Source organism: Physeter macrocephalus, chromosome 19, assembly GCF_002837175.3.
Source record: "Physeter macrocephalus isolate SW-GA chromosome 19, ASM283717v5, whole genome shotgun sequence".
NCBI lineage: Eukaryota > Metazoa > Chordata > Mammalia > Artiodactyla > Physeteridae > Physeter > Physeter macrocephalus.
In genome coordinates this window covers 76,705,277-76,777,365 of record NC_041232.1, presented here as the reverse complement: position 1 = coordinate 76,777,365, position 72,089 = coordinate 76,705,277, and positions in this window count along the sequence as shown.

Genomic DNA, 72,089 nt, shown 5'->3' with positions numbered 1-72,089 from the left:
TGTTTTCCTCTAAGAGTTTTATAGTGCCTGGCCTTACATTTAGGTCTTTAATCCATTTTGAGTTTATTTTTGTGTATGGTATCAGGGAGTGTTCTAATTTCATTATTTTACATGTAGTGGTCCATTTCTCCCAGAACCACTTATTGAAGAGGCTGTCTTTTTCTTTTCCTCATTGTATATTCTTGACTCCTTTATCAAAGATAAGGTGACCATATGTGTGTATTTATGGCCAAGTAATATTGCATTGTATGTAGGTACCACAACTTCTTTATCCATTCATCTGTCGATGGACACTTAGGTAGTTTCCATGTCCTGGCTATTGTAAATAGAGCTGCAATGAATACTGTGGTACATGACACTATTTGCATTACGATTTTCTCAGCATATATGTCTATGGTGGGATTGCTGGGTCGTATGGTAGTTCTATTTTTAGTTTTTTGAGGAACCTCCATACTGTTCTCCATAGTGGCTCTATCAATTTACATACCCACCAACAGTGCAAGAGGTTTCCCTTTGCTCCACACACTCTCCAGCATTTATTGCTTGTAGACTTTTCATTCATCAATGTCTTATAGTTTTCTGCATACAGGTCTTTTGTCTCCTTAGGTAGGTTTATTCCTAGGTATTTTATTCTTTTTGTAGCAGTGGTAAATGGGAATGTTTCCTTAATTTCACTTTCAGATTTTTCATCATTAGTGTATAGGCCTGCAAGAGATTTCTGTGCATTAATTTTGCATCCTGCTACTTTACCAAATTCATTGATTAGCTCTGGTAGTTTTCTGGTAGCATCTTTAGGATTCTCTATGTATAGTATTATGTCATCTGCACAGAGTGACAGTTTTACTTCTTCTTTCCAATTTGGATTCCTTTTGTTTCTTTTTCTTCTCTGACTTCTGTGGTTAAAATTGAAACCATTTTTTGCATCTGTTGAGATGATCATATGGTTATTATCCTTCAATTTGTTAATATGCTGTATTGCATTGATTAATTTGCGTATATTGAAGGATTCTTGCATTCCTGGGATAAACCCCACTTGGTCATATCTCTTGGTTATTAAGTAGTGTATTGTTTAGCCTCCATGTGTTTGTATATTTAGGAGATTTTTTTCTTAACTGATATCTAGTCACATAGTGTTGTGGTCGGAAAAGATACTTGATATGATTTCAATTTTCTTAAATTTACCAAGGCTTGATTTGTGACCCAAGATATGATCTATCCTGGAGAATGTTCCATGAGCACTTGAGAAGAAAGTGTATTCTGTTGTTTTTGGATGGAATGTCCTATAAATATCAACTAAGTCCATCTTGTCAAATGTGTCACTTAAAGCTTGTGTTTCCTTATTTATTTTCATTTTGGATGATCTGTCCATTGGTGAAAGTGGGGTGTTAAAGTCCCCTACTATGATTGTGTTACTGTCGATTTCCCCTTTTATGGCTGTTAGTATTTGCCTTATGTATTTAGGTGCTCCTATGTTGGGTGCATAAATATTTGCAATTGTTATAGCTTCTTCTTGGATTGATCCCTTGATCATTATGTAGTGTCCTACTTTGTCTCTGGTAATAGTCTTTATTTTTAACTCTATTTTGTCTTATATGAGAATTGCTACTCCAGCTTTCTTTTGATTTCCATTTGCATGGAATATCTTTTTCCATCCCCTCACTTTCAGTCTGTATGTGTCCCTAGGTCTGAAGTGGGTCTCTTGTAGACAGCATATATATGGGTCTTGTTTTTGTATCCATTCAGCCAGTCTGTGTCTTTTGGTGGGAGCATTTAACTTCTGCTTGTCTGTAAAGGTTTTAATTTTTCCATCAAATCTGAATGAGATCATTGCTGGGTAGACATCTTTGTTGTAGGTTTTTCCCTTTCATCACTTTAAATATGTCCTGCTACTCCCTTCTGGTGTGCAGAGTTTCTGCTGTAAGATCAGTTGTTAACCTTATGGGGTTTCCCCTGATAATTGTTTCTTTTCCCTTGCTGCTTTTAATATTTTTTCTTTGTATTTAATTTTTGATAGTTTGATTAATATTTATCTTGGCTTGTTTCTCCTTGGATTTATCCTGCCTGGGACTCTCTGCACTTCATGGACTTGATTGACTTTTTGTTTCCCATATTAGGGAAGTTTTCAACTATAATCTCTTCAAATATTTTCTCAGTCCCTTTTTTTTCCCTCTTCTTCTCTGGGACCCCTATAATTCAAATTTTGGTGCATTTTATGTTGTCCCAGAGGTCTCTGAGATGGTCCTCAATTATTTTAATTCTTTTTTCTTTATTCTCCTCTGTGGTAGTGATTTCCACTATTTTGTCTTACAGGTCACTTATCCGTTCTTCTGCCTCAGTTATTCTGCTATTGATTCCTTCTAGAGAATTTTTAATTTCATGTATTGTGCTATTCATCATTGTTTGTTTACTCTTTAGTTCCTCTAGATCCTTGATAAACGTTTCTTGTATTTTCTCCATTCTATTTCCAAGATTTTGGATCATGTTTACTATCATTACTCTGAATTCTTTTTCAGGCAGACTGCCTATTTCCTCTTCATTTGTTTGGTCTGGTGGGTTTTTACCTTGCTCCTTCATCTGCTGTGTATTTCTCTGTCTCCTCATTTTGCTTAACTTACTGTGTTTGGGATCTCCATTTCACAGGCTGCAGGTTCCTATTTCCCATTGTTTTTGGTGTCTGCCCCCATTGGCTAAGTTTGGTTCAGTGGTTTGTGTAGGCTTTCTGGTGGAGGGGACTGTTGCCCATGTTCTCGTGGATGAGGCTGGATCTTGGCTTTCTGGTGGGCAGGACCACGTCCAGTGGTGTGTTTTGGGGGTGTTTGTGACCTTATAATGACTTTAGGCAGCCTCTCTGCTAATGGGTGGGTTTGTGTTCCTGGCTTGCTAGTTGTTTGGCATAGGGTGTCCATCACTGTAGCTTTTTGGTCCTTTAGTGGAGCTGAGCCTTAGCATTGAGATGGAGATCTCTGGGAGAGCTTTTGCAGTTTTCTATTACATTGGGCCGGGAGGTCTCTGGTGGACCAATGTCCTGAACTTGGCTCTCCCACCTCAGAGGCTCAGGCCTGATACCCGGCCAGAGCACCAAGACCCTGTCAGCCACATGGCTCAGAAGAAAAGGGAGAAAAAAAAAGAAAGAAAGAAAGGAAGGAAGGAAGGAAAGAAGGAAGGAAGGAAGGAAGGAAGGCAGGAAGATAAAAAAATAAAATAAAGTTCTTAAAATAGAAAAAAAATATTAAAAATAAAAGAATAAAAAAGAAAAAGAAAGAACGAAAGAAGAGAGCAACCAAACCAAAAAACAAAACCACCAATGATAACAAGCGCTAAAAAGTATACTGAAAAGAAAAAGGACAGACAGAACCCTACGAAAAATGGTAAAAGCAAAGCTTTACAGACAAAATCTCACACAGAAGCATACACATACACACTCACAAAGAGAGGAAAAGGAAAAAAAAAAAGATATCTATATTAAAAAAAAAGGAAGAGAGCAACGAAATCAAGAGAGCAACCAAACCAAAAAACAAAACCACCAATGATAACAAGCGCTAAAAACTATACTAAAAAATAAAAAACAAAAAACAGACAGAACCCTAGGACAAATGGCAAAAGCAAAGCTATACCGACAAAATCACACAAAGAAGCCTACACATACACACTCACAAAAAGAGAAAAAAGAAAAAAATATATATATATTTAAAATTTTTTAAAAAGAAGAGAGCAACCAAATCAATAAACAAATCTACCAATGATAATAAGCTCTAAATAATAAACTAAGATAAACATAAAACCAGAAACAAATTAGATGCAGAAAGGAAACTCCAAGTCTACAGTTGCTCCCAAAGTCCACCACCTCAATTTTGGGATGATTCATTGTCTATTCAGGTATTCCACTGATGTAGGGTACATCAAGTTGATTGCGGAGATTTAATCCGCTGCTCCTGAGGCTGCACAGAGAGATTTCCCTTTCTTTCCTTTGTTCGCACAGCTCCCGGGGTTCAGCTTTGGATTTGGCCCTGCTTCTGCGTGTAGGTTGCCTGAGGGCATCTTTTGGGAAGTCTGAGGTCTTCTGCCAGCGTTCAGTAGGTTTTCTGTAGGAGTTGTTCCACATGTAGATGTAGTTTTGATGTATTTGTGGGGAGGAAGGTTATCTCCATGTCTTACTCCTCCACTATCTTGATGGCGCCCCCTCAATAATTTAATTAAATTTTAAATGTTTTTCTACTAATTGATTGATGCTTATTTTTTGTGGTTCATTTCTAATGTCAGTTTGTAGACAATCTGTTCATTCATTGGAGTCACTCAGAAATTGAGTCAAATGGAAGCTTACTCGACATGCCTTTTCTCTCAACTTTGAAAATGTAAAGTCAACTGGAAGAAGACAAGGTGGCTGCAAGCTGTAGGAGTGGAGATGGGCAGGAGGAGAAATCTTGCTGCCCTTAAGGTTAATTTTAGTACCTACCCTGTAAAGTTGTTATGAGGGCTAAGTAAGGCAGCATAAATAAGGCATAAGGCATTCAGTCACTGTGTCTGGCAAATAGTAAGCACACCGTAAAGACAGGTAACATTATAATGACCTCCAGGAAAGCCTGCCTCCTCGTTCTTTGTGACCAAAAACATTTTGGGTGAAATGTCCTCTAATTAAGTCTCCCATGTCCACTTGAATAAGGTTTATTTCCTTCACATACCTTTCATACCTTTCAAATCTAAATTAGTCTCCTAATTATTGACTTAGGAAACTACCTCATTCATTATAATTTTAAATTCAGTCAGGGCAGTAATTCATCTGGGTGGTAAAAAAAATATATGCCAAAGGCATTATGTAAAAAGTGACTGAATAGGGGCCTTCCCTGGTGGCGCAGTGGTTGGGGGCCCGCCTGCCGATGCGGGGGACGCGGGTTCGTGCCCCGGTCCGGGAAGATCCCACGTGCTGTGGAGCCTGCGCATCCGGAGCCTGTGCTCCGGCAGCGGGGGAGGCCACAACAGTGAGAGGCCCGCGTAACGCAAAAAAAAAAAAAAAAAAAAAAAAAAAAGTGACTGAATAAAAAATAGAATAATGAAAATATTAGTGATTGTTTCAGAAAGTGCTAGTTGCCTTGGATATGCATTCTTACTGTTGTCTTTCCTAAAGATCACAGCCTTGTTTAGAGCAGCAATGTGCTTCCCTCCAAGCATATGTTTCCTGGCTTCGGGTTTGTCATAGTGACACAGTTCTGGCCAGTGGGTTTATTTTTCACAGAAGCCAATCACCTTCATTTTTCTCATGTTTTCCTTCCTGCCTTCGGTGCAGACCAAAGATTGCACCCATGTCGTGACTAGGAGAAATCTGTGGAGATGTGAGTCTCATGTTAAAGATAGTTGACCAGAAAGAAAGACCCTGAAATACTCATGATACTGTAGTATCACATGGCCAGTTCTGGACTGCCAACATGCGGATTTCCTGGAAGGTAAGGAGGAAACATTTTTTCATTAAGCCACTATATATAGGATCCTGAGTGCAACCAAGCAGAAGCCAACAAACTGTGGTTAATTAATGACCTCTCCAAAGTATATTTAAAGTACTTAAGCTTTTTTTTTTTTTTTTTTCGGTACGCGGGCCTCTCACTGTTGTGGCCTCTCCCGTTGCGGAGCACAGGCTTTGGACGCGCAGGCTCAGTGGCCATGGCTCACGGGCCCAGCCGCTCTGCGGCATGTGGGATCTTCCTGGACTGGGGCACGAACCCGTGTCCCCTGCATCGGCAGGCGGACCCTCAACCACTGTGCCACCAGGGAAGCCCACTTAAGCTATTTTACAGCAAAAGAGATTATTAAGGAAAAATTTTCATTATCATATATATACATGTATAATTAAATATATTATATACACATATATACTATCTGAAGTACTTTAAAGTTTATGAAAAAGTGTTTATTTTCTGAATTTCTCTGTATTTATACATTTTGGAATAAAAACTTGAATATACTGCTAGTTATGTGCTTAGTTAGATACAAGGAAAAAGTTCTGTTCCCTAAGAATGTTTTATTTACTAGAAGAAGCCAAAAAGGTAGTTCTTCAGTCACTTTCACGTTTAGATCTTTTTTTTTAACGAAAGTGCATCTTTCCTTTTATTTACTTTATACTTTTAGGGAGGGAAGGCTACTTAACATATCAATTATTAAATAGAATTAATCCATAATACCCTAAAATTATATGCAAGATTTGGTGTACTTGTTTGTTTTTTTGTGGAGAGTTTCTACAGCTTTTGTTGGCTTTTCAATGCCATGTAAGAATAGCTCCACTTAAGGAAGAGGTATTACTTTATATATAGTATTACTTCCATTTCTCAGTGTTATTACTTCCATTTCTCAGTGTTATTACTTCCATTTCTCAGTGTTACTTTCACTTCTCAGATATAAAATGACTAAATAAACTACATCGGGGAGCAAAACATAATTTATGTAGTTTTAGAATTTATTCGTTAATCTCCATCTTCTAAAATATTTGTAATAAAATAAGAAGACAGAAAATGGGCAAATGTAGATTCCGATGCAAACTCTTAATTTATACATATATAACATCAAAAAGTTACTTCGCTGATTTTGCTCTCATTCATCTAAATTTAGACAGCAGTAATGAAAGCTGCAATTTTCCTTTGAAAATTACAAATCTGTAGCAATAATTGTATCTGCACCTACTCTCTGCCTATTTTTGCAGGGTTCAAAAATATTCATATGGCTAGACAGCAGGTGTTTGCTATGGCATGTGCTCCATGACTGCCTTCCTGTGCAAAACAGAACTCAGCAGCATACTAAACCTACACCCAGGTGCACAGGGAGAAGGGCTTCTCCAAAGCTCAGCTCTGTGAAGCAAGCAACATTCATATGCGTCCTCAGGTCTTCCGGAAGAGGCTCTAACTCCATGATTTTGATAGACTGGAAAGGCCATGATATATCTTGTTTCTTTCAAGATGATAACAATGACAATAAATGTACATTGCTTATTTTACTGTAAGATTTTCTTTTTCATTTCAGTTGTGAAATAGGCTGTTTCTGTGGTCTCCTGGGGAAGACTCAGGAGTATGTCAGTCAATAATGCCATAAAGTCATGCAGAAGTTACAGCAACATCTTTCACTAGACTGCAAGATCCTGGAAGACAAAGCCCGTAACTCACTGAGATCGGCTATCCATTTCGTGTGTTGTACTAAACTCAGCAGTATAATATACTGAGAAACTGTTTGTGACATTCAATATTAAATCAGTGGGAGCATGAGAAGACTAGAGATGGTGAAACTAGGATTCCACATACCAGGACAACATAACATGGCAGAAAAGCAGTCAGATAATTTGCTCTTGGAGCAAGTAACAGAGAATCATATTTAAAACAGCTTTAAAAATATGAAAATTAAATAATTTACATGAGAGAATATACAGCTGTAAATGGGAGATCAGCTTTCATTGATCCACTGGCTTAATGAAGTCGTCGGGGATCCAAACTCCTTGGGTCATTTTGCTCCGCAGCCACAAGGTTGGCTTCATCTTAACCTAATTCCCAGGCTTGTTGTGGGATGACCAACAGAAGCAGCCAGGAATGGACACCCTCTCGTTTGTGGACACAAGGAGAGATAAAGAGGCCCTCTCATAGGAATCAAGAAAACCTTTCCCAAAATAGGACATTTCGAGATAGTTCTTTGACCAAACTGGGTCACGGTTTTTTCCCCCTAATAAAACCTAAAAAGGGAAATTAGCTTTGAGTTTTTGTTAGTTTGTGTGTTGCTTCTCCAGTGACATCCACCCCTCCCATCTCTGAAGTAGATTATGGAGGTACTTGAGCTGCTGCCAAGGTGGAATTGGAAGGACGGGGTGTAGATACGTGAATAGAAACATGATTTGGGGAAAAATAGTTTTCAAAATAGGAGACAAAATAAAGGATATGCAGAGTGGAAAGAACTTTTTTCTTAATGAAGTGTTGGATTAAAGAGAGCAAAATGATGTGGGTAGGAAAGAAAATTCACAAGTAGCAGACGACCTTGCCAAAGCAAAACTGTAAATTTTATAGTTAACCTGACCCAAACAGTTTGTCTAAAAATGGCAAAAAATCAACAGAGACATCTGTCTTCATGTGAAGCCCTAGAAAGAAAAGAGCTGTTGCGAATGGATTATGCACCAGCAGTTATTCTCCCCATGTGGAGGAGTAAGTCAATGTTAATTCATCCAGGACAGTCCTACCTGCCTATTTAGTGTCATGCACTTTCAAAACCTGGTCTTGTGTTCTACCAGGGCAAAGACAGAAAATCAACACAATGTTCATTCCACCCCAAATCCAAATGGTAAGGAAGGGAACCTAGTGGATCAGGATCCAACTGAAAAATCTGGGATTTGAGACTTCTCATTGGCCAAGCAGAGCTCACCCTGCCTAATCTGGCATGTGGTGCGCCTTGCTTGTAGATGCTTCTATGCTCAGTCCATTTCTGTTTATGTCACCCCAGCAGCATATTTGGTGAATTCATTTTTTTATCTTTTGTTTTTGTGTCTTCATTTAATCACAGCTCTGCACTCCACCATATATCCAAAATATAGCAAGCGGTATTTTATAATTTTGACTCATTATGTTTTGATGATGAAACCTAATTTTTAGAGATGCATCTTAAGGAAACAGGCTTTTTAAATATCAGCTTCATTTGTACCACAGAACATGCCCCAAACTTTTCCCCCAAAGCATTCACTTGTTTATAACCCAGTTATATTTAAGCAACACTTTTTGCACTCTTACCCACTATCAAATGGATAGGTGTTATAAATTTTATAGTAGTGCTCCTAAACCTGACATTGCAATATGCGAGGCACCCTCATAATTCTCTACTTTATATATTATTTTTATGGTGAGAATTAAAGCTTTTATGAGGCTGTAATTTTTGACATTACCATTGCTTCCTGGGAACTCAGTGCTATCCTATTCTACAAAGAGCTAAACGGGAGAAAGAACACATTTCCAAGATCAAGTGAATCTTTCAAATCTGGAAGTGATACACTCTAAGCAAAAAATATCTACGCGTTTAGCCGAAAATGTATTTAGTACATTAAAAAGAGAAACACATGCCTAATTTTTGATAACACGATTTACTTTTACTTACAGAAAGTTCTGGAAATTAAAATGCTGATGTTTGAAATACCATAACATGTTTGATAATTGTAAATAAAACCAAAATATTTTAAAATAATATCAGTTATATAAACCTTATAAAAGCAAATGACTTAAGGGTATCATTAAACCCTTAAAATAAAACAATAAATATCAAGAAAAAGTAGCATTATTTATATAAGAAATATGTAGTGTTCCTTGAATATGAACTTCGAGTAATTTAAAAAGGGATGTACAGGATGCCTGCCCTGAAGGAATTTGAAACTCAGTAATAGAAAACATGATGGAATTCAACTTGAAGGAACTCTGGCAATTTCAAATAAATATGGATTATGAAATATACTGATGAACAATATGGTAAGGAAATATTTAAAGGTACCTTTATTATGTATTATTGACTCTGACCCAATTCACTAGGAAGTTACTTAAGAGTCATCTCATGAAACATTGTGGTATAAAAGGGATAAAATAGATTGTAATCAGTTCTTCTATTTCCTAGTATAGTGTTCAAGAACAAATCTTTTATCTTTCTCATTTTAAAACAGTTACATTTAAATGCTTACCTCACAGCATTATATTGAATATTGGATTAGATAATATTTTACCAATATTTTTTGAAATAAAATTCACATGACTTAAAATTTAGCAGTTTAAACATTTTAAAGTATACAATCCAGTGGTTTTTAGTGTATTTACAATGTTGTGCAATCATCACCATTCTCTAATTCCAGAACATATCCATAGCCTCCCCCGTAAAAAACCCTGCACTTCCAAATTCCTCCCACCCCCATCCCCAGGCAACTGCTAATCTTGTCTCTATGGATTTTTGTATTCTGGAGATTTCAAATAATGGAATTATACAATATGTAGCCTTTGGGGTCTGGTTTCTTTCATTTAGCATAATGTGTTCAAACGTCAGCTCTGTTTTAGCATCCATCAGTACTTCCTTTACATGGCTGAATAATATTTCATTCAGTATCCTACATTTGGTTTATCCATTCAGCAGTAGATGGACATACAGGTTGTTTCACCTTTTTAGTTATTATGAGTAAGGCCACTATGAACATTCATGGACCAGTTTTTGTGAGAATACATGTGGAGTAGATAGTATTTAAAGCCTAATACTATCTAGTTGTACCTAATCAAAATTAGTTTCTCTTTTTTAGCCCTAGGAAACCTCCACAGTGAGCTACATAACGCTCAGTTCCTGTGTAACAAATGTCAGAAGCTGCCATCTCCCTCCCATTCACCACCTTCTCTGCCTAGAGGACAAAGCAAGTCAACCTGTATGTTTCCATATGTCAGAACCTCTGAGCTCTGAAAGCACTCATATGTAAAAGCAGTTGTAATTGCTTTTCTGAATTTTACTTTCCTTTAAATTTCTGATTATTTCCTTAAGAATGATGGTTTTAAATGTGTGTATAGTGTAGAATTTAGTAAAGAACTCTTCTAAGTTTTGTGCAGGAAGACAAAGGAGAGGTCAGCTCGCAACAGCAGCAGTTTCCTTACAAGTAAACTGTACTTAGCGGAATGACACCTCCTGAGAAGCACAGGCGCCAGAGGAGGCGGTGTTCTGAAGAAGATGAAGAGGCTCGCACTGAGATTCACCTACAATGTCTTCCAGCTTTCCTTCTTTCTCCTGCACACAGTTCTGTCCATACTCTAGGAAACAAGGGTAAATATATCTCCTACAGCACAAAAAGGTATCAAAAATATTTCTTGAGGGGATGCTTTCGGTCCTGTCCTCACACACTGTCTACTCCATGCTAATTTTTTTCCCTCAGGCCAATATCTAGGGCATTTTCAGAACTATTCTTGCTCCTAAACACTGAAATACACTGGATGATTTATTTTAGTTTTCTTACCTCTGCTTGTGTCCTCTTTCTATTTATATGTTCCTTTCTATTCATATGTATCTGTACACAACCAAGGACCCTTTTTTGACTGTTTATTACACTTGAATTTGGGCTTTAGTAGCAAGTAACATTTTCTTTTTGAGAAAAATGTATGTAAGACTTTTATCCAATGGTCTAAATATATTTACAAGGAAACTGAAAGCAGAATCATGTTTCCTCTGCCACTGACTCTAAAATAATAAATTAACCTCCCTTCATCTGTTCACACATTTGACATCTTGCATTAAACCAGTGTCACCTGTGTAAACTTCGATGTAGCTGTAAAGATGATTCTTGTGAGCTGAGTATTTGTGAACTTCACCTAGGAATAATACCCTGTTTTGTCAATTTCAATTACATGCATTGTTGATTGTCCTTAGGCTCTAGACACCTCCTTTTTCTTTAGACATGAGGTTATCACGCCCTCTGCATTACTTGCTACCCAGATGCCACCCTACATTTGGCTCAGGATCCTGGAGCTCCAGTTCTAGGTATTTTCACCATAAGCTTCTTTTTCGTAGACATCTTTGCTGAAAGAAAGGACTTTTGTCGCATATATTTTTGCCGTATAACTAATTGGCCATAAGGCAATTTTGTCATAAAAGATAAAATAATGAAAAATAAAAGAGGGGCATTAAAAAGAACATAATGAAATATGAGAAGTGTGTAATAATTAAAGGCTTTATGGTGAAATACAAAATATTTAAATACATTTAAAATGTGTGTAGATTCATGGCAATACTGGGCAAATAACTGATTTTATTTTGTGGGTTGTACCTAAGTCCTTGTCTTCCAAGTCTCTCCTTCGTAGTATTATACACTTATTTTTGTTTGCTTGTTGGTGTGTCTCCTCATTGGCCATCTCACTTTTTTTTTGCTAAAATTTCTTCCTCCATTAGGAAAGGCATCAGTTTCCAAACACCGGAATGCCTGTTTGTAACTGAGCTTCGTACTGAGTTGGGAAAGCCTCTGCACTTCTGTTTGTTGTTCGCATATTGTCACATGCTCCTTGACAGATGTTCCAAAGTTCTATGGAAACTGTGGGTTCAACTCTGCTCAAGGCCCTCAGCCGCTTTCTCCTCCGATACAGTGTGTTTCAAAGTAAGAAACCAGCTCCTGGGACAAATCATAATCACCTGTCAGCTCCATGAAGTCAATAATGTTGCTAGCTGGAAAAAATGTTAACGCATTTCAACCAGTTGAAACCAAACTTTCAAACCCAAACCTGTCAACCAGTTATTTTCTTATTCACGACAAAATTGTCTTATGGCCAATTATGCAGTTACGTGGCGAAAATTCTTGTAACAAAGATACTTGCAGTGAAAATTTTGGACACTCACGGTTGCTCCACCCCCTAACATGTCTGGCTTAATTGCCTCTAGTTTTCTATTACCAATGCTGCTCTCTTCTTGCACAGGTATCAACAAATTTGGTGTGTTTTTATTATGTGATTTAAGAAATAGGAAATATGCAATAGTTATGTGAAAAATATTTCCAATGAAATCTCTTATTTTTATAGCCCTCCCCCATTTTAATTTGAGAAACAGGTGGCCTATATTTTACTTGGTTTGTTTTCAGTCTGTTTGGTCTCTTGCTTCAGCATAATATACATAATCAAGATATATTCAGTGCACTTCTTAGTTCTTTATCAATATTGTTTTGTGCAGAAACTGTAAAATATTTGCATGTAAGTTATTCCTTGTCTGCATGAAGCATGAATTTTCAGATAAAATGCAATGAGCAATAAAGTTAAAAACATTTTATATACATTTGCATATAATCACACTCATAGGAAAATATATATGTTTAATTGTGTGCTTCAGAGCAGACTATACTGATGTAAAATATTTTACCAGGCTGCTCTGTACTCAAAACTTATGGAAAATGCTAACATTTCTTAAATTCCCATAATTTTTGAGGAAAGTCACACACTAACTGTTTTGTCAATAAGAGATATTAGTTTGTTCATTTTTACTTGATTCATTCGTTTAACGAACATCACCTACTTTATTCAGTAATTCTGACAAAACTGGGGATAAGGTGGGATATGATGACATAAGATAAAGACTCCTATCTCAAGAATCTTAAAATCTGGTGGATACAAAAAGAAAATGAAAAACTGTAGTGCAAAATTATAATTCACTGTGGTGTCATAAGAGATTTGTACATAATGACATGGAGTCTTACGGTGGATGATGATTATGAGACACTCAGCTTCAAGCTGGAGCATAACAAGAGGGAAGGTTTCCAAAATTGGTGACGCTTGGACTGAATGGCCCTTGAAGGACGAATATGAATTGGTCAGGCTACAAAAATTAGCCAAATGAGTGCACATAATGAGAGCGAAGCGGTCACAGTGGATACTTAGGGACACTGACATTTAAAAAGAAAGATCTGATGAAAGTAAACAAGAAGAATATAGTGTTATCCAAGCAGAGTGAGAAGAATTTTAAAAAGGGAGAAATGGTTAAAGGGGTCAAATGATGCTGAGAGTTCAAATAAAGTAACATTGAAAAGTGTCCAGTGGGGCTTCCCTGGGGGCGCGGTGGTTGAGAGTCCGCCTGCCGATGCAGGGGACGTGGGTTCGTGCCCCGGTCCGGGAGGATCCCACGTGCCGCGGAGAGGCTGGGCCCGTGAGCCGTGGCCGCTGGGCCTGCGCGTCCGGAGCCTGTGCTCCGCAACGGGAGAGGCCACAGCGGTGAGAGGCCCGTGTACCGCAAAAAAAAAAAAAGTGTCCAGTGATCAATTTGAATGCCATTAGAGATCTTTCAGTACAGTGGCTGCTGTATAATCAAACTGAGGTGGTTTGTAAGGAATTGAGGTTATAAAAGCATAAATGAGACCCTGGAGCAGCATTGCTTGATATGAAGAAGAATAAAAATATTCCAAACTAGTTCAGAATCTCTCTTCCTCCCAGGCTCTGCTGAATGCTCTAGTTTTCCATTTCGAAGCTGATAAAATGGATGTTGCTATCACACTCATCCAGAGAGAACACCGGCCTGAACACATCCTACTCCATGTAGGTAACATGTTTAGAAAAGGAATTTCTATGAAAACTAGTATAGTATTTGGAAAAAGGCAGAGAAGACCAAAAGAAAGCTTATTCTACTTGAATTTCTGGGTTCTCTGAAACATAATTCCAATTAAGTGTATTTTGTGCCACCCTATTTTTATGGTAAATTTTTTTTCCTTTTGTGGTTATTCTCAGTCTATTCTAGACCTCTGGGTACTTTCCGTATCTCAACTTGTATTAGTTAAGCTTACTCACATACTTAAATTAGGCTGATACAATTATTTTTGCAAACCAAGTTCTTTTCCCCTTAACTTTGACTGCTTTCTTAAAAGCGACCTTAGTTTCTGTCCTCAGTCAAGAGAAAGGCAACAACTTCATTTCTTGGTCTGGATTCCTCCAAGACAAAGTCTTTGGGTCTCACAAACAAATTTATAGGAAGAAACTTTTTCTTATTCATTGCTTCCCGCCCAAGTGAAATATCCCTCTCTGTTTTCCAGCTCTACGTTGATAGTCCCTAGTAAGTGCAGGAATCTCAAGGCGAGGTCTCCTAAGAACAAAAGAGTTTATATTTTGGAAAAAAAAAAAAAAAAAAAGCAATGTAGTCACTTGCACATAATGAATCCCTGCCACTAGAGAAATTGTTTGTGGACCGTGGAATGTTAGGCTATTTTCATTTGTGTTGTTGTTGAAAATGTTTATGGCATGTTAAATAGGAGAGTTTAAAAACCATCTTTAATTTTGGTATGGGCACGGTGCCTAGATCTACCAATCATTAAAATCTTCTGGTGGATAAGTAAAACTTGTAAGTAAAATTGCTGATCTTCACCTCCATTATTGTCGGCCGATGTTGGCTTATTTTAAGTTCTTCTTTATGACCATAAGCTTCTTTACTACAAAGACAGGTCCTTATCAGCTTTATGCACCAAGTGCCTAATTCAGTACCGGCATAGAGTAGACATTCAATAAACGTTTGAATAAATTAATATATAAGCTAAGGAAGTTTTGCCAATAATTTTTTGAACTAATAATAAGTTTTAGAAGCCTGAAGAGTATGAGTCTACCCACAAGTTGCTTTAATCATGAGTCAGGGCATTCATTTTTGAAACATATAAAAACGTTGATCCTGATATGTTCTTCCCATGATATAGACAACTGTTTAGCACTGAAGGTCCAATTCTTAACCGTATCTGATGAAGGTGAAACAGTGGTTTGCAAGGATTTGATTTCCATTTTCAGTTTGGTCTGCATATTTCCTTGAGTCAAGATTACAAAAAGTTTCACTCATCCCCAAACTCAAATTGGAATTGTATAACCTGTTAATGCTTCATTTAGTTTATGGGTTCAATGTCTGTGGCGTTGCTTGAATGTCGACTTGCCCTTAGAATTTTTTTCTCCTGTATCGGTGTTGTCTCTCTTGATTGTCACTGAGGATTGCATCTGTTTAACTTTCTGTTCAGCAGAGATCACTTCTGTTCTGAGCTGTAGCCTAAAGCCAGAGTCTGATTCTTGGAGCAAATAGTTAGCTTTGCTTTTCTTCAATCAGCTCAAAGGTGTGTGGTCTTGCACTTGCCAGTCAGGGTGCAGAGTGGAAAGAAAAAGCTCCTGCCCTTATGAGGGCTCTCTGGCTCCTTTGAAGATTAGGGCTGAGCTGCAGTTTCTCTGAAATCATGTAGTTCTTCTTTATTGTCAGGTTGTCAAGGGAAAATCATGTAAGGGATAGCACATGTAAGGCGTTTTGCAATTTTTCAGGGTTTTGAAAGTTATGTTAACCTCCTTAAAAATGAATTCCTTTGTTCATTCTAACCGATCAATTCCTGTCATTTTCATAGGACGCTCTGCTTGCCTGTGATTAGGAGGAAGCCAGAACATTGTGGACAAACCCATGTCCTCTTAAGGATCAAGAGCCCAATCAATATCAAAACAAAACAAAAAAATTGCGTCTCATTCAGATTTTTAAATTTTCTAGCCAATTTATGAAAATTAGAACAATAAAAAACAAGAAAAAGACCAAAACACAACACAAATATATTTCTAATATTTTCCGTGGTGATGCACAGAATATTGAAGACAGATCTAGTTTTGATGTAACACCGTATTTGACGATGTGCCTGGATAAATCCCCCGCCAAACACTAGCACATATTGAGACACACACTGGGTGTGCTTGCTCTTCTTCCATTAGACTCGAATGATTCCACACAGAGCCTTTAGAGCAGTGCTTTCTGCTTTAATCCACATCTGCAAACACATTATCTCTTTCATCATCACATCCTCCAACTGTTCTTATTTTTACGTGATTTGCCTTGTATGCTTTCACCAAATGCCTTCATGTATATGAAGGTACTTAATCAATGTTTCAGCATGATAATGATTTATGGTGTTGCGGTCATTATTTTTTTTCAGGCCTTAATGACCACTAGCAGGTGAAACCAAATCAATAAGTACTCAGCATGTGTGGAAACAGAAGGTATTTGTCTGCTAATCAGTGTGGTTTTGAGGTGCTTTATATTTCAGTAAGCTGCATGATAACAAAGGTTACTGCTACTTTGGGTCGATTTATGTTATGTCAAAAAAATTGCTAATTCTAGAAAGTCTCTCTGATGTCCTAAAGGCCATTATCTATAAGGTTTGAGAAGTTTGAATAGCATATTTCCCTCTTCCTTCCTCTGTAGGCTATTCATTTTAGATTTGCTCTGTGACTGCTCTAGATCACACCCTGACCACTAGTGGCGGTATCTCTTTTCACTCTGTCAACTGTCCCTGTTAACAATCCAACAAGAAATTGGCTCTGTGTTAAAGGTGAGAACCACTCTTCACTTAAATTGGTTTTCATAGAGCAAGATGTTTAGAAAGATACAAAGTTTGATAGTAATTGTTTCTTATTCTATGTTATTATATAGAAAGTATTTTTCCAGGTGATTAAAATTTCTTCAACTGGTATAAAACATTTTGTGCTTGCCAGTTAGAATTTCATACATCCACATGCCCTTGGAAGACATAAACTAAGGGCTTTATTTTTAAAAATGGTTACTTCTTCAGTGTATACATATGTGTCATCTGTAATTATATGTGAATGTAAGAGACAGCAACTGCATATAATTATACCTATAATTGACCAATTATGGGTCAATTATCCAACCTTGTGTGGAATTTAAATTTACAAGGCAAAGTATTATACTTTCTAAAATGATTTACTTTTTAAAATTTAATTAGATAATTTAGATGATAATTTTAAATACTATAATTAGTTGATATATTTTTATTTAACAAAAGTATTTATCAATTTATTGAAGTTATGTATCAAGGTCATTTTAGAAGAAACAATATTACATAGCCCTAGAGGACTGAAACAAAATGAATAATTGTTGTGTTTAAGATTAGAATTTGAAAATCTATAAGAATGAAATCAAATATAGTAAACATGGCAAAATGGAAATTAAAAATATACTTTTATTCTACTTATGTTTCTCTGTGTATGAATATATACACATAAACTGATCAGTGCTAAATATTTAATAAACATAATCTAGAGAATTGAAAATATGTCTATGTATTTCTATTCCTTTTCTCTGACCAAATAAGGTCTATTTAGTGGCTTTGGATGCTTTTCAAATATAAAATTTTCTTTTAAGATCATTCAGGAAGAGGGACAGGGTAGATTTATTTCATAGGACAGGCTTGTCTCTTTTGGAAAGATGTATTAAGTGGTTCTGTGAGTCTTACACTGATCATGGCTGCCATTTCTTCTCTACAACTTAAATTGCAGGTGAGTTTCATGTGTCATAATACTGTTATCAATGTTGATTTTATTAGTGGTATAAGGTTGTCTTTTATTGTCTAGAATTGTGTGTAATTGAGGTAAAATTATATGAATTTGTTTTGTGTAAATAGTCAATATTATCAAAGACTCAGTGGATTTGCCATCTGCATTTTTAAGAGTTAATATTTTAGAGGATTCACTTTTCCTATAAACATTACAGTCTATTAGCATTTAAGTTACCTGACAATATTATCAGTAAGATGAATCAGAATCTTTTGTTTTCTTGGAAATTCTCTCCATTGATAGGCATTCATTTTGAAAAAATATATTTTGATGTTAAAAAGCTAAGCATATTCTCAATGTCTATACCTAATATAATATGAACAATGAAAATCATGTTTTTCTTTGTCTCAATGTCTTTATTATCTATATTATACAGTATCAGTGAGCAAGTTAGTAAATACTATGAACAATATATGCAAAGTCCAGCCCACACATACATAGAAGTCTGACTTCAGAAGCAAAATTTTTACCTATGAATAATAAAACTTTTGATTTAGAGTTATAGAAGACAGCATAATACAACAAGGCCAAACTCTTGCTGAATTTTCACATTAATGAAATGTTAAAGGTGAGATTTAAGATATCAGTAGTTGCCATTGAACATATTTGCGAAAACGATTTTTTGTCACAGTGTTTACTTTTTATTTTTATTGTTTTGTATACTAAGAGCAGTCTATTTTAAAGTCACAGATGCCATAGGTCAATGTGGTGCTGGCATTCTCACAATGGCCTTGCATGTCTGTATCTAGCTAGGGCAGCAAGAGCCCTGTTTGACTATTTAGAGCCATCTGTAGGGAAGGATACATTGACTGGAAGAACAATATCACCTGCTTACACACAGGAATCTATTTCCTGGATCAAGTTCATTGTCCCTAGTCCCAGATAGGTCAGCATGTGATCTGACCTTGGCCAAGATCACACCAGTCTCGGCCCCTCACAGGTGCAACTAAAGGTTTAGATAGATGATAGCTATTAAGTTCTCTTTCAGTAAACAGGCTCAGGTGTCTCTGTGCTGGAGGAACTAGAAATGGACAGTAAGTCAGCAAGCAGGTGGGGAAGGTTGATGGGGTCTGGGTCAGGACCTATCACCCTTGAATGTGCACACAAATAACCTGGGAAATGGTTAAAATGCAGATTGTGATTTAGTAGGTCTGGGCTGGGACCTGGGATTCTGCACTAACAAGCTCCCAGGTGACGCTGCTGGTGTTGCTCCAAGGGTCAAACTGAGTAACACAAGAGATGGCTGGCATGGATGACAGCGACCAGACACAGTTAATCTCCTAAAGGTAACTCATGATCCAGCAAGTCAAAATGATCCTTATATTAAGAACTTAAAGTATTCATTTACCTCTCCTGATGCACACACTGTTTCAGCTGAGTAATAATATCTCTTCTATAATGTTGACATCTATCTATCTAAGAGCCTCTAGGTGCTTTCTTCTTAGACAAATGGTTATTATTGCTGGAGTTATGTACTTTTTATTTATGTTTACCTTTCCTTATTCTGTAAGTGTAGACAACTTAAAAGAAATAGAGGTAACTGTAAGTAGAACAGAAAATTAGGATATTAAATCTAGAGGGTGGCAAGAAAAGATCTGCTATTTATTTTATTTAATTTTCTAGGCCATATGTTAATAAATAGATTTTTCATCCTTACCATCTCACACATACTTTAGACAGAATGATAATATGGCACTTAATCTATTTCTAGGTGTTATTAGAAATGAAAGTGCATAACATAATGCAATTACATGTCACCTCAATTCTGTGGTGAGACAGGGAGACAGAGGCTAGTGTATCACATCATGCTCTGTATTAAAATGGCTGGGAAAAATCACTTAAAATCTCCAGGCCTCAGTTTCTTTTCTGCAAAATCGGTACTTGGACTAACAAGTTACAACGTCCCTTTTAGCCCTACGATTTTATATTATAGTTTTTTTTAAAGTATCCATTTTTGAAAATGACCTATGCTAAATATTTCACTTACAAGAAGTTATTCTTGGCACTAATAGTTGAATGCACCTATTTGAGACATAGTAGGCTATTTTAAAATGCTCTCTACTCCTTGCTTCGTCATTATTCATATCCCCTCTATAGTTGGAGGGTCAAAGATAATGTGTAAAGCTGTTATTTTCCCTTAACCTGAGAGGAAATATGCCATATTCTCATTTAACATGGAGTAAATGGTTATAAAATAAAAGGTCATAATGCCAGTTTCAAGGACAAATCCCCTACTTTCATTTTCCTTTGAAAGTAGAGCTGTCATATTTGTCACAAATACCCTTTGCTTTCTTTTCTTGTGTTATTTTCCTCAAATACGTTCTGTCACACCGTTTTTTTTGAATGTATTGTCATAAAAGTTATGAACAGATGAATCAAAATACATAAGATAAATTCCATATATGTTTACATATTAATCACTTTGAAATTACTCAAGAAGGAAGTAAAGATGAAAAAGCAGTGGGAGTTTTTTCTTTTTACAGTGTTTTAACATTAAAAGTATGGGATGCTATATGAAATATGTATCTAATATCAGCCCAGTAGTGCTATGCAAAATAAAATAGTCAACAAAGAATCTAGATAATCTAAAAGCCACTATAATAAAAAATTAAATCAATATTTTAAAGTGTCCCTTAGAATGAAAACAATTATCTGTAAAATCACAATATACATTATGTTGAGTGTAATATTACACTCATAAGTGTAAATTAACCACACAGAGGGGGCCTCAAAAAACATGGCCATAGCTAGACGAGCCCTATCTTCCATGAGCAGCAAATTTCATCTCTGTTTTACTTCAACCAGGTAGAAAAATTTTATCATGATCCCAAGAATAGAAAAACTCATTGATATTCATCTAATTTTGCCTGTTGTTTTCAACTATGAATGAAATTTTGAATATTTATTTGAACAACTGAAAATGCATGGTATTTCTGTTTTTGAAGAGCCCCAAAAAGATCATCCTAAAACTACACTGAATAATATGTATTATCATTTTATCATATTCATTCATAGTTACATTCAAAAATTATTTTAAAACTATTAATTTTCTACAAGGGTCAGGATTAATAATTCATGTAGTTTTTCAACTTTGTGATTTTCATGTGGTTTTACTTGTACTTATATAACTATTATGTTTCTTTTCCATTGTAAAGTTTCTATATTGTGGAATGGAAAATAGTTAAAAATTAAAGTAATACATATGTCAACAACATTTTACTTAAACAAAATGTATTATTTATTACTTTGGTAAATCATTAAACCATATATATAAAATGAACCAAACAAATAATCTTTAATTCATAGTGTACCTTGTTCTTTAGGATATTTTCTCCCCTACCATTCAGGGTGCCATGTTTTTGTTAAGAGTTATCAGTGATGAGATGTCAAGTGACAACACTTGACTTATTGTGGAATCCAGAGGAAAAAAATTGCTTCTTCAATTTTGAGGAGGTTATGGTTAAAAGTTGCTGCTAAAAGACACTGTTACTGAAGTAACAGTGAGCAACATGTGTTGATGATTGTATTATTATCTGATTGCTCTAGAATGAACATATCCCAAGATGATCAACATAGGGATGTCATATATAATTATGGGAATTTTGGCCTCTAAGATATTTAGCTTATAACCTCAAATATGTTACCAAAAATCCATTTGACTCAGCAGTATATTAAAGAAAGAAAATACTCTCATTCATTTCTCAGATACCAAGTGCTACATGCCAAGAAAACACAGATGAATAATACAGTGTTTATTCTAAAAGCATACAGTCTAGTGGGAGACTGAGCCTATCAAACACTCTTATGCTGTGTAATAAGCTTGTCCAAGAGTAGAGGGAATTACAGAGACCCTTGAGGAATGGGTCAGGTGGGCAGTCAAGAGTAACACCTAAATATTTTGGTAAAGAAGAGTTAAATGAAGCAGACCAATGCTTCCACCATAAGCAACTAGAAAATTTGGATAAAATATAAAGATCATGTCCAAGGTATCGGAGAAGTACTGAAACCAGGATAATTAGAGATGGCAATATTCCAGAGAGAAAAGACCTTCTGAAAACTGAGCTTTCACAGAAGTGTTTTCCCTGAGGGGGTTTGCTGATAGGCTGAAAATGTTAGCTGTACCCCCAGAGTGGTCTGCTGCTGAGAGGAGAAAAATTGAATGGAGCTTTTGGTGGTCCCATGGGACTGGGAAGAGAAAATGGAAACATGATGGCTCCTAAATATATAGATTCCCTCTCTAAAGTTGCATGGAGGATGAGGAGGCTAAAAAGGCTCAACAGAAAGCCTCTGTAAAGCAGAACAGAGCAAGTCTAGCCTTGTTGAGGAGATAATGACTTACTAGGTTCAACATCCAGTAAACCGTCTTGGAGACAATGCCAAGTGCTCATCTGAAAACACCTAGAGGCCTGGGGCCAATGGGAGGGCAAACCATAGGTAGAACTATACATTGCCCAGACTGCAAGCCAGCAGTCCATAAAATCCAAAACCAAGGGAACAAAAGAGATGATTGAAACAGAGCCAGAGATACTACTACAGATATTTAGTTAGCAGAAGAGAACATTAAAAGAACTATGATCAAACTGTTAAAACAAAATAAATGAAAAGGTTGAGAAGGTAAAGTGGTGATGAATTATACCAGAATACAGAAATACATAAAAGGAATATAATGAAAATCTAGAACTGAAAAAATAAAAGTTTTAAAATTAAGAAAGACGGATTTAGCAACAGATTAGACACAGCAGAACACAGGATTAGTGGTCTGAATACATGTCAATAGAAGATAAACACACTGAAGAAAAGAAAGTAAAGGGGATGGAAAATACAGAAAAGAGAAATGTCAGACACAGAGGAAATGTGTAGCATACCTACAATTTCTGTTCCAGGTGGAAATTTGCAATAGAAAGGGGAAGAAATGATATTTAAAGAGATAATGGCAGAGAAATTCCAAAAAATAAGAAAGATATTGTGAAAGGGGTCTCCAGAGTTGGCCTCCAAAAGAACTATACATCATTATACTCATGCCCTGTGTTGCCCTCCTTTATTAAATATGGACCAGAACTGTGCCTTTCATTAAGCAAGAGAATGTGACAATAGGGTCACTGTGCCAGCATCAGGCTTGAGCCTTAAAATGGTGTCTTCTTCTTTTGAGTTCTTAGGATCCCTGACCCACCACATAGGAATTCCAGCTACCCTGCTGGAAAGAGGCCCTGGAGGCCAGGACACCATAGGCAAATGATGATTTTACAGAGGAGTGCAAGTCACCTTATATATGAGGGAAGAAATCATTCTGGACGTCCAACTGGAATGGAGTATTCTAGCATCCAAATGACTCATACCCAGCCACCATCTGAAGGTAATAACATAATAAGAAAATCTGGGCAAGACTCACAAAAGAAATCCCCAGCTGTAATCAATCAACCCACACAAACATGAGCTAATAATATGGTCATTAATTTAAGCCACTACATTTTAGAGTGGTTTGTGAAGTAGCAACAGACAGAACAAATACCAACCTATAGATCAAGAAGCTCATGGAGCCCAAAACAGCACAAAGAAAGTCACATTTGGGACTGTCTTAGTAAAACTGCTTAAAAACAAAGAAAAGGAGTTAAAATCATCCAGAGAGGGGGCTCAAATTAGTTATGAGAAGCAACAACAGTATCAAAAAATAATAATAAAAACAAAACCTAGAAGCCAGAAGTCAATACATTATCATTTTTAAAGTGCTGAAGAAAATAATCTCTAACCTAAATTTATATACAGGTGACTCTTGAACAATGCGGGGGTTAGGCATCCCGACCCCCTACACACACAAACATCCACACATAATTTTACAGTCAGATCTCCACACCTGTGGTTCTGCATCTATGGATTCAACTGACTGTGGTTCATGTAGTACTGTAGTATGTATTTCTTGAAAAAAATCCAGGTATAAGTGAACCCATACCATTCAAACTCATGTTGTTCAAGGGTCAACTGTACTCGACGAACATATACTTCAAAAATAAAAGTAAAATAAAAAGTTTACAGAGAAATTCAAAGAGAATTTCTAGCCAGCATACCTGAATTACAAGAAAGTGAATATTGTGTGTTTAAAACAACAATAATGCTCTTCTATGAAGACCCAAATATATGTAGAGCAAAAGTGGCTGAAACAGCATGAATGGAGGAAAGGGAGCAAATGGAGTTAAATGTTCTACAGTTCTTACTTTACTGGGAAAATTATAAAAGGGATATTATTGTTCAAGCGTCGTTAATCAAGTATTCATAAAGTATTTATATTTTAATCTGCAAGAAAAACACTAAGAACTTGTAAAATAATGTGTAATTAATACTAGAGAGAAAATATAGACTATAAAATGTCTAATATGAAAGGAATAGGAAAGGAGAGAAGTAAACGAACTAGAGGGTCAAGAGAAAATGAATAATAGTAATATAAACCTGAATATATCAGGAATTACTTTAAATATAATGAGGCTAAAATCATAAGACTAGCATTGTCAAACTGAATTAAACAACAGCAAAAACAATATCTATACATGGCTCACAAGAAGCACAGTAATGTTAAAAACAAAAAGCATGAAATAAGTTCTGTCATGAAAACACTAACCAAAAGAAAGCTGTTATTGTTGTATTTTTATCAGCCAACTTAGGTGCTAAGGAAGAAATATTACTCTGTTTCCTCATAATTTATCTTAAAAATATATAAAGCAAAATTGAGAACTGAATGAAAGATAAATCCATAAATATAGTGGGATTTTAACATTCCCCTCAAAGAGCTGAGAGAAATAGCAGCCACACACATACAAACACACAGAAGCAATAAACAGCACAATTAACACACATGAACTAATTGACATATATAGAACACGGCACACAACAAAGCCAGAATATATTTTCTTTTAAGTGCACCTGTAACATTAAAAACTTTGACCATTTATTTGCTAAGCTATAGAGGAAGTCTCAATAAATCTCAAAACATTGATATAGTTCAGAGTACTTTTCCTAGATCCATAATAAAAGATATCTAGGAAATTCCCAATTATTTGGAAAGTACACTGCATACACTGAATAACTCATGGATAAAAGAAGAAATCACCACAGAAATCAGAATTATAGTGTGGTTATGACATATCAAAGTTAATGAAATTCTAAATTGTTTAGAGAGAAATATAAAGCATGTAATATATATAAACACATATCTGTATATATGAAGACCTTGAAAATGCCTGATAAATTTTGAGGCTTTTATAATGATTCATGATTGAATCTTTATCTCAAGAAGCTGGATTTTTAAAAAGCATATCAAGTTAACAGAAATTAGAAAAGAGGAATAAATAAAAAGAAGAACAGATATTAGTGAAATAGAAAACACAAACGCAACAGAGAACATCGACCTAGGCCAAACTTGATTGTTTGAAAATATTAATAAAATTGATAACCCCCTAGCAAGACTAATCACTAAAAGAAGAAAGAAAACACACATTACTAATAACAAGAAAAACATCATTACTTAGATACCCTAGTGTGATAAGGCAATAAATAAACAAATAAACCAAATAAATAATCAGATACCAGACAACAATGAGAATAAACTGTACGCCAAGATAATAAATAAATTTCACAGGTACAGTTTAGAGTAAAAGAAAGCAGACTCAGCATGAATACTGTATGATTCATTTATATCAAGTATGAAAGCAGGCAAAACTAATTTATGCTGTCAGAAGGGAATTAATAGTCTTTACCCTCTGTGGTTTAATTAGTAGGAGGCATCTTTGGTTAGTGTAGGGCGGAGAGAGTTCCTGGGCACTTGTATTTTTTGTGATTTGATCTGAATATTGGGTACATGAATGTGCTCACTCTGTAAAAATTAATTGAGATGTACCCATGATTTTTGCACTTGTTTTTTGTACGCATGCTAAACTTTAAATATCTACACTAAAAACAATGAAAAGTCTTGAGAAGGCATATATCCTGTAGGTAGATATTAGATACCTAAAAGCATGTCAATGCAAGAAATTTCAGAGTTCTTAAGTATTTAACTTCTTTTTCTCTAGCTAAGGTACATAGAGTACTTCTTTGTAAGATTTCATACTGTATTTGAGAGATTAACCAATTTTTTTCTTCTGAGAGATGAACCTTTCTCTTTTCTCATTTCAGGGTGTTTATTGACTCAGAATCTGTATGTCTACCTGTAGGGATCAAGGATGGGGGGAGCGTTACCTGCAGCTCTTTGGGTCATTGGTTTCTAAAAAATGATTCATGATTGCAATTACGCTAGGAACCTAGAGAAAGATTGAAGAATTTCTCTCAATGATTAATATAAATAAATAGATACATACTATATAAATAAACCATCAGATGAAGAGACCAATAAATAACTAAGCCTTCTTTAAGGATGAATGGGAGGAGAAATGACAGTGATGTGGTAGTTTCCTGTTAGGGCCAGACATGAAGGGTCCACAATGGAAAGAGTGATGATATTCCCATTACATAAATAAAACTTTTATCACTTGGTTGGATGTCCTATTTCTGAGAACCACCACAGGATTTCAGTGATGGAATTTTCAACTGGGTTTAATATCACATCAATAAAATTGTTCTCATTATCTCATGGATTATCCAGGATACAAGAATAGAAGCAAATTTAATATTGACAGGTCTTTGGATCGAGTGATGGCGAAGTGATCTCACAGTATATTACATATAGGTAGCAATGGAGAAAGGCAATGGCAAAATGGTGGCATACAAATAGTATGGATGTCCAGATTTAGATGAGTCATTATCTCATCCTGGTCACTGCTGGCAGAATCACCTTGTATTGTACATGGTAACTGAATTATAGCCCCACCCCAAAAAACATCTATCAGATCACATTAATACTGCAAACTTTATTTTGATTGGTTTGGTATTTTTATTTTGCTTATACTTAATGTACCTGTGGATTGGTTTTAAAGTTGCATAAGCACTATAAGCATAGAGACTTCATTACAATTTTATGTTTGTAAATGTTTTAATAAAATTTTAATTTAAGCTATACTTTATTAAAAATAAAATCTTCTTTAAACCTTTCAATGGGAAACCATATTTTAAAATGTACTCATATGATATGCTCAGTTTAATCTTGGTAATTTTCATGGCAATATCTCATATTTGGAAGTAAATACCCTGTTTCAGCATATTAAGAAAACTAATGTAGAATAATCTTTTAGTTCTATGAATGGTGAGTGTCAAGACACTTAGTAAATTTACCACTAGGTTACAAAAAATTAATTACATGACAAGAGCTTGTCTTATAATACTATAATTTAAGAAGCACATTGTAACTACTAATAAAAATAAAGTCCCAAACTTATTAAGAGAGAAAAAAATTGTTTTAACCTAATTGTACAATTACTAGCAGGTGATCCAAATTTATGTGACTGTTAGGTGCACAATATATCTTTATTAAATCTACTTAAATAAGCAATCAAGTTGCATAACATTTTCACCTGTAAAATAGAAATTATGTTTGAGATCAGTCAGGATACATATACCAATCCAATATCCTATAGATATATCTCATACAAGGCTTTGAAGATTTTTAAAAAAAATAAATCTCTTGGCTTCAATTTTACATTGTTTTTTAAAATTTATTTATTTTATTTATTTATTATTTTTGGCTGCGTTGAGTCTTCACTGCTGCGCGTGGGCTTTCTCTAGTTGCAGTGACAGGGGGCTACTCTTCATCGCGGTGCGCGGGCTTCTCATTGTGGTGGCTTCTCTTGTTGCAGAGCACGGGCTCTAGGTGCGCGGGCTCAGTAGTTGTGGCTCATGGGCTTAGCTGCTCCGCGGCATGTGGGATCTTCCAGGACCAGGGCTTGAATCCATGTCCCCTGCATTGGCAGGTGGATTCTTAACCACTGCACTACCAGGGAAGCCTGGCTTTGAAGATTTAATCTTGGAAAAATACACTCCATGCTTTACTCTATGTTTGTGTGTGTGTGTGTGTGTGTGTTTTAATTGTTGACAGTAAGCCAAAAATTCACATAAATGAATGTGAATAATGCACAGCAATTAGTAGTTAAGGGGCATTCAGTGGATGAGTTTGTGTGCATTGAAACTAGAAAGCCCTATAGGGTCATATTTCATTGCGCCAAAGTAGATTTAAATTGTGAGAAGCAAATGTTCAAGGACAGTCTTAAAATTTGCCATTCTACACTTAGCATCTAATTTGTGTAAGCTTAATAAGATAAAAGTGCATGCTTCAGAAGGATACATCAATAAATTAAGCAAATCTGTGTTAACAATTAATTTCTAGTCCATAAGCATTTTGTGATAACCTGTTATACGTCAGAGATACAGAGTTGATTAGGTCATATAGCCCCTTCTCTCAAGAAGGTAACTTCTAGTAGGGAGACACACACATTCACTAACAATTTTTATTGAGTAAGCTAAAACTAAAATTTCTTCCCTATATTCTTAAATATTAAGCACAGGTACTAAGTTGGTCAATTTAAGATCACTTGGGAAATACAATTCATGCTTTTCCAATGTCCCTATTTTGGTCTGTTTGGTAACTTCAGTAAGCAACAAAATGAAGAATTCAGAATATATTACAAATTATTACTATTTTGAGGGTCACCATTTATCATGTGAATGATAATATAAAAATGATATTTATTAAAATAACTTTGACTTGTCTTCATGATTTATTGAAGAGCAAATATCTTTTGTCTGATTACTGAATATTTTTCTCAAGATGTATCTATTATGGCTGTCTAAAACAATACATCAATCATACGTATTGATCTTACATTAATAGATAAGTTAATCCCCAACAGGAAAAGAGAAGGAATAATTAACAGCTCCTGGAGAGCATAGCTCAATCTTAGGATGTTAGTACTATATGTGGTCTGAAAAACACATTCAATTATTATTTTTATTTTTGGAAAACACAAAGTTATTCATTTTTATAATATATACTACACAAAATTATTCAATCAAGTCGTTATGCCTAATAGAGAGATATGGGATATAGATTGAATACCTTCTATTCTCTAGGATGGTGTAAAAAAATTATAGGTTTCTAAAAAAAGTGCATTGGGACAAAAAAAGGAAGAAAAGTGTGTTTAATTTTAGTATTGTGGAACTCAAGCAAGTAACACGTTTCCACCTCCAGGGGAGGAGTCCCACCTCATGGAGGACAGCAAAGAACAGAACAAGGCCTGCCACCAGGAACAGTTGATCCAAGATGTCAACCCACTGCATGGTTTGGGATGACCAAGAAAGGCAAGACTTACACAAGGTTTGGATGAAAAAATGCTTTACTCACACAGAGAAGGATCACCTTCAATAGTGAGGGTCAGTCCCCCAAGGCCAGCGGGTCTCCCCCAGCAATGTTCTCAGGATGATGGTCTGCCTGCACCCCTCTTACGCTGCAGGCAAAGGACCTCGTTCCTGCCATGCACAGAATAGATGTAGTACTGGGATTGGCCAGGTGCCATATGAAGCAAGCACTGAAGACAAATATGAGAGCACAGCTTGGGTCCAGAGCAGAGAAAGCTATTTCTACACTCGGCGAAAAGCCCAGCTCAGACTACAAGGGCTCTTTATCTCTAGGTAGGGAAGTGTTCCAGGCCCAAAGCCCATTCTTAGGCAGCCACTCAGGTTGTCAAAAGACTGCCTTTCGGGCTTCCCTGGTGGCGCAGTGGTTGAGAATCCGCCTGCCGACGCAGGGGACACAGGTTCGTGCCCCGGTCCGGGAAGATCCCAGGTGCCGCGGAGCGGCTGGGCCCGTGAGCCATGGCCGCTGAGCCTGCGCGTCCGGAGCCTGTGCTCCGCAACGGGAGAGGCCACAACAGTGAAGCAGTGAGAGGCCCGCGTACCGCAAAAAAAAAAAAAAAAAAAAAAGACTGCCTTTCCCAATAAGGATAGACTATTGTTCTCAAAAGTAATAAATAAAATAAGATAAAATTTTCTCAGGGCCATGTTCAGTCATGCTACAGCAGAGTTAGCTTTCTGAGGGCAAACCACTTTAAAGACGGCATTGATTTCCAAAGATTTCTTCTCTTAGATTTTGTATATGCTATTATGTTGAATTCTTTCTTGTACATTCATAATTTTTATTTATTCCCTAATAAATTTCCCTAATTCACGTCCTAATGCAGTTCAGAGTATGTGCCTTGAAATACTCCTAAAATTTTCCTCTTAAAAAAATCACTGTTTAGCCCCACTAAACATTATCCAGAAAATGAAGATGTTACGATGATGAGAGACATCTTCCTTTCTTTTAATATCAAAGAGAATGAAAACGAAGTTACTACATGTGGGCATTTTACAACATAGATGTGGAATATTGTCAACACACTTGCCTTTCTTGCAGAGAAGGAAACTCTCCACAGCACTCCCAACTCTAGATATGATTACATTGCAGTGATATTTACATTCAAATGGAGATAAGATCATAAAGGGTTTAGGTAGAGCTATTTGCTCATCAGGACTATAGGCCCATCAGGACTCATCCTTTAAAGTATTCCATTTGTTTAGAACAGAATCTAATTGTTTCTTGAATGATCCTTGTGTTTTGCCTCAGCAATTGTGCCTGATAGGCCATTCCATATGTTTATTATGTTCTAAGTAGGGGGAAAAAATCTTGCAAACATCTGTTATGGGTTCTCATCTACATCCCTTGCAGTTGTTACATTTCTGGAAGTGGGCATTCAATTGACATCATATATTAATAAAATAGTACGTGGTTTAACCAATGCAATGTCTATAGTTTTATTTGTGCAATTTTCATGATATTAAATCCTAAGCTATTAGAAATTAGAATGATCTTGATTTTATCTTCTACTAAAAAAATAAAATAACTGTCCTTCATCAACATAAAGGAAAAATGGGAAAAAAATAATGCTGTTACTTGATGCATTAACCAACCTTTGTTACAGACTGCACAATCCTAGGGGTGTACAAAATAGAGCTATAACAAAATAAGGCAAGTAAAATGCTTTTAAAATTGAAGAACTCAAATTACCCCTCATTTATTTCTTTCTATGCTTTTCTTAATAGTAATAATGCATTCATCTTGGCTTTATCCTCCTGACTTTTACCATTCTTTGTTTTGAATGTCTAAATATGATTTACATTTCTATGTGTTATTAGTATATTTTCATAAGCCACTTCAAACTTTTATAGAAAGAGGCAAAGTGTAAATAAAAATAATATTAACAATAAGGAAAATGATATAATATTTTTAGCACATTTGCTTACATAAACTCGTAAGAGTTTTAACGGCAGCCTGTGGAAATGAGTATTACTATTTTGCTTTTCACATCACACTGAAAAGAAGAGTGAAACTCAGAAAAATAAAATGGCTTATCCCTAATGGCTACATTGGATAGAATTTAAATCTTTGGGTTACAGGATTATTTCAGTGCATTGGTTTTCCATATAAATGTCCAATTTTATATATTTTTATTATGTTAATAATTGACTTATAACTAGCTTCAAATCTGGCTGATAGTAGGGCTATCAAATTTTTAAATAAATTTTAGTGTGTGTATGTGTTCAATCACTCCAAGACATCAAGAATATAGAATTTATAAGAACTTTAAGGAAATACATGTGACATAACACCAAAGAAAGAAGACATTTAGGGAGAAAGGGAACGAATTTTGAAGTTCAGCCCATATCTTATCTAACTGGCATCCTCCATTGGCTGAAGACATCAGGGATCTACAGGTGATTAAAAACAGGTTGATGACAACTGATCAGGAAACTTAGGAAATGTTCCTGCATTTTGGTGAGGAAGGTAAATGCCAATTCTAGGTTTCACTGATTCTCATAGTAGATCATGCATAAGCCTAAGTCTGACTTAGCAATTTAGGCCTTAGCTTCTCTAGATCCATGAACAATTCTCATGACCCTAACTATCATGCAGTACCTAAAGACCATGCTTTGTAGGAATACCAATGGTAAGTTAGTGACTGTACTTCCTGAAAATCAGACATGATAATCCTACCATCTGAGCAAACACTGATACCATGTGATGCAAGAAGCTAAAAGCAAGAGAGAAAAGTTGGAACCCAGGGATTATAGTGATTCAATTCTCATTCCATGTCAGGAAACTTACCTTAAATCTTGCATTCTTCATGTTCTTATTTTCTACATCATTCTGCTTGTCAAAGATGATCCATAGTTTCCTAAGATCACAGAAATTAGTAATTTGGTTTGATGAAAACTGGCAGGATTTATATACATAGTCTCTTACAGATATGGTGATGGCAATAAAAGGATTAATTGTTCCTTAAGTTCTTCAAAGTGGACAAAGTGGACAAAGTGCTATATTTTGGGAGGAGAGAGTTATGTTATTGGATCAAGTTAAAACACATCAAAATATTTTTTTTTTGTCAAAGGTCTACTACACATAGTGATATGTGAAATCGCCTTAATTTTTGGACTTAGACATAATAATGATTAATGGCATCATATCACATAGCTACAGTTATATGCTGTATGCACTGGAATTTTCTAATTCCTGCTGTCATCTCTGTATTATCACTGTCTCATCAAAATACACACCCCCAATTCCTACATCACCTACTTTGCTTAGAATTGCCACTATCATCCCTGGTAAACAAATTTGAGATTTTTTAATTAATTTTACATTTGTTTTCTCCAATATTATATGACATGGGGTACTTGGGGTGATAGGAGTAACTCAAGTTTTGAAGACAAACATCTACACGTCACCCCTATTTCTGCTTTGTATTTGTTGCATGATGTAGGCCTATTTAACTTTTTGAGAGTTTGTTTTCTCAACTGTACAATGGGAAGTAAATGAATCTCATAAATATATCCTAAACTCTGGTATGACTTGACAGAATGTAGAATTTCTAGCAAAATCTGGAATAGAAAAGGCACTCGATTAATTTTAACGCTGCTTCTATATTCTTGATTCATTATACATTGTTCCATTCATATACACTTTTATTCATCCTCTGTTTATCATTTCCACTGCCACTAACCATGTAAACACACCCTGCTTCAACTAGTATCAATACTATGGCAAATTAATGGGTTACCCTGCCACCTCCTCCTGCCTACCCTCCCCAACCATGTTGTATATTGTTTCTACAACTTTCTTTTTTTTATAAAAGTATAGTTGATTTACAACATTATATTAGTTTCAGGTATACAGAATAGCGATTCAGTATTTTTACAGTTTATATTCCATTTAAAGTTATTATAAAATAATAGTTATAATTCCCTGTTCTGTACCATATATCCTTGTTGCTTATCTGTTTTATACCTCTTAATCCCATACCCCCATCTTGTCTCTCCCCCTTCCCTCTCTCCATTGGTATCCACTAGTTTGTTTTCCATATCTGTGAGCCTGTTTCTGCTATATACATTCGATGGTTTTATTTTTTAGATTCCACATATAAGTGATAACATACAGTATTTGTCTTTCTCCGTCTGACCTCTTTTACTGAGCGTACTCTCTAGGTCCATTCACAGTTGCAAATGGCAGAATTTCATTCTTTTTTATGGGAGGGTAATGCCACTTCTTTAATCCATTAATCTGTTGATGGACACTTGGGTTGCTTCCACATCTTAACTATTGTTAATAGGGCGGCTATGGCTGGGCCCGTGAGCCATGGCCGCTGAGCCTGCGCGTCCGGAGCCTGTGCTCCGCAATGGGAGAGGCCACAACAGTGAGAGGCCCGCGTACCGCAAAAACTAACTAACTAAATAAATAATGCGGCTATGAACGTTGGGGTTCATGTATCTTTTTGGATTAGTGTTTTTGTTTGGTTTTGTTTTAGATATATACCCAGGAGTGGAACTGCTGGATCATATGGTAGTCCTATTTTTAGTTTCTTTCTTAAAGAAACACATCATGTTGCATCTTTGCAAAATATGTTAGATATCCCTCTAGGTTGCATTTAAAAAGTAAAAGTTACTAAACTCGGCATTTAAAAGCCTCACTATCTGGCCCAATGGCATTTCAACTTTAACTTACTACCTTTAACATCCTCTTATGCATCCTGTGTCCCCTGGTTAGGCCAATCTCTTTGCTGTATTTCTTAAACATTTCCTTCTAGCATGTCAGGAGTTTTGTTTTTGTTTTTGTTTTTGTTTTTTTTGGCGGTACAAGGGCCTCCCTCTGCCGTGGCCTCTCCCGTTGCGGAGCGCAGGCTCCGGACGCGCAGGCTCAGCGGCCATGGCTCACGGGCCCAGCCGCTCCGCGGCATGTGGGATCCTCCCGGACCGGGGCACGAACCCGTGTCCCCTGCATCGGCAGGCGGATTCTCAACCACTGCTCCACCAGGGAAGCCCGTCAGGAGTTATTTTTAATGTAACTGTACTAATATGAAATTTATTATCAATTATTTACTTTTAAAAAAATATGTAACATTATTTTTTAGACATTGTCTCATTTAATCTTCACAAAAAATCTGCAACTTTAGCATCATATCATGGTAAAGGGAATGGGCATTGGAATTCTACTGCCTCAGCTGGAAACAGAGCTCTGCCAATTCCTAGTTGTGGGACTTTAACCGATTTACTTAATCTTCCATTTTACAGAAGTTCTGTGGGCACTTAATCTCAGAGATACGTTTAAAGACCATAAAATTTTCCAGAATCTAAATTCACTGTCCCTTTTATCAAGGGAGGCAGAATTTTCTTTCATTCGCTCATCACAAAGATTTAAGTATCCAATTGTCAACACTAGTGATAAAAATATCAAATTAAATAAATACATAAATAAATATTAATATTTTTGTTTCTTCCCTTTAAGGAGCACACACACACACAGACAATAGTCTATAGGCACACACAGAGAAATCTGTTGAATTTCTGGAGTATAAGAGAGATTCATCAAAGGCAGTGGCAAAATGTTTGACCTTGATATTCTTTAATAATGGGAGAGGGACCAGTCAATCCAGAGAAGATAATGAAAAGTAATGTTACAAAACACCCCTAGAAGTTTACAAATGCAGAAGATGTTTCATTATATTTGACCTTGTGTTGCTGATTAACTTTTAAAATCTTCTCAGGATAAACCTCACACTCCTCATCAATGGCCTGCAGAGTGAAAACAGTCTTAAAATACACACTTTTCGATGTTTTCATAATTATGCCTAAAATCTTCTTGTAAGGAACAAGAACTGTAACCGAGGATGTTTCTCCTCATAACGAAGTGTTTTCCTTCTTACGGTTCTTTCCACCTCCCTTCCTTTTCATGTTTCTGTTGGAAAATGGAAGGCCTCCTTCATGCTACGTCTCCGGTATGGAATGCTAATGAGGAGATTTGGAGTTCAAACTTAGCTAACTGAACTACCAAGCATCACAGCTTTAGTGGGTTTGAAACTTTGGGGAATAAATGTGCGTAATCTCTTCAGTGACATTCACCCTACACCCTCACTTCTCTAAGCAAACTGACTCTTTAAAATAAAGATTATTATTACTATATAAAAATCATAGAAGGTTGGGGGTAAAAAATTTGAAAAGCATGGAAAAGTAAAGCAAAATATATCTGCTCCTAGTCACACAATTGAGAAATTCCTTCGTTTGTCAGCTACGCATTCATTCCTTTTGGAAAGACGGACAAATAGTCTCTCCTGTGCCAAGTCCTGTGCAGAGGATGGACAACCCAGTCTGCCAGGTCACCAGGGTGTAGGTGTCATTGCAATGTAAGATGTAAATATAATAGCGAAATGCACCTTATTAACACCTAAGTACCTCCTACATTGGAGGAGGTGACACACTACCAAACATACCATAGTGGATGGCATTTGCTCTCAGTTTCTTTTCGGAGTTGTTCATTTTGGAAAACCCCATGAGCTTCAATGTGTGTCACAAACGTGAGTGATTTCAGTTACTTTGTATTTTCACACCTTTTCTTGAAAAATTGAACTAGTCCTTTAAACTTTATTTTGAAACCCAACCCCTATTCCACGTTAAGCATAAAGTTTTTAAGGTCAAGATATTAAAAGATTGGTGATAAATTCAGTGAATCCAGAATGTTTACTGCATTTATGTTATTAAGAGATTGGAAGTAAAGTAAGCTATATATTTGTAACCGAAACACTTGCTCAACCACAACTGCAGGAGAAAAATGAGATCTTGTGAAATAATATTTTCACAGATAGCAAACTCATTAAAGTTGGCTACACAGGCTTCTGTGGTTTTCTGTTCAATAGCAATGCAGGCTACTCAACAGAAATATTATTAGCGTAATTAGAATTAGCAGTAGTTAATGTGAGTCCAAAGCTTAGTCTCGAGTTCTGACCATGGGACCTTGAACAACTTCTGAAACCTCCAGTTTCTTCTGTGAAAAATGAATTTAGTAATATTTCTCATAGAGCTGATGTATAAATGAATGCCTGGCGCTCACTAAGCACCACACGTCAGCTGTCCTTCATCTTTCCTCGCCCTATATTTCTTTTCAAGCTGCAAGTCAAGTGGAATTCTTAAAGAAAGCCTGTTTGGTTTTGTTGTTGTTGTTTCTTCGTGATAATGCTTCATTCTTGGTCTTTGGAAACAGAAATTAAGGTTAATTTAATCAGGAAAATCTTGTAAAGAAGACTGTTACACAAATGAGAGTAGAGTGGGAGAAAGCAAACAGAATGAAAATTTAAGCCACCTTCTGGGTCTTTTAAAATAAATACGGACCCTAGACAGATTGAATATATGGGGCCATTAAGAGTTCCATATGTTTAACATGGAATTTTAAATACTTACTCTTAAATCTAGTTACTTGGCAGCCTGGAGGACAAGCTGCATGTTTTCATATTATTTTCCTGTTTGAGAGCAAGGTGTTAAATTTAGTGACTGCACTTATTTAAGGCATTTTTTAATCTTACACTTCAGCTTAATATAACTATTAAGCCTAATATTAATAACATGACTAATATTTACTGAGCATTTATAACTACTAGACAATGCCATAAATGCTTTGCATGTATTATCTCATTCAATGCTCCAAAACTCTACTCGTTTGACATGATTTGTATTTCCCTTTTATAGAAATAGAAATGGAGGCATGGCTTGTTAGGGAACTTGTCCAGTAACCCCCCTGGTAGTAAACAGTAGAGATACATTTCAAATCTAGGGTTCCTGTTAGAAGAATCAGCTGATTCAAAGAGCAGCAAGGAGTGTAAATGCTTAAGTAGATCATGAGAAGCCTTTCCCAGATCTCAGCCAGAAGTCAGTGATCTAGGAGGAGGCTGCAGAACCCCTAAGTACACAACAGGCCTTTAGTGCTCCAAAGCCAGTCTCTCACTTTTAATGCATCTTGCCTTTCATGTTTCGTTGGATCCTTTTGGGTAGCTATCAAGCAGGAGTGAAAAGGCATGCTCGATGATGCATTCGTAACTTAGATTTGCTCTTATTGCTTTATTTACCCTGTCATGATAAATCATAACATTTCCATCCTCTGGTTAACTGTGTATTAAAATGACATGCGATGGCAACACTTTAGTGGGCGGAAAATTAAAAGAATGATTTTTCCCATGAGAAACATTTAACTTTCGACTCTATTTCCTTCTGAAGGTATATGAGTGGGCTTTTAAAAATTCCGTCCTTTAACCTTGATATCAATAGTCATTGCATTGCCAGGTAAAGAACTCAGTGAAAGTTATGACAGTACCGTCAAAAAAAATACCAATCAACTTAGAGGAAACGCTGTTTACTGATGAATTTGCTTCATCAGGACAGGCCTTGAAATATATAAAGGGTTATTTTAATTTCATAAACCCATGTCTTTCTACCTTTCCTAAGATGCCATTGTTACAGACATTCCTCTGTCTGTTAATGATGCCCAGGTGTATACACTACCGCGTCCATTCATAATTCCCATCTCAACGGGTCATACAGATATTTGGGGGAACTTATATATCAACTTTTGCTAAAATTTTCAAGTTATTTTGTCTTCTAAATTTTTCAAAGAATTTATGTATATTGGCACCTTATGCAACAAGTAATTCTCCGGAAACTTTTCTTGTCATTCCTTCTTTTTTTTTTTTAAAACACTGTTTTTATTTCCATTTTTCCCAAAATGGTAAACTAGATGTTAAGTAAAATTCCACCTGTGTAATATATTAACAATGAGAGCTTAAAAGGCATGGCTAAACATTTGGAAATTTAAAAAAAAAGAGGTAAGAAATGACAACAGAAAAGTTTGTAAGGGTAAACAACAATGGAATCAGCATCTGCCTGGGTTTATTTGTCAATATCTAGGATTCTAGAAGTTGGGTCTCAGTGAACCAAGAAGAAAGTATTAAATGTATGAAATAATGGTAAATAACATAAATGTTAAACATAGCATGAATGCAAATGACGAAGATAACATCTAGGTTTTGTGAGTAAAGGATCCAAGGCAGAAAGCATTAAAATCCAGGATTAAAAGGGAACAGCTCTGTGTTATTGGGGAGGGGAAGGGGGGAGAAGGGGGTTTGGAGTAGAATAATTCTCAGGTCCTTGTACTGTCCGGGAAAAAGGAAAAGATATCATTTATGCTTTAAGTTAAATATGAGTATTAAAATTCCAAAGGCAACTACAAAATAATAAAAAATAGTATGTGTAACTCTCATGTTAGTTAAGGAAAAATAATGAAATATTGAGTGGGAACTCAATCCAAATAAACAGCCAAAACTGAGGAAAGAAAGAAATAGGGAAAAAATAGGAAAACAGAAACAAATATTATAGTAGAAATCAAATCATGTATTAACAGTTCTTTTAATACAGTTTAAATGAATTGACATTTTCAATTCACATAACAACTAAAATAATTTGGGAAATTTAAATGTAAAAGATAAAAGAAATGTTTCTAGTTTAAAATAGAAGATATTACTACAATAAGGTTTAAAAGGATGTTTTAAAGAAGATGAAGTAAAAAAGGGGAAATAATAAATTTAACAATCTTAAATTAAAAACTTTATTAACAAATACCATAAAAACAAAAAATAAAAACATAATCCATAAACAAAGTAAAATACTATCATCCCATTTTACCAACAAATTATTTACATCCAGAATATATATATATTAAAAAAAAAAACTTTCTACAAATCAGAGAAAAAGGGCAAACAAACCAGCTGAAAAGTGAATAAAAGGTATAAGTATAATTTCATAGAATTGGAAACAAATAATCATTATATGTGACTACACTCTCAACTATCTTGTTAAACAAGAAATGCAAAATAAAATTGACACTCACCATACGAACAAAATATTAAAATCTGATAATAACAAGTGTTTTCAAGAATAGGTACTTGTGGGCTTCCCTGGTGGCGCAGTGGTTGAGAGTCCGCCTGCCGATGCAGGGGACGCGGGTTCGTGCCCCGGTCCGGGAAGATCCCACATGCCGCGGAGCGGCTGGGCCCGTGAACCGTGGCCGCTGAGCCTGCGCGTCCGGAGCCTGTGCTCCGCAACGGGAGAGGCCCCAACAGTGAGAGGCCAGCATACCACAAAAAAAAAAAAAAAAAAAAAAAAAAAAAAGAATAGGTACTTGTGGCATCACTATCCACATTTGATAGGAGGATAAAATGATACAGCCACATTAAAAATCAATTAGGCATTGCCTAGTAAAGTTGACCATGCACATATACTACAAGAAAACAGTTAAATATAGGCATATATGTATATCACACACATACAAATATATATACACATATAAAACATGTATACATGCAAAAGGTCACACACGTAAACACATGCCACAAAATACGCACATGTTCATCAGATGACATGTAAAATAATGTACCTTTGGAAGAACTGTCAATAACTAAAAACACACATGCACATGCACCCGCACACAGCAAAAAACGCTGAACCCTGTTTCAGTACAGTAGATCCATATATTTTGGGTTATTCATACAATGAAATATTATTTACTAATAAGATTTATGGAATAATACTCTGCATCACATTATAACATTATTTAGTGAGCACAACTATTTTAAATCTCACACTGTGTCATTTCAGAGAAATAGGATATATCTTATTCTTCCACTGAATTATTCATAAGTTACAAACGTAAGAGGTGATTACATAAACACCCACATACAGCAAGCACTGTAGAGTAGAATAACTTTTTGAATCAACAGTAAGAAATCTGGTTAGCCGTGGAACCTGCCAGTTAAAGTTGAATGACATTTCAAGCAGAACTTTGAAGAAGAAAGGAAACATTTTTCTCTGTACATTCAATCAAGGGGTAGATTCTCACATTGCAGGGACCAAGGAGCAATGGGAGACAGTGGGTAATTTTTACTTAGAATCAGATACAGTTTTCCATTTTATATCATAAACAACATTTTAACTGTTAAATAAACTAGTATGAAACAAAACCAATATACCAGATGTAGATAGTCATGAAATTTATTACTTCCACAGAAAATAACAGAAAATTATTTGATTATTTTTCACAAACAAATTTTGGTGCTAGGCGAATTGTTTCCATTGTTACAGTAAATAAATTTGATGACTTAGAAGTGATAATTTAAGCAAGTTTGAAGTAATGCTCAGCAAGAAAATTTGCTTTATTATTGGTGAGGCAGAGGAAGTGGGTGTACAATTTTCATTTGTGTTCAAAACATACGCTCTTTTACTGGTTATACTGTATTTTTCTCCTCCAAGTGCTGTCTGGAGATTTTACTAGCATTTTATCTACTTTAGCCTGTCCGCACCTAGTGTCACTTGAAATATCTCATAATTTAAACTTTTGCTTTTTCATTCAATCAAGAGCAAATGCTGCTTTTGATTTTGTGTAGTACACTATTAAGAATGAAATAAAGCATAGCGTCATATAGGGTCATTTTGGATTGTATTGAATTCTAATATTACCTTTCCAGGTTTGTTTTTAATTACACTGTACTTCTTGGAGTAGAATAATCCACACTACAAGTCATTTTGAATAAACATTTTGATAGCGATGTTTGACTAGCAAGTAAACATGCTGGATTCTTGAATGATTTTCTTTTGTAACAATATCAGAGTGAAATCTCTTTCCTGTAGGGGAGGTAAAAGAAACTCCCAATGTTTAGATGCAAAAATTGCCTTCAAAGGTTGGCAGTGAGGAGAGAGGGCGTCACTAAGTGGCTCACTGGCTCCTGGCCATGCGGTGGATGGCAGCAGGTCACTCAGCTTCTTGTAGCTTGAGCTCTGATATACATTACAGAGTGAGGATCCGAGTGGAACTATTGATCAGAGATGATTTTCTCTCACAGAGAGACAGGCTTTAGCTACCTTTTGGTCTTGTTAGTGAAACTAGTCAGTAAGAAAAATGTGCATTTAGTTTCAGGGTTACAGCAGAAAAGGAAAATAGTCTTCAAATGGCATCATTAGATTCTGGAAGGATGTGCTCAGAGCTACCATTTGAAATTAATTAATGAACCAGCTTGTGGGGTTTAATTTTTCCCCACCCAACAGAGAGCTCTATAATCAGTTTCAAACTGAAGCACTGACTTCAGCTGGTAATCTTCTATATTTGAGGATAAACATTACAGAGAAAAACATATGCTTAGGCTAAGCTTAGGGTTGCGGTATAAACGTAGTCTAGATTGAACAGTCTTATTCTCTAAGATCAGAACCAAATCTTGCCTTTTTCAGTACAACCACCCTGTGATAGTGAGAAAAATCTGGTCCCGAAAGTGAACTTGGAAATGAACTTCCATAATGAACTATAGAACGATCATGCTCACAGGATGTTCCCCAGTGCCCTTCACAAAGTACAAAGTCCCATGTTTCACGTGCCTTCCAACTAGGGCAGATTTTTGAAGCTAGACCTGGTTCTCTGACTAACTGACTTCAAAACTCATGAGGAGGAGAGCCTTGGAATGGAGTCCCAGGGAACTGCAAACCAAAAGCAACTCTTCCCGTTGAATCAGTTCAATCCACTCTGTAGAACTCTGGCCAAATAAAATGCTGGATCTTTCCTTGGAGACAGAAAGCAAGGAAGAGCATGCAGCTCTATTAGGAGACAAACATATGGTCATTTCTATGGGAAAATCTTATCTAAATGCAGAAAACGAGACACAAAACATTTTTTTATGTCTTGCTTTTTTGTGTTTACCACTTCACCTTCCACAAAGTACACACACAAAATGTTAATTAGGTGAACATACAAATTAACACGTATGTTCCTTCTAGGAAAACAACTGGAGGGTACGTGGGAAATTACCTGTCCAACATTGTTAACTCTAAATTAACTCACTGGACACCTTTCCTTCGGTTTAGTCCTCGCACTACACATTTCACAGTGTCCTATCATCAGTAAAGATTTCCTTTGTTAAGGCACCAAAATGGATACAGTTGAAACAAGTTAAGATGGTTAGAAATTACCTAATGACCTTTCTCTGCTTCTATTTATTTTCTTGTTTGAGTCCTCAGAACGTGCTTGAATTATTTGTCTTTAACATTTTCAGAAATTTTGTTAAGACTGCGCTATTTGGAACAGGGGTAGCACTTATTTCTATTCTATCTATGCTGTTAACCTAATCATTTCAGAAAACACAATTTTCCTTATTAACCTCTTTGCATAAGGTCTTATGAAGAAATGACAACAGGGAGATACCAAAGAATTAATTTTAAGTTTTGTGGAAATAAAAGAAATTTGAAGTTACATATATATTCAAGCAAGCCAGGGTATTCAACACCTCCACTCTGACCCTAAAAATCCCCGACCTGACCCTGCACTGGAGTCGTTTCTACTGCTCCGTAAAAGCAAGTAAAGTGAATCAGTTCCCAGACAGAATGCTAGTCTCCAGTGCAAACACTGCCAAGGGAACACTTGCAAAGTTATTGCTCCTCTATTTGTATAAAATGCCACCAATTTATTGATTATTATCAATGATGATCTTGTAATTATGATTTGTCCACTAGAAAAAAAAAACAACATTAAGAGTTAGAGGCAATTACTGTTTTTTAAAAAAATTATATGTCAATTCTAAACAGTAAGTTAAAAGAACACAGCTTTCAGTTGTGAATATAAATATTTTACCTACTACTTTACTTGTATCTGAGACCAATCATTGGATCTTTAAACTTTTATTCTTGAAGTTGAGGCAAGTAAAAAAAAATTAAGTGATACAAAGTGAAATGCAAAAAGCCTCAGATTAAAACAAAAATAATGTGAACTAAGTTTGTTGCCAGTTATAATCAAAGATACACATTTTATTGACTTTGAACATTTCCCCACATTTTCTTGTGCATATTTATTTTTTTCTATTTCTGTCTTGTTTCTGTCTATTCCTTTTACTTTATGTTTCTGCTCTTCTCTTCACTTTTGATTTTGGTCCTGGTTCTCCTAATATGCATGCAATAAGGAAGAATTTTTTGAACACTTTTATACAAGACTGCTGGAATTGCAGATACTCTGGAAAATATAAAAGAAGTCAACATTCTTGATTTCAGAAACATTATATTACAGTTTGGGGGATAAGATTAGCAAATCCAGCGCAGAAAATCAAACTAGTGTTTTTTCAAAGGACTTGGATCAGTTAACTATTGCAGAGTAATAAATTACTTCAAATTTAGCAGTTTAAACATTTATTATCTCACAGGTTCAGAGGTCAGAAATTCAGGAGCAGCTTAACTGGGTACTTTCTACTCAGGGTCTCATAAGATTGTGTTTAAAATGTCACCCAAAACTGCAGCCATCTGGAGACTTGATGAGGATGGAGGATCTAAGATCGCTCACCCATATGGCTGTTGGCTGGAGACATTATTTCCTCACTGGTTATTGTCGGGAAGCCTTGTTTTCCTTTCCACGTGGGGCCCTGGGAGCTGCATTTGCCCAAAATGACTGATCCAAGAGAGAAACAAGAGAACAAGCCAGAAACCGTACAGCGTTTTTATGATCTAGTCTTTGAGGTTGTACACCATCACTCCTGCTTTATTCTCTTGCCCAGAAGTCCTTGAGTCCAGAGCCCTACTGAAGGAAGAAATATCCAAGAACCTGTGGACATGTCTTACACCACCGCATGGGAGCCTCAGCCCAATGTCTAACATGTGTGTGTTTTTGTCTCCTTCTCTCTGTTGTCTTTGTTCCACTTAAAATTTTTTTCTCTCTGTCTTGATTGTACATTATTTGGCCAGTCCCACAAAGGCCATGTGAGGCATGACAGTGATGAATTCTGTCTGAGCCCTGTGATTCTGGGAGACAACATGGTTAAAGAACACCCCCCACACACCACACACACACCCCTGTGTCCCAGGAAATGGCTTACTACAAAGAACCACCGTTGCCCACATAACTTAGACTCACAGATGTCCTCATGCTTTTCTATGACAAAGCCAGACACAGACCCTCCAAATTCCCATTTTTTGCCTCATAAATGATTCACTGAACTAGGTGGTCCTCACTGATCAACTGGAACAAATGCTTGCTAAGTAACTTTGTTTAAGCTTCTCTCCTTTACTCAGGTCCCTGAGCCTTACGCACCCTCAGCCTGAGCTGGCGTAGAGCCCCTCCTTAAGAGTCCACTCCAGGAACAGGCTGACCACAGGGTAAAACAACCTCTGATCTACAGACAGCCCATGCTGCCTTTTCATCTTGCCCACCCCTTTTCCTCACTGTACCCAAAACTTTTAATTTGGGGGGGGTTCCAGGCATTTGTCTTATGGATGTCTCTTATTCTATGTTTATTTATGGTTTCCACATTGTATTTAACTTGTGTCTAAATGTTCTGTATCTTCTGTAAATTGGAAATTAAATCTAAATCTCTGATTAGGTCTTAAACATTTTTGCAAGAATATGTCATAAGCTACAGTGTATCCTTATATTGGATAACAACAGAAACACACAATGACTATTTTTTTTTCTATTATCTTTTTAGGACTGTTTGGATATTGAGTCTATAATATGTTTCAGAAACTGTTCTAGGTATGGAGAAAAGCAATGAATAAGGAAGCAAAACTGTCAATCAGGTGAGAGGATATAGAAAATAGACAAACAAGATAACTTTAAATATTAATAAAGGATTAAAACTAGGATACTATGATGATAAATATGGTAGTTTTAGAGCAAGTATTTTTCTATGAAGATTATAATTTTAATTAAGAGTATAAACAATATATAAGCTTATATAAAGTTTGTCATGAAAACTTATCATATAAATATTATATAAGAAATATGATGACATTTTCTAGTTTCCTAATGATAAAAGAAACAAACATTTAAGATAAAATTTCTTGAACTTTTCAAGTATCATATTAGGAAAGGATGTAAAAAGAATGAGTGGCTATTGCCTCACTATTTATATTAATTTTTTCAGTCACGCTATCTCATAATTACATGATTTATATAAAAAGTATATTTGCTTTGAAATGTGGGTACTAAAGCTTATGAGAAATTATTTATATGACATAGTTATTCCCTCCTTCTGTTCTTCTTAGTTTTAATTTTATTTCCCCTTTGATTTAAGTACAGCTAATAGTTTATTTTAATTTGGAGAATAACTGCTCTAGCTCGTGAATTACTTGTATCTCTGCATTTTTGAAAGATGCACTTTTAGACTGTTTCCATGTAGAGGAAGTTGGCCTGAGGGGTTTATTTTTTGTGTTTTTATTTATTTATTTATTTATTTTATTGTGAGTAACTTTCTGATTAAGTGTGAATAATGAGGCAGGACAGACGGGGATTAAATGAGAAATCCAGGGTCTCACTTTCCCCAAGTCTGGATGTGTAGCTGGGTCTCAGAAAAGGAAGAAAGTAAGTACGGATGAGAATCATAAATGAAAAGAGCTTTTTTCTCTCCTTCTCAAGCGTTATGGTTTCTCCTCCCTGTGCATCTGCTTTACTGTATGCTCTCACCCTAGACACATTGTCCTCAGTGGGTCAGGGTCAGGTAAAACAATTTAGCATATTATGAGAGTTTGCCACATTGGCTGCCCCAATGCCCAGCCTCTTATGTCCTGCTCCAGCTTACTAAGACACATGTACTCCTTGCAAATTTGACAACTTGTAGCGCTTTCCTTGTGTTTATTCAAAACGGAGGGGGATAGAAGAGTCTGAAGAAGACTTGAGAAACTAGAATATTTTCCATATGAATGGTATTGGAGAGGAAAGTTTTAATAATAAAGTGGCACTCATATGGCACAGAATCATTTTGGAAAATGATGAGGGGAGAAAGAGGAGGACTGATTTTTGCTATGGATGTGGTGGTCAGTGTCCCTTTGGGGAGAGAACGTGGAAGTGTGGCTATCAGGAAGTCCCTAGTTTTTTTATGCAGTAAAATCTTTCCTTTGTCAGGCCCCCAAAGGCACCTGCATTAAAATGTTATATTGCCTTTCTATGCTTTTAGGATTGGATTTGTAATTTTTTAAATTTTAGAGTGACACCGTGCTGAATCTAGTCTCAGTCTGGCCTGTTTTACCCAAATTACTATTTGCTTCCCTCTGCAAATGACTATGTTTTTTCCCAGTTTAACCATCCAAAACTTAATAACAAAAGTCACTCTTTTTTTGTAGTCCAGATTCCTAAGAGAGAATACTGTTTGGCTCATTTTTGTCAGTTGACTTTTCATAGCATCTTTGCCTGTTATTAGTATTGTGGGGGTTAGATTTAGGGGACAGAGAAAAGAGGTAGAAAGATTTATTAATATAATATTACTAAAGGGGCTTACTTGAGTGGGCGGGAGCCCAGTTCTGGAAGAAGACCCTCTGTGATACCCTACAGCTCATGATTTTCTAAACTGTGTCATGCTGTTTGCTTAGGTAGTATTCCCCACCATTTACTCAAAATTCTTTATTATTTGCAAAATAAATGCTATAAATCATTGTATATTAACCTTATGAGTGTTTTTACAGATAATACTTGATAACCTTACTGCTCTATTTGCTTATGCTTGCTTCTCACTCAATTGCACCACATTTCCCAAATATTAAAGTAGCATTTTCATTTTCTGTTGGTCAGTACTCAGTTCAAAACCCTGAATGAGGGCTTCCCTGGTGGCGCAGTGGTTGAGAGTCGGCCTGCCGATGCAGGGGACACGGGTTCGTGCCCCGGTCCAGGAAGATCCCACATGCCGCGGAGCGGCTGGGCCCGTGAGCCATGGCCGCTGGGCCTGCGCGTCCGGAGCCTGTGCTCTGCAACGGGAGAGGCCACAGCAGTGAGAGGCCCCCGTACGGAAAAAAAAAAAAAAAAAAAAAAAAAAAAAGAATGCTTCTCTGCCCATTATAGTAAAATTATCTGGATTTATCACTAAAGTCTCTACCTAATTAATTGCACCAGACTAAACCTTCATTCCAGCCTGGATTCATCATCTGTCCCAGACACATGGTATTTTATATTTTACATTTTTCAGCTAAACTCAGTTTTCAAAGATTTCCACACACCAAAAAATAGAACTAAAGGTTTTTTATTTTTGTTTGTTTGTTTTTTTTTAACTAGAAGGGACCTCAGAGTAATCTAACCCAGCCTCTTTCATTTTTTTCTATAAAGAAATATTATACCAGAGTGTTTAATTGACTAAGATTCCAGTTAGTCAGAAAGTGAGGATGAAAATGGAAGTGTTCCGTTTGCCAGACAGCCACATCGCAAAAACACTGCATCAACAACTCCAGTCTCTTCTTTTTATTCTCAGCTCATAGTAAGCAGCTCCTGTATTTATTACTCTTGGGAAAAAGGATAAGGTAAAATTAACTCAAAACAACGCTACAGATTGTTGATTTTGTATTTCGATGTTTAGATGACAGATATCAATAAAAGCAGGCCAAGTTTCAAATCTCATCTGCCCTCTAGGCAGGGAAGAACATCTCATTGAAAACTCAAGATTTTGATATAGAAGACCAAAGTTAGAAAAGAATGAGATGAAAAAGTTGATAGAATAAGAAACAAAATATCCAGACCAGCAAAGAAGCCAAGGAATGGTACAAATCATAAAAATATCAAAAGAGGACAATAATTTAACAAATTAAATTATTTTAACCAAATCTTTAAAAGCTCCAAAAATGACAATAAGCTTGGACAAAAGAGACACAATAATTGGGACTTCTACCAAGTCCCTTCTATCCTTACTAGACATAATAATTGTCTGAACAATTATTACATAAATACCCTGCTCATTAAAAGCAGTGTAAAAAGTTCCAAGGAATGAACAAGGTAGCCTATATCGAGCAGATGGACAAATTAAGCTGAACATTCTGATTATGTAAAAGAAAAAGGCTTTTGGCTGTGTTATTAAAATTATAGGACATGCAACAGAAGGGAAAATACTAGCTACTAGTTATGTGTCCATTAGGTGCTATGTAAAGGCAAGTAACTGTTTTTTTGTTGTTGTTGTTGTTGTTGTTGTTTTGGTGGTATGCGGGCCTCCCTCTGTTGTGGCCTCTCCCGTTGCGGAGCACAGGCTCCGGACGCGCAGGCTCAGCGGCCATGGCTCACGGGCCCAGCCGCTCCGCGGCATGTGGGATCCTCCCAGACCGGGGCGCGAACCCGGTTCCCCTGCATCGGCAGGCGGACGCGCAACCACTGCGCCACCAGGGAAGCCCTAGTAACTGTTTTTGTTCACTGTATCAAGAGTGGATAATGCACGTGAAAGAGTAAGAAGAAATTAGACCAAAGAGGAAGTTTGGGTAAGATTATAAATTATGTGTTTATCAAGTTATGATATCTTAATTATTAATTAGACTCTGGCAAGATAGTTTCTTTGAGCCTCAGTGCTTCCATTTATAAAATAGGAAATATCTGACATAATTTTCAGAGTTTTAAGGATAAGCTTAGGGATAGTGTGTATAAAAATTGGCTCATGTTATATGGCACAAGTAATTAATATTATTTTACAAAAGAATATAGAACCATTAAAACTCTTTCACCGATTCTAGCAGTAAATTTCATATTTTTAAGAACACCATTTTTTGTTTACTACAGTAGAGAAAAAGTATTTCTTGGCAATTCTCTCTCCTGTGCCAAACAAAACAACCACAAAAAAACAACGAGTTATCAGGAAGGAAAATATTAGATCATCACGATCTCAACCAAAATTCTATGGAGAATAGTCAAATACTACAATGCAATTTTGGCCAAATTGAAAGAAATCCTTGAAAGGCAAGATAATCCTCTTCAAATCTGTTAGAAAGCTAAGAATTAAATAGCAGAACTCTAACTGACTAAACTAATGGTTGCTTACTTAGAATGAGGGAGTCCAGAGTCCAGATTTAGCCATGAGAGTTCAAGTGAAATTTATGACACACCAAAGAGTGGCAAGTAAGATAAAATTAAAGGATAAGGTGAGTAGTTATAGACTTTTTACAGGAAGCACCTTGAGAAATTCCTAGAGAAAAAGACAGCAAGAAAACTTCACATAGGCTATCCAAGGCTAGGTTAAACAATAAAGTAATAATAATAATAACTTACTGCAAGAAAAATCCACTAGACACAGGATTTCTCTGTCAGCTTTCTGCACTCTGTGGATAGAAGGAACACATGGTTTATAGGAGGTGACGTGTCCCCAGGGAAAAGAACAGAGTTTTCTGGATATGATGTCAAAAGCCCAGGCAACAAAACCAGAAATAAGTGAGTGGGACTGCATCAAACTAAAATTCTTCTGCACAACAAAGGAAACAGTCAACAAAATGAAATGGCAACCTACAGAATGGGAGAAAATATTGCAAAGCACATATCTAATAAGGGGATAATATCCAAAATATATAAGGAACTTATACAACTCAATAGCAAAAAACAAAACCAAATAACTCAATTTAAAAATGGGCAAAGGACCTGAATAAATATTTTTCCAAGGAAGACATAAAAAGTGGCCAACAGGTATGTAAAAAGGTGCTCAACATCACGAATCATCAGAGAAAGGCAAATCAAAACCACAATGAGATATCTCCTTAAACCCAGTAGGATGGCTGTTATCAAAAGGGGAAGAGATAAGTGTTGGTGAGGGCATGGAGAAAAGGGAACCCTTGTGCACTGTTAATGGAAATGTAAATTGGAACAGTCATTTTGGAAAACAGTACAGAGTTTCCCCTAAAAAATTAAAAATAGAACATAAAAATAGAACTACCATATGATCCAGCAATCCCACTCCTACGTATAAATTCAAAGGAAATGAAATCAGGATCTCAAAGAGATATCTGCTTCCTCAAGTTTATTACAGCATTATTCACAATAGTCAAGATATGGAAATGACCCGTGTCCATAGACAGATGAATGGATAAGAAAATATGGTATAAGATGCAAAGGAATATTAGCCATGAGAAAGAAGGAAACCCTCCAATGTGACAACATGAGTGAAACTGGAGGACATGATGCCAAGTGAAGTAAACCAGAGTGAGAAAGACAAATACTGTATGCTCTCACTTATATGTGGAACCTAAAAATAGTTGAACTCACAGAAACAGAGACTACAATGATGGTTTCCAGGGGCTTGGAATAGGAGGAAGTGGGGAGATGGTCAAAGAATATAAACTTTCAGTTATAAGATAAACAAGCGCTGAGGATCTAATGTACAGCATGGCGATTATAGTTAACAATACCATATTGTATACTGGAAATTTGCTGAGAGTGTATCTTAAGTGAGAATTCACCACACACACACACACACACACACACACACACACACACACGCACAGTATGGTAACCATGTGAGATGACACATGTGCTAATTTGCTTGACTGTGTTAATTATTTCACGATACGTGAGTACCTCAAATCATTATGCTGTGCAACTTAAATATTTATAAATTTTATTTATCAGTGATACTTCAAGAAAGCTGAAAAAACATGCTATTAAGAAATTTAGCAGCCACACAATGCTTGATAAACATACATCTCCCTTTCTACACCCACAGGCCCAAGAATAGCAGCGATTCTAGTATTTGGGTATCATCAGTATGCTTCTGAATGGGTCACATAATTTTTCATTACTCCTATATTTGCCTTTTAATTATAAATTACTATTAGTACATTTTATATTAATGAAATTTATGTGGGTCAGTTGTGAGACTTTTAGTTAAACCTATACAGTGTGTATTTGTATCAATTATACTTATGGGCTCATTAATTCCAAATTATTTAAACTTTGACACATAAATTCAATGAATTTCATACATGAGTAATTTATATTTCATTAAGAGATAGATGCAACAAGTGTATCATGAGAGTTTTTTAACTGAAATATGAAAAATGGAAAAGAAGGTTAATGGTTTTATAGCTCATCTAAGAAGGCCCATTGATCAAAAGAAAAAAAATTCAGAGCCGTTTATAGACTATATAGCTTATATCCAAAAAGGAACTGATGAAATTGGGATAGATTGTATAATCAATTCTTCTCCATTGGACCTTTTTTTCGGATTTAGTTTACCATTAAAAAATACACCAACATATTAGCGTAAAACACATGATATAAAACAGGCACCTTTTAAAGTCAAACCACAAAAAAAGGCTTGAATTTACAGGCCATTTACTCACACATAAAGATTCCCTTAATGGAAACCTGCAAAACATAGGGTGGTGGTGATTTATCCTATATTTTATAATGGTGGTGCATGGCGTGGGCCCCCGCTGACTTCATTTTCTGTTAAGCCCCTCTATCGACATATTTATGCTTGTTTGCTACATATATCTTTTCTTCTGCTCTTCCCACCTTCATTTTATTTTTTCTACAACAGAATGGACTTGAATAAAACTGCACACTTTTTCAGAGTGTAGCAAGCCATTAGAAAATACTAAGAAGCAGAGTCGAGGAGGAATTTCCTATGAATTACATTATCACTGAAGCAGGGGAAAGACTTAAACGGAGCACTGCCCAGTCTCATTTCGTGTTTAAAGAATAGTAACTCCTAACCCACCTGCCAATGAAGTGGAAGGCAGGGAAAATGCGTACTAAAATAATATATTTCACAAAGATTGTTATTTAGAAGTACCTGTATCTCAAGCCGATTTACCCTAATATGGAAGTAATTCCTGTTGGAGGTATAAATGTCCACATATGTTCTGTAGTGTGCAGTAGATGAATTCAAATCAGGTGTTACCAGAACAATGGAGTGTTTTTAAACTCAGGGAGAAATGTAAGATTGTTTTCCTCCTGGTTTTTCATAGTAAAATTGCTTGAGGTAATAGAAAGCAGCATTTTATTTTTTAATTACATTTTTTTTTCTTGTTTAGATTTTTTAATAGGTAGAATTCACGCACAATAAAAGGCTCAAATCCCGGGTGCACAAATCGACAAGCTTTGACAAATGTCCACATGGCCATCGCCCAGTTTTGATTCCCTTTATATCACGTTCGGACATCTGGTATTTTTGGTTTGTTTCTATTGCCTGCCTGTCCCCTTCCAACCCCCCACAGAATGTAAGATCCTCCAGCGCTGGTATTCAATCCCCATCGTCCCCCAGATCCTGGGAAAGCGACAAATCCAGCGTATTACATGATGAATTAATACAGTGGGTCCTTCCGCAGTACGTTCTGGACTAGAATACATTTCACTGTGTTTCTGAAGGGCCAGGGACAGATCAGGGCAGAACTAGAAACCTGAACAAGAAGAGTTCACTGAGCCCCCTGGGGGAACGTGCTGAGTCACGTTTGCCTACCCCTGTGGCCCCCCCCTTACTGGGGCCCAGTGCTTGGGTCCTTCATGAGGCAGGCTTATGGGGACAGGGGACCTTGAGGGTCAGTGGTCAGTGTAGGTGGAGAGTGTCAGAGGAAGGAGATGGGAGCCCCACCCCCACCCCGTCCCCCAGGACGCCATGGCGAGCGTCGTGGTGAAGACGATCTGGCAGTCCAAAGAGATCCATGAGGTCGGGGATGAAGCCGGGGACCCGCCTCCCCTCAGCTGGTCCCCGAGGCTCCTGGGGGCGTGCCCAGCCCAGTCAAGGGGATCGCGAAGAAAATGAAGGCCTTGTCGTTCCACGGGTGAGCTTGTCGCACCCTGTCGGGGACGGTCCTAGCGCCCAGCGCTGCCTGCAGCAGAGCAAGGGTCCCACGTGGATGCTGGGGGAAGGGGGGTAGGAGAGGAGGGGGCAGAGGAGAGGCAGGCAAGAGGGCGGTGACAAAGGGGGAGTCAAGGGTGTGGGAGGTAGAGAGGAAGAAGGTAGTGAGGATGGAGGGAGGGAGAAAAGAGTCAGGAGGCGGGGCTGGCTTGGATTCCTCCTCCCAGAGAGTGCGGTGTTGCAGCACTGTGTTCAGGATGGGGGAGGGGGACTGCTTTACTAAGGTGTCTACCTCCTCCAACTATACATTGATCTCTAACACGCAATGGATCCATAATGGGATCCATTGCTTTCCTAAGCAGCCTTTGTAATTTTCAGCAAGGTCCTTTAACTCACTTAATGTGAAACATTTGTTCATGACTAATTTGTCTGAGCGGGGCCATGTTTGTGTTTTCCTTGAGGTGCAGAATGTTGCTTGTGGGGTTAAAACTGCCTGCCTCGAGCGACTCCGTTTCTCAATGGATTGTAGAGATTACTGTGGGTTTCCTTTGGTTGGTGGTCTCGGCAGCGCCCTCCACGACAAGGTTAACCATTAGAAGGTAGCTGAACATGGGAAGATAAGCGCCTCATCACGCAAGGCAATTTTGACAGTGTGATATTTTTCCTCCTGTGATTATGATAAGGTTCCATAAAGGATACAACTGTAAAATGCCCTTGGAATTAAAATCCAGAATCCATAATTTAGGAATAATTTCAATAAAGTAGTAGTATTTTTCTGTGATAATACCAGATAATAATCTGGTATTAAGATTGTCCTCACCACATGTCTTTTAAATATTAGATAATCCCACTTTTATGGAATTCTGGTAAATCTCACATTATAGTTAGTCCAATTCAGACTCACATCTTACTCTTCCTGGTTCGGTACTTTTTATCCAAAGAGAAGGGAGAATATTCTTTGGCTACAATTCAAAATGACAGCTTAATTCTTTAAAAAATTTTTTTTCTCTTAGCTTGGGACATCAAAACTGATCTTGTTGCTTGTGTAGCATGAAAGAGACCATTTATTTCATTTTACTTTGTATTTATATACGATTCAAATTAGTTCCTTCCTTTCTCTTTCTCTTGTATCTGTCAAGGCTGGAAGGCTATTTTTTTCAACTCTCTAGCATTATGATGACCTTAGACTCTTAGCTGTGCAATTATACTAGAAAACTAACCTTTAAATAATTTTTAGATTGGTGACAAGTGCATAATAGGCATACAGACATTTGAGTTTTAGCATAATCTTCCTTTGAAGTTTTATTTTAAAACTGTACCTGTATTTTATCATCACACATAATTTAATGAAGTATGGTGTGGAATATATAAAATAGTTTTCCAGGGGAGAAAATTAACATATTTTTAAGATGTATGCATCTGGTGCATCCATACGGAAGATATATCACACACTTTATATTACTAACTGTATACAGTCACATGGCCTGCTATTATTTCGATTTTAGAAACAAACTTTTGAGGTGGGAGGTTTGAGTAAATGCCAACAGTAAATATGTTCCATAACTAGTTTCCAAACCCTAAAAATCAACCTATTAAATACGTTATGAAGGGACTGTGATTTCGAAATATAACTTGATTATAGGTGGTCATTCATCCCACAGAAATGACATTTCATTAAAAAGTGACTTGAGAAGTGATAGTACACAACCAAACTAAGAGGGAAATCATGTTTTACTTTCTAGGTAAGAAATCAGGGAATGCAAGTTTATTTTGCTCTTTATGAGGGAGAGAGAGAATGTGTAATATTCCTTAAGGAAGGATCATAATAAAATCCTATAAAACAGTGCACAGGTAGATATTTCATTTCTCCAACTTCAAAGGAATTTCAGATAAGACTTATTTCAATAACATTGTGATGTAAAATGACATAGAACAGATAAAATTTCCACAAATATAATGGGTCACCTGGGTCAAGAACTAATAAGGAATGAGCTAAAATAGAGCAATAAGGAGAAAGGAAGCAATACAAACGAAATTTAACCAAAGAACTGTCCAATGAGAACAAGAAATGAACAAAGAGACAGATACCTGGACTGAGAGGGAAGAGTCATTTATTTAAAACTTCCAGAAAACATTCCCTGCCTTTTTAAAAATGTCATTTTGCTATAGTCAGTGACGAGCTCCTTTTGATAAGGACAGATAACTAGGTGTTTGTTCTTGATTTTTGCAGTCTACGTTTAAGACTTTTCGCTCTGAACTACTATGGAGTCATAAATAACATTGGCTGAGCCTTGGCCATGTTCATATTCAAATATCAGCTCTCCAGTATATAAAAATAAAACTTTATTGTCTTCTATGTCTCAATCAAGCCTACAAACTAAAATTTTTAAATTTTGGTAAAAGCAGTTTAACTGTGTGTGTAATTTTGAATAACAGTCTCCACATAAGGGAGAAACAACTTTGTGACCTAACATGGCTTTGCTTTTGTTGAAATTTCTGTCCTTAGAAGTACACTGCTTTCCGTGGAAGAATTTCATCATTGTTAACATAAAAATCTTGTAAAAGGAATCAGATTGAAAAAAAAATATTACAATTCAGGCAAAATGGGCTGCAACCCAAACATGGAGGTGATGTGACTTTTTTAAGGGTAATTTCCATTCATCTATCCTTTTACTGAAATTTATGATGTAAAAGTGTTAGAGTACTTTCATAGATATGGAATCAAAATGTAAAAATTTATGTAAGCAAAATGAGTGATATTTATTGTTTACTTACCTACATGGCAATACATATTGACAGAAATATTTCTGAGTGATTATCATTTAAATCATTGAATTGTGAAGAGAATGTAACAATTTTATCTCTGCTACAGCCAAACGGAATAAACCTCATGTGAGGGCCTATTATGTTCTAGGACTTCTTAAACATTGTCATTTATTTCCTAAAATTATCCTAAAAGACAGATATTTCTTTCTTAGTTATACACAAGAATACATGGTCCAGAAAGGTTAAATAACATGCACTATATCCCAACTACTGAGAATGGAAACTCCAGAATTTGGACCAGGTCTATCTGAACAAATAGCTTGTGTTATGTCCACCCTAAAACATTTTGAGGATGAGTATGATTTAGCAATGCCTAGAAAATATAAGCCTCTGAAACATACTGAATGAAAGAAGCCAGACACAAAATGGTCACATATCGTATGACTGCACTTACATGAAAAATCCAGAATAGATAAATCCATAGGGACAGAACTTAGATTGGTCACTGCTAGGGTTTGCAGGGGTGGAGAATAGGGCAATGAGGAGAAACTTCTTAATGGGTTTAGAAACGTTTTGGAACTAGATAGGGATAGTGGTTGCACAACATTGTGGATGCACTAAATGCTCCATAACGTCATGTTAAAAGGGTTACTTTTATGTTCGATGAATTTCACCTCAATAAATTATTTTTAAAAAGAAAATATAACTGTGATGACAAAGGACATTAGATGTCTTTTCTGCCATTAGGACAGTCAGTTCAGTCAAACAGAGATGACATTCACCTCCCTTCATAAATCCATATTCCCAACGTGAATACCCAACATTAACTCTTCATAAAAGAGCAAATACTAATGGAGGATAAACACAGCCCCGAGGCTATGTTCCTGAGGACAGAAGCTCCATATGTGAGCCATTGTGATTTATATCTGTGTCTTCCTAAGTACCTAGCACAATACGTGGCAGAATACACCAGCAAAGTTTGGAGAATTCACTTTTGAAACCCAGAATCAGTATAAATAACTAGTTATGAATTTTTTACAGACACCACATACGTATTTCAGTTTTGTCAAATATTTTAGCAATCATGGTTCAACAGCACATTTCCAAGCTTAACTAAATATATGTTCTCCATTCTTCAAAGATAGAAGAAAGAGGGCCAATTGGATTAAAATTTTTTTAAAATATAGCTCTTTGATGAAAGTTGAATACTTTGGCACCATCCATCATGTAACTGGCCACTTTATGGCTACGTATGGGTTACTTACACTGTAGTTCATCTCAGTCAACGATGCCTTTTTATTTTAAATAGCTCAATAAACAAAATCAAACTATTTTGTTACATATAATCAGCTACACTTTGCTGCTTGATTAAAAATGAGATTTCATCTTTCACTGGATGACACTTTAATGAAGGAAAAGAGAATGTTGTTGCCCGTTAGAAAATGCAGGTAACAAATAGTTTCTTGCAGATGCCAAGGCCTTGGTGAAATATGAGCAGTCAGGAAAAATTCCAAATGGAGAAGAGCATTCCTCTGCTATCTTACGGGATTCAGCAGAACACAATTAGGCATGGCTATGCTTTTACCGGCCGCAAGCAATTAAAGAATTATAATCCTTCTGACCTCATGTCAGACAGCTTCTATTGTTTAAGCCAGTTTGTAACTACTGACAAAAGAACTCTAAGTATAAACCAAGCATAAGACATAAACCAATCAGTGACTGCATCCCTAAAACCTGAAGATCCCTCAGATTTTAACCTGGATCAAAGATGACCTTTTTTACGAAATTAACTAAATGAAAACAGGGTGATCCATTCAAGGTAGAAAAAACAAATGGAAAAATAAAATGCCCACTCTCCATATATACCCAGATGTGTTCAGAAGTCACTTCCATCAAATACAGTTTACTTACACATGGTGTGCTTCCTGCTTTCCGAAGTCAGTAAGGAATTATAAAAGAAATGGTCATAGGGAATATATGTATACATATAGCTGATTCACTTTGTTATTCAGCAGAAACTAACACAACATTGTAAAGCAATTATACTCCAAAAAAGATCTTAAAAAAAAATAGTCATGACAAATGTGCTGAAGATCTCCCTGTGCCCTGACATATCTTGGCTCCTTTCTCTGTTCTCAGTTCTCTCTTCTGCCTGGTTTCCTTCGCTTTCAGCCATCAGCTGGCCAATCTGTCTTGAACTTTTGGGATTGTCTGATGTTTCAGCAGGGTGGTTTTTAAACAGAACTTTCAAATCATAGCTACATACCAACTTTAAAGGTCAATGTAAAAATAATTTAAAGTATGAAGTTTTAAAAAAGGGCAAAAAATATTCCCCAATTCTGTTCAGTCATCTCTGCAATAGTGCAAAAACACCTAATAAATAGCAAAACCTGGGAAAGGTCAAAATGGAAATTACTAATAAATACTAAATAACCCAGAGCCAGTGCCATATTTCAAATGATGAAATACCAGTTTAAAACCACCATGTGAAGCAAAAAAATTCTTTATATTTAATTGAAAATGTTCATAAGACGGAAAAGTAAAACAAATTTTCCAAGTCACAGCTTTGCAAAGCTTGATTACTAGATAGCTGTCAGGAATACCATTTCTACTTAGGATCCCACAATGCTTACAGGGTTTTTATCTTTCATAGATTGCTGTATATATATCATTAAAATAAATGAACTAATTCATCAGGTGACCTAGAATTTTTACAAAATTCCGCTGATGAGTGAAAAATGGAAGAGTAATTTATTTTTTTAAAAGGCCTGGGAATTCTTGCCTTTAACTGACAAACTGGTGGACATTGGTTGCTCTCCTAACCAAGGTTATTATCATCATAACACCACATATTCCAGCTATAGTTTATATGTTTCTTCAAAGTCAAGCAAAAATTTAACATTTTATATTTTATGCAATTCTAAACTTTCAGGTGGTTTTGTGGAGCTTAAACATAGTGTCTTTAAATCTAATAACATTAGAAAGTGCTTACTTTGCAACTAAAAGTATCTGCTTTTTGTGTGCTTATTTATCATTAGTATTTAGTAAACTGGATACACTATATTACTGTTTATCATTTCTGTTTGTGTTTGAAAGTAGCTTGATAAGAAAAACTAGAACTTTACTGCAGATTATCGTTGTTACTTAAAAAGATAAATAAAAGATGGATGGCTCATGATTTTATATATATATATTCTTAAAGTTGCTTTACCGGAACTATATTCCTATTTTCTGATTTTTCAGACTCCCTTTATTTCTCTATTTCATTCTCCATTCTTCCTAAAATGTTTTTAATTTATTGGGTGACTCAAAAATCTCACCAAGATAGTTAAAGCTTAGATACCTAGAGAATAAATGAACTTCCCTATATTATAAACAATAAACTAGATAACTGTAAAATCATAAAAAATGTCCTTGGCTTGCAGAGACAACGGTAAGTGGCAGACCATGAAAATGTCTTCATCATTTAACTAAAATTTTTTTGGACCCGTTTTATTATTTTTCTCTTCACGCATGACTTTCCTGAAATGAGATCTGGAAGGAATAGTACTTCAGGAAAACCCCAAGTTTTAATGATGGATGTTTTAAATAATAAGGATAAGAAGATTTATTATGATTACATTTAAACATTTTCCACAGTGGGTGCCCTTGGGGGAAATCTGCATTCTGCGTGGTAATTAAAATTCGCACATGCTATAATGAATAGAACGATGTAGAAATAACTCTTGGCTCTGGAGTTGTATTTAGTGATACAAAAAAATCTCCTGTGAAAAAATAGAGCGACATCACTTAACTGCTGATTCACAATTTAGAAAAGTGGTATATAGGGTGATGAATAAATAAAAAGTAAAATCAATTGATGTAACAATAAAATACGACATCCTACTTTCCCCATTCCTAAGAACTATGAGAATACTGTAAGCATTTTTACATTATAAAAGTAAAATAGCAACATTACTACAAGTTTGGAAAATAGTTGTAAAGAAAAAAATCAGAACCTAGAACAGCACCTAGTAGGCGTTCAATACCAATTTTTGTTGTTGTTGACCCATGTGAATGATTTGAACAAAACTATATTTCAGATAAAAATTTTTCAGTATTGAAATCAGGTCATAGAAAAGTTATAACATATTACAACTATTTATGGAATGAAAAAGGAAATGTAGTTGAGATAAAAGCAATTCTTAGAGACCAAATGCAGTTTTGGTACACATAAGTAGAGTTTTTAGAACTACTAGTAGATTGAAATACCTTTATGGAAAAATATATAAAGAATGACTGAAAGCTCATTTATGTTGAGAATCATTTAAGCATGTATAAATATCCATTAATTTTTGTGGCTGTCTTAAGTAAAATTTTAATAAACCAATTATGAATGTGACAACGCTTAGAAAATATGTTAGAAAAAATATCAGGAATTTACCCATCATGTTCTATAGCATAATTCTTTTTTTTTTTTTTTTTTTTTTTTTTGCGGTACGCGGGCCTCTCACTGTCGTGGCCTCTCCCGTTGCGGAGCACAGGCTCCGGACACGCAGGCCCAGCGGCCATGGCTCAAGGGCCCAGCCGCCTCGCGGCATGTGGGATCTTCCCGGACCGGGACACGAACCCGTGTGCCCTGCATCGGCAGGCGGACTCTCAACCACTGCGCCACCAGGGAAGCCCATAGCATAATTCTTAAACATGCTTGCTTATAACAAGCCAGTGAATATAAAGTTATATAAGTGATTTGAAATATCTGTAAAATTATATTTAATTTTAAAGTAAGTAAAAACTAATGAAACAATGAATGTATTTATGCCAATTCATGGTTGATGAGACTATATTAGGTGGCTCTAGCAGGAGATGGCTGTTGTCAGGTCCAATGACTGAAGAATAGAGCTTGTTTATTGAGAAAACTTTCCTTTCTCTTGACCTCATGTGTACACATGAAGCAATGAAGGGAGAAGGAGACAGCCACCTTTACACTTGATCAGCCAGCCAAAGCAATCTTGGAAATCAGTGGAGTGTTAGCCATATTGCCTTTAATCCAAAGTTAAGAAGATGTTGAAAACATGCTGTGTTTTTTATGGAGGTCAAGTAGTATTTTATTTAGGATGTGAGATCACACAAGTTTAGTGTGGAAGGTGAGAATTTAGCTACCCTCAGGTCAGGTTTACTTGTTGGGAAGGGCATTATACATAGAAGGGCCCTATACACATGGGAAAACTCAGAATACAGTAAATTTGATAAAGCTGCCTGGAATAGAAAGGGATAATTGTGAAGTGTCTAATGGTGGTATTCATGATGAAGTATAAGAAATTCATCCTGAGATTCTGGGAAATTTAGAAGCTTCCTAGGCTTTTCTTGGCAGTATTCCATGGGGAGAATTAAAGAGACAATATAGAGGGAACTGTAGAAGAGAGAGGCAGAATAAGACAAAGAGGTATATGAGGGAAAATAAAAGCAGAGTTGAGAAAAAAATGTTAATATATTGTATTTCAAAGAAGGGTTATTTATTAATTCAGTGATATAACTACATAATGCAATTTTTGCTGCAACTTCTATAATTTAGACAAAATTACTTAATGGAATCTTCATACTGATCGATATATTTTGCATTCAATATCTGATATCCACTAGGATGTAATGTGATTGTGTGTGTACACAGCTCTATCAAAATAACACTTTGGAGAGTTATTATAAAGACTATTATTAAAAATAATAATATAAAATTGACTTACATATGGAAAACATTTGAGAAGAAAAATGAAAACTTTCTCTTAATGGCCAAGCAAACCATGCCAGAACCCTCTCTACCTCCCTATGGGTGGTGGGTAGCACTGCAGGTGGCGGTGGCTCTTTGCTCTCAAAATTGAAACTGTAGACACCCATTCGCCATCCTCTGCATGTAAGAGGCAGTTGTTCTCTGGAACAGTTCTGTTAGAATTGCACTGGTAACATCACTGACTAAAGGAATTGTCCTAGAAACCATCTGTCACTTTGATGAAAGTGGGTTAATATTCAAACTTATATATTTTGATATATTGGCTCTTCAATCCACGGGTTTCATTTCTAGCCCTGTCTTAAAAACATATACGATATACATAATCCATTGAGATAATTACACAGAAATATAAAGCTGGCTTCTCACCACGTCCATAGTATGTTTGTATTGAAAACCCTAACCACTATCTGTCCTATCAACATCTGTGAACTACATTCAAATAAAATTAAATTGAATTCAAAATTTCACCCTTTTATTTAGCAACACACTCTGATATAATGGTGTTTTAAATATTTAATATATGGTACCGTGCAGGGAAAAAATGACTATCCTATTTGCCAACTGAAACAACATCAACCTTGCCTTTTTTCTCTTAAATGCTACATCTTTTTGCTCCAGAACAAAACGATTTACAACTACACAGAAATGAAAATTCTGTGTAAATGAAAATTCATTTTGCACTTTTGTCTTATATATGATAATTCCTTCAGTGCTGTAGTGCCTCATGTGAGTTATCTGATTTAGTGTTTGTCTCAAACGCCACTCTCCAGAATCTCACATGCAAAAATAAATAAATAAATTTATTTATTATATATTAAAATAAATATATATTTACTGGTAGGTATTAATACAAAAGGTGTGTATCTGTGTTGGCTTCTATCTTTCTTTCTCTTTTGTCACTGGATTCTGATCAAGCATACAATTACATTTAAGGTCACATTTAATCTTTTCTCTATGTTAGACTTCAAAAGATTTTCCCATGAATATTTGTTGGATTTACAAAGCAGAGTCTGTTGTTTGTAGATTGAAAACGTTGATATGGTAAGTATCATTTCATTGGTCCTCAAATTTCAAAGTGATACGGCAGTGTGTTTGGGAATATCCTGCCAGAAAAATGAGATATGCAATGTTTTATATTCTTTGGAATTACACAAATCTGATAATATAGACGTATTTTAATAAAGAGTCTTGTATTCATCCAAGATTTTGTCTACTCTTTAAATGTTTTTGTATATTAAGGAAAGATATTTGATTTACAGTTGTGTGTTTCTTGAAATAGATGACTGGATAAATGTGAATTAAATAACTTTTCAAGATGTCTTAAAAATATTAGTGTATTACTCTTGCTATGATTTATTTCAACCAAAATTTCCTTACTAACCACGATGTATGAAGCATTGGATGAGGGCATCTAGGAGATACACATTACATAAGAAATGGCTCCTTAATGGCTTACACACTAAAAGAGAATTTGATAATGTTTCCAACATGAAAAACACCCTTAAGGGAAACACCAAATGCACTGTCATGAGAATTCAAAAGAAGGAGAAATCATTTCTGGATGTGGCTGCATTTTCAATGAATCAAGGAAGAAAACCCAGTAGAGGTGGATTTTGATCTGCTCTTTACACACTGGTAAAGTAGTAGGAGTCCAGGGGACTGTCTCCTGAAGGGAATAGCAGAGAAGGGGTGCATGATTTGGAAATACTGAGAAGAGCAAATGCCTTAAAAGTAATTAATCCATGAATGGTAAATTTAAAGCACCTCTATGAATGCACAGTAAAGAATACACTCACATTTGATCACAAAATATTAATATCTAGGGGAAGAGTCAAAACTTACTGTGGATTATCAAAATTTCCCACATTAAATTAAATATATTCTGAATCATTGCCGGAAAAGTAGTTTGACATGAAAAGTAAACCTGTACCAATCATGGATTTTAAATAATAGTTTCAAATAAATGAGAGGGAATATATAGAAAAGCCTGAGATAAAGAACTGACCCCAGTTTCATACCAAGAAAGTGTTTGATATCACTTCAGAAAATTCTTTTTATTTTTCTTCATATTCTTTCACTAAAAATTAGAATATTTTCCAATAATTTTTATCTCTCTTCTTGAAAAGTAGGCCTGTTTATTTGGAACTTACAGCTCTTGAGAAACTAAATGCACAATTTAAATTATATGACACAGCTTAAGATATTGTTAAAGATAAATCAAGAGTTTCGTAAGTAGAGCTATGGTCTTTTTGTTGTTAGCAGAATTGAAATAGTGGGATCTATACAGACATGCAATATGGAGGTTAAATTTGGATGAGAAGAAGATAATATATTGTCTTCTAGAACACAAAAATGTTAAGTACCCAATATATTATTTTAAATTGTATGGAAAAGTTTAAGAGAAATTATTTTTAAAAAAGACAAAACTAAGTTGTCTGTCAAACTTATCAAAGATACCAACACCTAAATCAACATATATTTCAACAAAAAAATAAGCAAACAGGCACACACCTAGAATAAATACCTAGAATATACTATGAAATATAACAGGTATAGTGATTTAGACATAATAATACCAGAGTCTCAGAAGTCAGAAGGCTGGAAAAGAAGGGAAATATTGCACTATTTTGCAGGCCTTTAGTCCTTACAGAAATTAATAACCAGTGAGAGCAGTGAGATTTCCTAGCCAATGGCTCCTTGCTACCATAACTCTCAAACAGGAAGCATCTGCTCTGTCTTGCCTACAAGCCACTTCAAATGGGAAAAGAAAAAGGAGAGAGATCTATTACATCAGATGATGATGAATTAAAAAGTAAAGCAAACAAAAAAGAGACCATAAAAATCTAGAGACTAGTGATCTGAAGCATAGAATCTAGAGGGGCATTTTGTAACAGCTATGTGTCTATCTAGATCTCATTTGTCATCCTTACATAATTCTTAGAATGATACTTAATTCTTAATTCTTAGAATAATACAAGTAGACAATATTAAACAAATTCTAAATATGAAAAAAATAGGAGCCAAGAATCAAACCCACATCTGTTTATATCAAAACCTGATATATCCATCCCATTACACTACATTTCTATTAGACAAAACCCTCAAATATCCAAAATGTCCAAGTGATTTTTTTCTTACTTTTCATCTAGTTATGTTGGCATAAGGAGCCATGACCACAGATAACTTTAAAAAATACATTTACCTGTTTTCCTTCTCTAAGTTGGGGCTCTGGTATTTTAGTCTCGGAAATCAGGAAGGATGTCAGTTTTGTTTAGTTTTGTTTGTTGTTTTGACTTTTTCCTGAAGCTGTTATTCTCTGATTTTATAAAAAGTATTTTTGAGCCAGAATTGTAGATAGCTTAGAAGTGTCCAAATAATATTCTCTGAGTGTGCAAAGGGCTTTTGAACAGAAAATGATGATACGTTTTCTCCAGATCAATTGTAGAGAGACTAGAGAAATTCAGCCTGAGATAATTCGGTTAATTACAAGGAGGCTCATGAAGGCTACTCACCACCGAAGTGGGAGAAATCCTTGACTGGAGAATTTTTAAAGTAAAAGATATTTTTCAGCCTTTTACAAACAATATTTTAGGTATGGTCTTTTTGAAAAATGGCTTACGAAAATAAATCTCTTAAACGTCCTCTAATTTCTGAAGTTCTTATTTTTATATATAGAATATTTCTTATCTAGAAGAGAAGAAGGGACCAACGTATTATCCAGGCGTCTTGCATTAGCACCTCATTAGAGCTTCAACAATTTCCTGCACTGAGTATTTTTACCTATTTTTTTCCAGATGAGAAAATCGAACATTAAGGACTAAGTAATTTTCCAAACTCACACTGAGGTGGTATTTGAACTCAGGTATATATTTTTCCTGAAGCCCATTTTTCTTGCAATTTTTGCCATGTTCTTTGTGGTTATTTTCCTTTCCCACAAATACTTCTTTGTGGAAGTATTTTATTGGGTGTGTGGATTAGAAAAGGAAGACAGGATTATTCATTTGTGCCCACAAGTGAGTGCACTGAACAGGATTATTTAGATTAAATCCATAATGGAATTTTCAGTTGTGTGTGTGTGTTTTAATTTAGCGCTTTGTCTCACTCAATAACCTATTCTGCTTATACCTAATTGCCTTATGACCAAGAATTCCCTCTGGTACATAAAAACACTACTAAAATATGATATTTCACATGCTTAAGGACAGAACAAAACAATAGCATCAAAAGGTAAGAATTGATGCATTTATAGGCTTTAATTTCATACATTATTCCTTTCTTGTTACTTTTTGGAAGTGAAGGAAGGAAATCAGGGGCTCAGAGGAAGTGATGGCTATGATTCCTGGGTCTCATGACTTCCAATGAAACATCATAATTCTGTATTAACAAACTATACAAACAATGATAAGAGTATTCAGTTGAACAACTGTCTTAATCTAGTTTTAAGCCAAAACATTTTATTTTTGCAATGGAGGCAAAGTACTTTAAATTAAAAAAAGAAGAATTATTTAAAATGATAAAAATTTAACACAAAAAAGTTTTAAAAACATTCTTCAAAGTTAAAATACAAATTAATCTTATAATCAAAATTTGCACTCCAGGGAATCTGCCGTTTTTATTTCAAATGTATTAGCTCATGAGGTTTTGTGACCTGCTTTGCAAAGTATTTTAGAAAATATCTTAGGAATTTCAAGTGTAGTAAGCAAAATTTACACAATTTCCTGACTGAAACTCTGCTTTAAAGAAGAGTATACAATGCTCCTCAGGGTTAAATTAATTTGTTTTAGCTTTCCCTATTATTTAAAAATTTGGTGCATTCTATCTGAGAACGTGTTTATAAGCTGGATTTAGCACATCATGGCTTAGAATCAATTGAATATTGAAACCATGAAAACATGTAAATCTAATCTTTGAAGTAACACTTGAGTTGTCATTTTTACTTTTTAAAATCGTCTCAATATTCAATATATATAAATTTCTACCATTTGCACACTTGAATGGTATTTCAATGATTTCAAAATATTTCAATTTATCTGTAAATTGACAATTATTTTTTAATGTTGGGTGAGAGTCTAAGCTCATAAAATTGAAAGCAAATGCCAACAATGTTTGCCTGGTTATAATCATAGAACATGTCTCCAAAGTAAATCTATATTAGCACAACTCAATGTGGTAATTAAGATAGAAAAAAGCAGTACTAAGCTGCATGTCCTATCAGTTTCCTTGGGGAGCAAAATTAACTGACGTGACTTGAAATATGTCCAAGGAGTTTAGTTAGCCTCCAATTAGCTGTAAACTTCTGCTATTAAAATGTATAACAAATACCAGCTTCCGTGTCCCTGAACCCTTCATTATTTAAGTCCTAATTTCAGATGGCTCCTTCATCAGAGTATATATCGCCAAAGCTAGCTTTGACTTTTAATTACACTGTACAATCAGTACTGTCAGGTGATAAGTTGGAAGAACAACAGACTCTAGGGCATATCTTCGTGAACCTCAAGGGCCCAGCTCTTAACCAAAAGCAAACAATAGAACAAAGGCAAACATTTTAGGAACAATCTACCATGAAACTCTGGCTGAACTGTCGCCTCTGTTTAACCTTGCCGTTTACACCTGTCATGAAATCCATACAGTAAATTCAACAGGCCAGGCAGAGATATGAACACAGGGGATTCTTTAAGAATGGGAAATTGGCATCTGTCTTTTCTCGAGTTCAGAAAGCACATGCCCTGTTCTTATATCCCTGTTTATTTTCTATATCGATATTTCCATTCATAAACATAAATGACACGATAACATTCCAAGTTGAATGACAAAAAAGTAGGCTTGCTAAATATTTAATGAATACTTTTGAGATCATAATTAGTTTATTTTTTGGACACATTTATTTCTGTATTAAAAAGTCTACTTGTAAATCAGTTCTCTGGAAATCATGGCATATTTTCCTTTATAGGAGATGTTTTAAAATGTCCAATTCTCAGGACAGGTCAGTAGTGTACTTAACCCATGGTATAACTTGAACTGCCTTTGCAATTCAATTTTACTCATTTGTAACAAATTTAATACATGAACATTTTCTTTTGATTTCTACTTCACGTCCTAATAATACTCTTTGCCTCAGAATAAGTATATTTTAGAAAATAGCTGATGCTTTGACCATAATGGCTTCTCTGACAATATCAGCAGATGCACTAGAGTGGGTGATGGGATAGATTTCCTATATAGAAGGAACTTTCAAAATCAGTATGATTTCATAGGTAAAGGAATCTTTAAAAATTTTAAGAGAAAAACTACTAAGAGTAATAACCTCTCACTTGCTCTAAACTAGAGAAATTGTGTGTGTATTTATCAGAGTGGGAGTGTGTGTTTGTGTATGAGAGTATGGGAGTGTGTAAGCACCTGAGTTTGTGCTTGAGTGTGTGTATATGGGAACATATGTGTGTGAGTTCATGAGCAGGTGTGAATGAATGTATGTGTGTCACATGTGGAAGAAGAATGCAGTGTTTGTAGGTTGAGGTTAGCGAGTGAATCACATGGATGCAAGTGGAATAGTTATAACCTAAGAGCAATTCACAGCAATTCAACAACATATGAAGGAATTGCTAGCAAAAGCTGGTGAAGGAATATGTTGAACTTGATTGTTCAGATAGTTTTAATTCAAGTTGTATAATTTCCATATGATCTCTGTATTAAAGGTAAATCAAAAGTTTCTAAATAACCATATGGAAAGAAAGTAATGAATCAGACTGCATTTAAAAGACACACCATTACAAGAGTAAAAAGGAAAGCCACAAGTGGGAGAAGGTATTTGTAATAACAGGATTATAGCAAGAATATACATATACACATATATATACACATATACATATTCTCATATAATTAAATTTCTTAAAACTCAGGCATTCTCTTAGGAAGAAAAACACACAAAAATTGAATAGCTACGTCTCAAAAGAGAACATCCAAAAGACCAATAAACCTGAAAAATTTCTCAATCTCATCAGGGGAATGCCATACAAAACCATGGTGTGATATCACTACACACTGGAAGAATGGCTAAAATAACCCCGATGGCAGTAGCACTTGCTCTGGGCACCTCGCTTTACAGCACCCCACTCTAGCCCTTGCCTGGGCCTGCATCCTTCACAGGGAAAGGAGTCTGTAGGCCAAAGGTGTGTACCCATCCAGAGTCTGCCACCCAAGCCCTTTTAGACCATGTGTTAGCTACCTGAGCCCCAGATTCCCTGTCCAAATAGCCTGGAGCCTGCTTCGAGAATACGCTTGGGGCTTCTCCGTGGGGTTTTCATCCAAAGGAGAGATGATACTACCTATGTGTGTAGCACTAGTCCCAAGGGAGGGTCAGTGCTCCAGAAGTGGGAACAGAACTTCAGTGTGTAGACTGGGTTTCCACGAGCTTAGTTCCCCCTTTGCATGTACACCACTTTTTCTCACTCGTTAATTCCTATCAATTTTATAGTTCCATATTTCTGGTATGTTTCTACTCCTGTCTAGCTACACCTAAAATATCCTTTCTGTTTTCATTCTTAAGATTCCTCTTTTTTTCCTGCCTAAAACAATCCAGTGGCTCAGTATTGCTCATGAGATAAAGAAAAAAGAAATCCTGAACATTACAGGAGCCTACATTTCCTCTGCCTTGAAAAACCACCAGCCTCTTATACAACTTTAATCTTCACTCGGCTTTCCAGTTCCATTAGCCTTTGTGAAATTCCTCAATCTTGCTCTTCTATTTGCTACCTCAAGATATTGGTTCATTTTGTACCTCTGCCTAGAAAGTCTCCCTCCAACATATTTACATTTTCACCTGATTAATGTCTACAAATTATTCTTAGCTCAATTCAGATATATCTTCTTCAAAGAAGCCTTATCTACCCCCCGAATTATGTCAGATCCTTCATTATAAACTTCTCATAACATCCTGCATCACTTTCTTAACATTTACTACAATTTTAATAAAATATTTCATGCTTTGTTGTTTAATATCTGCTTCCCAAGCAAAAATGGAAGTCACTTAGGAATTTCACGCACAACACTTTTCGTAGATAAGTGCTTAATAAATAATTGTTAAATGAATGAATACAAACATCTACCTATGTAGCTTAGTAAAACCTGCCATATTTGGACTTTATGTAAGAGGGTTAAATAATGAATGTCTTAAATAATACCCTAAAATCTTCAATCATCTGTTCATGAGTTATTTAAAGATAGTGCTGTTATATATATTAATTTAAAAATCTCTAAGATTCTAATTTTAGGAAGGGTTAGGGTATAAAAAAAATAAATGAAAATATATTTTCATACACCAAAGTAAGGATTATATTTAAACCAAATATACACAGGCATACATTCATAATTATCATTTTGAAAATATACATAGGCATAAATTCACAAGTCATAACTTTTCATATTTGGGTAGCAATTGTAATGTTTAAATACACATGGTAGCAATTTAATATGTGTTATTTATTATCCTTTATTGAGAATCTACCAAGTATCAGGCACTTTATATTATCTCTAATTCTCACAAAAACTCCATAAAGCTATTATTATACTTACTTCACTTTTGAGGAAATTAAGATTAGAGTTGTACAAAACTTGCCAAAGTTATGTTTATCCTTAGGCTCTAGAGAGCTGGAGTTTGTAACTTTGTCTGACTGATTCAAAAGCCTGCATTCTTCCCATTTAGTAAAAAAAAATCACTTTCATTTTTGCCAGAATTATATTTTTCAATCTCCAGATGAGTATTTTAATCAGACCTTAATGTTTCCAAGGAAAACTCACTTCATCAAATCTATTAAATAGGCTAGCATTTAACATACATTGTGACTACTTCACAAAATAGAAGAAAAAAATGCAACAGAAAAACAACAAACCAGTGAACCAACTAGCAAACAATAAATTAACTTGTTAAATAACCATTTGAGAGGAATTTCAAATAAATCCTTTCCTTCTAAAGTGGGAACCTCTAGTAGATCATTCTGCATTTGTTGCATTCTGTGTTGGAGAATAGATACAAAATCAGTTATAAACCAGGAAGATATTAACAATGCAATACTAATGTACAAGAGAATAACCAATAATACTAAAAATGGCTACAATCTCTTAATTATTGAGGCTTCTTACATTAATTTACATGTTTATTTTTTTTCCATGACAAGTGAATTAGAAACTACCGAGGATCTAGTCCAAGATAAAAATCAGTCTTGAATACTGCAGTTCATTTTATGCTAGAATCTCAGTGTGAAATCTATTTCAGTTCTGGTCCTTCATCTATGGAAGAAGGATACACACGTGCATGATAATTTGCCAGATTGTTTCTTACATTTTCTTAGGAACATAGCCATATTGAAGAGACAATTAACCACATGATGTTAATTAATGAAGAAATTAGCATTACTAAAATGAGAACTATCATATATAGGTATATAGAATTTTGAAATTTCAGGTAATGTGCCATATATATTCTTGTGTGAATATATGGAATAGATATATATATTCCAAACAAATTAATTCAAACTAATGAGCTATATCTCATTAGAGTTAATGTAAGATGTCAGATATGTCAATGATTTGGCATGGGTTAATATCCAAACTGTAAAATCAAAGAAGCTTCTACATTGAAATCAATAAGACTTCCATATAATCCTACTTTTTTTAAACATAAAGTTGTGGCTAATATATAGCTGAAATTGGAAAGTGAGCCCTTAAAACATGCCATTAGTTCAGACAAAGCAAATGTAAGAAAATAAGTTAGGTGTGCATAAAATGAGGAACAGAAAATACAATGAATACTTTTATATAAGTGGAAGCAAGAAGAAAAAAATGTAACTCAAGTAATGTTTGTTATAGATGACTTACTTCTAGAAAGGAATATATTTTTCAGTTCATGCAATAGATTTTCCCTATGATTCTCAACAACAATACCACCTGAGGAGCTATTTGCAGAAGTTTAGGGGTATTTCTGCTTTTCTCCATGATTGAGGATATAATCGTGGCAACTAGGTTAAGGAACATCTTAGTATGTTCCTCTTCAATTTTCTGATATCATTTTCAGCATTATGGTGATATATGTGTGTATAATCATGTGATAATAGAACAGAAATTAATTTTACATATAAATATCCAGACTTCATTATAGAGTTTAATATGAATATTTTTTTAAAAATCAAAGGAAGATTATGCATTGTTTTATTAGAAATACCTTTAAGAGATGTTCATAATTTCAGATAATCATATCAGTGATGCAACATAGCTTGTCCCATTGGAGTCATCAATATATACCAGCAGATTCATGGCTGTCACCGTCAAAGGAATTCTACATGTATTTTATACCAATCAGCTCAACACTGGCTATATATCAGAATCTTCTGGAAAGTTCTTAACAAATTCTAACTCCCAGGCTGTACCACAGATTATTTAAAGCAGACTGTCTGGACATGTGGCGCCAAGGTCCTATACCGCTTTCATCCACATTTGCTCTGGTCACAATTATTTACATATTAAGGCATATTATTTTATTAGATATTGCATTCCTTTCTTCATCATGACATGAAAATGAAGACATCATATGTTGTTTTGACGTTATGGGTAAAGGTACATCACAGAATGTTTGTTATAAAATGGCAGCACAGCCTCTGATACTGCTGGAAACCTTTGACCTGTGGGTCCTCCCCACTCCAGCATGTAAACAGTCAAATGCAGCTGAATATCCAAGGTGACCTTTAGCATCTGTGGCAAAGACTTTTCAGCACAACAGTGAGTTCATCGGCATGTTTCATTTATTTCCCTCCCACACTTTCAGAGTATGAGAAGCTATTCTCAATCTCTGTCTGAAGGAAG